Source organism: Bubalus kerabau, chromosome 16 (assembly GCF_029407905.1).
Source record: "Bubalus kerabau isolate K-KA32 ecotype Philippines breed swamp buffalo chromosome 16, PCC_UOA_SB_1v2, whole genome shotgun sequence".
Lineage (NCBI taxonomy): Eukaryota > Metazoa > Chordata > Mammalia > Artiodactyla > Bovidae > Bubalus > Bubalus kerabau.
Window position 1 is genome coordinate 73,869,319 of NC_073639.1, and position 58,993 is coordinate 73,928,311.

A 58,993-nucleotide genomic window follows, 5' to 3' on the forward strand; every position below is an offset into this window, starting at 1 on the left:
GCCCGGACCCCCTTCTCCTCCAAGCCCGGACGTTTATCTGACCGTGTCGCACAGAGAACACCACGGCTGGATGACATCATAGAGGAGACAGCCTTGCCAAACTGGTTTGCCAAACAGATCCCCAGCCCCACTCCTGGGGCTGCAGGCCATGACCTTGGCAGCCTCCAGTTCTGCCCAGGAGGAAGAGGGTCACAGCCCTTGGGTCCAGCCAACCCCAGCAAGAACCAGTTCTTCTTCTCCAGGTCCCCCCATGCTCCAGCCTCTCCTATATGACCTTTTCCCAGCAAAATCCTCAGAGTCCCACCTGCCTTCCTGTTCTCTCATGCCATACCCTCTCACCACCTCTTCCACATGCCAAACAGCAGGTGAGAGTTCTTTGTCTACAACTTTTATTTATTTTTTAAAAAAATATTGCTTCTGTTTTATGTTTTGTTTTTCTGGCCTCGAGGCATGTGGGATCCTAGCTTCCAGACCAGGGATCAAAACCCACACCCCCTTGCATTGGAAGGCTGCTGGACCACAAAGGAAGTCCCTCTACAACTTTTAGAGTCCAAATACCGTCTCTCCCCCTACTCTCATGAGGCAGTGAGACCCCAAGAGCAGGCCCAACTCTGACCCAACTCTAACCCCTTCACTCCTCCTGGTGCCCAGCAGCCTCGGGTCCTCCAACAGGCCCACGGTCTCGGCCTTGACTGGACTTACAGCCCCTTGTGCACACATTCCCAAGTTGGGGTCTCCCTGGAAGTCTTGGAATTGTATGTTGTCTAGTCGATAGGGAGAGGGCTTAGAAAGCTCAGGCCACAAATACTCCATTGTGCAAATGAGGAAACTGAGGCTCCAAGGGAAAGAAAACTTTGCCTGGGCTGCAGCCGGGTCTAAAACCCATCACTCCTCTTGCCTCTTGACCCCAGGACTGGGCTTTCTCTGCAGGACCCTGGATTGGGGGAAGGGAAGCCAGGGAGATGCAGGGATCTGGCACTGCCAGCTTGGTAAAAATATTTATTTTCAGACTCAGAGACTAGAGCAAAATATTACCCTTGGCCCATGAGCTGTTCCAGCCACTCCCCATTCTGCCAGTCTAGAGTTGGACCTAGAGGAATCTGAACCCTTTCTGGGAGGGCCTGAAGTGAGCTGATCCAAGACCCTCATTTTATAGATGGACCAACTGAAGCCCAGGCCTCCACAGTTTTCACCCTACTCACCTGGCATTTAGGGCGCTTCACAAATGGAAGGTCTTCCATTCTCATTTCCTGCTCTATCCACAGCCTTTCTTGCCTCCTTTTCCCACTTACAAACCTCTGGCCTTATTCACACTGTTCCCTAGCCACTAATACCCTTTCACATCTTTCTCCCTCTTCTCCGTGGGATGGATTTCTTTGCACCCTTCCTCATGGATCAGTTTGCAACATCACCTCCTCTAAGAAGTCTTCCAGGATTTCCTCAATCCTAGTCGCAGCAAGGTAAACGAAAGAGGTTTTGGCATGGGACAGAATTCCACTCAGGTCTGAATGGCATTACCAGCTGAATGCCATTCAGCTGAACTGAATGGAAGTTCATTCAGTTCACTTCCGTGAACTTTAGTTTCCTCCTCTGTAGAATTTGGGTTAATACATATCTAGCTCCGTGGTCAATTTGCAATCCGGTAAATCCCATGTCAGGCATGCAACAGGTGCTCAGTAAACCCCAGAGTCCTCCTCTTGGGACGTTTTGCACCTTCCTGTACTGTGTCTGCAAGCTTCTCCAGGACCTCACGGGCCGCCCTTTGATCTTTACTTCACCACCATCTCGCCCCGCCCCTTTCAGATGGGAAGGGAAGGCAAGTAAGATTGGAGGAGGACCCCAGCCCTGAGGGCTTGACGGAGGGGCGGGACCAGTGCTTATCTTCAGAGTTACCAGGAACTAGTGAGCGCGTGAGTGTCACATAAAGTCCACACAGAGACTCACCCGTGCCGTTTCTCCCTGCTGGGGGTGGGGGTGGGGGCGGGGTGAGGAGCGGAGCTAGGACGAAGAAGGCCATTCATTGGAGAAGACAGCCGCCACTCAGGTGGCCTACCTGTGCTCCGCCCCAGGGGGCTGTTCCAATGGGCGCGCGAGGTTTGAATAGGACCTAGTTGGCCTTGGAGGGTCCTGACCCTCGTCCTGGAGAATAAAAGGGCATCTACGTTGGGAATTCCCTGGCAGTCCAGTGATTGGGATTCTGAGCTCTCACTGCCAGAGTGCCCGGGTTTAATTCGTGGCAGGGGAACTAAGATCCCATAAGCCACGTACCCCACCCCACCCCCAAAAATAATAATAATAGTAACAATAAAACAAAGTTTATTTTAAAACATTACATCTGGTTTAACTAGAAAGAGAGTAGATGCGGCTTGCTCGAATTAAAGCGCCCAAATTGGGCTCTGTTTGCTCCTCCTCCCATGTGACCTTAAGGAGTCTCTTCCCTCTCAGCGCTGAGGTTTTCCCATGTGTAAAATGGGACCACCTCTCAGGAATGTGGGGGTGAAATAAGTTGACGTCTTTAAAAGAGTTTCAGAGTGGATACTGCCCCTCTGTCTAGATGGGGGTGAGGTGTGGTGACGGATGGTCATAGAGGCTCTAGACAGTGGGGCTGAGTCTCCTGATGCAACAGGCTGAAGCCACTTCCCCACAATCCCATATCACAGTGGTTAAAAGCACAGGTTCTATATTCAAAACGTGCTGGTATGAATCACAGTTCCACTACCTATCACGTGTCCTCAACTGTAAAATGAGACGGTAATCTTGGGCTCAAACAGTCATCATAGGGATTATATGCCTGGTACATGGCAAGTACAAAATAAATGAGTTTATATTATTATTGTTATTATTTGACAGACAGGACTCCAGACACCACCTCCCAGGCTCCAAGTCCCTTTGGTCTCCATGGAGACCTGCGGAAGGGACCCTGATCTCTAGTAGAAGGGACTGAGTGGTTTTTCCCAGGGGGGTCTGAGCTCTGGGGTCCCCTTATTTATTCTTTATGTTGTCTTGGGCATGTCGGCTCTCTCAGGGCCTCGATTTCCTCCATTTACTGAATGAGATTCTGGACTTGGTGTTCCCAGTTTAAAACCTCAGCGCTGAAAGAGGGCGACCCTGAGGAGCTTGGCAGGGAGAAGTGACAGATAAGGTGAATGTGTGTGCAAAGGTATGTGGGCTGGGGAAGAGGTGTGTGATTGACTACTCCATCTGAGGCGGTCCCTGAGGTGCCCCCACGTAGGGTCAATGTGCTGCCGGCCACTTAGTCCCTGCTCTGAGGTGGCCTGGACCAAGTGTCCTGAAAGCAGCCTGGGGGCAGCGGCCAAGCCCAGGCACTGAAGCGAGGAGGGGGAGGAGCTGAGGGAGGGGACAGGGTCTCACGAACAAAGAGGAGGGCGGAGAGAGGCTGTCCCGAAGGCTCCGCGAATAGTACGATCCCGGGCCACTTACCCCGGCTTCGCGCGCCCTCCCCGACTTTGGCGCAAAGTTGCGTCCTCCTGGCGACGCCCACTCGACCAGCCAAGGTTGCAAGAGCAGTGGCCCCAAGACTGCAATCCTGTACTTCCAGGGCCCGCGAAGGGCGGGGCCTCCACTAGGGGCGTGGTAGTCAAAATTGAATTTCCCCAATAGGGCAGGAGTGTGGGCGGGACCCTCCCCGGAATTGGCTGGCGCGGGGGCTCGGGGCGGGGTCCTCGGGGCTGCTGGCGCGGCTGGACAGGCGGTGCTAGCAGAATCCCGGGGACGGTTGCTGAGCGGGCCTGGGATCCCAGTCGCGGCGCCTTCCGCCTGACCGCTCCTAGTCGTCCATCTGTTGGATTCCGAACGACCTAACCTGAGCCCGCGCGGGACGGGCGGACCAGACGGAGAGGTGGGTGTGCGGGGCCTCCGGGCGGCAGCAGGACCCCCGACGGGTCCGAGGGTGGCACTCGGATATGTGGACTCCCAGGGTTCTGGGACCCTCAGATCTGGGAGCTCCCACCCATCCACGGGGGCGCTAAGCCACGGGGTAAAAGTTCTGAGACCCGGGGTAAAGACGCTCACGGATCTCCAGGAGGCTCCACGACCACCAGGGGTGTAAGTCCATGGGGGCAGAAACCCCGAGGAAGCTCCTCCGTTCCTCTGAGGCCCCTCACAAACTTTGGGGACCCCACACTGTGTGACAGGGAGCCATGGGACTGGCGTGGAGCAGCGGCGGGAATTCCTGAAGAGAAAGAGTCTTCCCTAGGAGTTCTAGATTCAGCATTAGGGATCCCTGCCTCTCAGAAGACATGGGGGAACTCAGAGTATCCACAGAACCTAAGTCTGGTGACTGCTCATGAAGGACCGCAGCAGAGGGAGTTTGGGAGGTTGCCACCTGTCCGAGACTACAGGGATGGGGAAGCAAGCAGCGACTTGAACAGGCAGAGTCCCACGAACCCCAAGTGTGTGGACTAGGACACCCCCAGACCCATTCACCGGATGAGGTGACTCGAAAGGTGACTGTTCTGGGGAGGGGGAAGGGATGACTGCGGGATGAATCAGCAGGAGCAGGGGCAATCCTGGGACCATTTCAGTCGCTGTACAGTAACTGAGCACCTCTGGTGTGTCAGGCCATGGGCCCTGGAGATTCCAGAAAGGTTAGGGCTGCGGGAGGAAGAAAAGAGTTACACTGGGAAGCTGGGCCAGGATTTAGGGGGCCATTTTGAGAGACAGTAATAGGGCAAGAGGGAGTGTCCTGAGCCCCTGAGGGCACTTTGGAAGGGGACTTCAGAAGCTAGAGGTGGCCAAGTTTAAATCCTTTCCCTGCCCTCTGGGTCTTTGGGATCCTCCTTCCTCCTCGACAATCCTCTGGCCCTCTCCAATCCTGTTTTTCAAAGTCCAGGAGCTGGGCGGATCAGTTTCTGAATGTTTTTCCAGCTAGGGAACTGAATTCTAAGTGTGGGAATTGGCAGGAGGAGCTGGGTGTCCGGACACCTGGCTTCATGAAGTCAGGGCAGTTGGCATCGGGGGAGGGCGGGAAGGGGAGGAGTGGAGAGGGGTGTGTGCTGTCCTCAAGAATTGGAAGACAGTGTGTTACCTCCAATGGCTTAAGTTACCTGGGGAAGTGCAAGTGGCGCTAGAGCAGCAAGGACTTGGGTTTGGGCTTAGTCCATAGCCAGAGGCTGAGCTTTTGGGATGACTGGGGGCTGGGCTGGCCCTGGGGATGGGTGGGTGGGGCAGGAAGCCATGGAGTGTGGCGGGCACCCCCTGGTGGTAAGCACAGCTTGGGTGGGCCTTGCTGGGCCCTGGCTTCACAATCCAGATCCCTACCCTCCCTGTTTGATGCTTAGATATGGCGAGGGCCCAGCTGAGGCCACACAGCAAGCTAGCAGTCCAGGTGACTGGAACTAGGGGCTTCTCCTCTTGGTTCGTTGAGTTTCCCAGCACACACTACCTGAGGGAAGAAGGCACCTCCCAGCCAGGAGTAACATCACAGATAAGAAGGATGGGACACCAATGGATGATCATGGGTTAGAGGGGGAAACTGAGGCACAAGAGCCCAAGTGCCTGTGGTTTCTGGAGGCCTCCGCAGGCCTGACTCACGTCTATCCACTGCAGAATTTCCTGAGCTGGCGTCAGGTGCCACAGGCACTGGGGAACTCACCAGGAAGGGACGGACGGAATTCAGGGCCAGCAAGATGGCAGACGAAACCTTAGCTGGGCTGGATGAGGGAGCCCTGCGGAAGCTGGTAAGTGGTCGCATCATCTCTACTATGAAGACAGACAAGCCAGGCCGGAGAGGCAGGGTCTGTCCAGGATACCTCTCAGGTGACGAGAGGAGGTGATGGGGGAGGGGCCAGAGGGAGGGCTCAGGGAAACAGGGCTAGGGCTGTTCCACGTGGCTGATGCAGAGGTTCTGGTGGCATGTGCCCATCCATGCCAGGTGCTGAGGTTGTTCCTCCCAGCCCCCCAGTGCCACCACCTGTTTAAACAGTAACTGGTGAGGACTTGCCCATGTGCAGCCACAGGTGTGGGGAGGCTGGATTTGCCTCTCCCAAGCAACAGCCTGGGCAGTATCCACCCCTAGAGGCCAGCCCAATGATAACAGTAGCAGCAATGATTAACAATACGCCAGGGAATAGCAGGGAGCAGGCTGGGCGGCTAAGCACACCGTCTCGCAGAATGGTCACAGCAGCTCCAAGAACCAGGAGGAGAATACTGTGGCTCGGAGAGGTGAAGTCACCTGCCCAGGGTGACTAGGAAAAGGAAGTCACCTGCCCAGCTAGGAAAAGGCTTAGCCAGGATCCAAACAAACCCCCAAAGAGGATCATGGGAGACCAAGAGACCTGGATAAGTCAAGGCCAGAAGAGCTCATCAAGACAGGCCTTGGGGACCCTTAGGAATTCTGTGACTTCTAATCTATCTGTAAAATGGGAGGTGGGGGCAATGTGTGTGAACATAATATCTAGGTCCTTCAGCTGGCATGAGGATGGAATGAGGCATGGGCCTAGATCTTGGTGTGGAAAAAGATGGGCCCCCTATATCCCCTTTCCCTAGCTTCTTCTTGAAGCTCCTCCCCCAACATCGGTACCATGCACAGAGAGGTAGTGGGGCAATCGAGCAGGGCAAGTATGTGCCCACCAGCAAGGGCAGAGAGCAGTGGAACAGGAGAAGGGGCCAGAGCCCCACCCCCTCAGCCCCTGACCCATGTCCAGGGGGTAAATTAAAGATTTACTTTCCCTGGGAGAAGGCAAATGACCCACCCCACCCCCATTCCATTCCTTTGGAGGCAGGGGCTGGAGCCAGCCAGCTCAGCCCAGTCACTGGGCAGTGCCCAGTCACTGCCATCGTCTACCCAAGGCACTCGGCCTCGGACAGCACCTCAGACTCTGGGTGTCTGCCACCGCCACAGGCGGCTGTGTGCAACCTGAAGATGGGCTTCCAAAGTCTCCCACCTTGTCAGCTCGACTTCCCGACAGGAAGTCAGAATCCTAACGCGGGTAGTGAAGAGAAAGCCAGGTCTCCGCGCATCCCCATCTCTAGGGGTCCGCCCAGGCTCACGGCTCTAAGCCGCCACCCCTGCTTCATGCAGGCTTGGGCACTGGAAAAAGGGTTTCGGAGAAGCTGGAGCATTGGCTGTACGCCGCTCATCCCCGACCCCCTCCCTGGGAGAGGACTAGCAAGACCTCGTCCCTCGTCTCGGACCCCGAACCCCGCCTTCCCTTTCCTTAAATCCTTCCCATTCCGGGACCAGGCCCTCCGCGGCCAGGCGCCCGCCATTACTGCGCCCCAGCGCCGCCGAGGGTCCCGCCCAGCGCGCGCCGGCCTCGTGGCAGGAACGGGGGGCGTCCCGAGCCGGGCTCCTCCCCGCGGGGCCGGGCCTTATAAGGGAAAAGTTGACCCGCGGCTGAGCGTCGGGCCGATTTGGGGAACCCGAGATGCACTCCGGATGTGCTCCCGCACATGCCTGCGAACTCGGAGAGGGGCTGTGCTGGAAGGGAGCACCTGGGGCCACGAACACCACGTGCGCCTCCGCCACACACTGGGACGCCCTCCGCCTCGGTCCCGGGCTGGAGATCGGGCACTGACACTAGCTGGGTGACCTGCGGAAGCTGCTTAAGTCCGCGAACCTGGGTTTCCTCTCCGTAGCCGGTGATGTTAAAGCAGGCGGTGGCAGGGGGCTTCCTGTCTGGCTGGCTCCGGGCCGGGCGCCTCGGGCCGGGCTGCTTGGGAGAGGCGTGGGCGGTGCGGACAGCCGCGGTCGAGCGGCCCGCGTGCCTTCAGCGCCCTCTGGCGAGGCCTGGCTTCGCTGCCGGCCGGTCCCTCTTCCGTACCTGGAGGAGCCGGCACTGAGCGAGTGCCTGCAAAGTCTCCCCCGTGGTGCTGGTGGGGACAGGAAGACGCCGGGGCTCAGTCGCCCCCGGCAGCCAGAGTACAAAGTACTCGGAGGCCCAGCCCCCCGGGAGGAGGAAGCACCCTCTTTCCTCCCAGGAGAATTTCACCGGGCAGTTTCGGAAACCGCCCCATCTCCTTCCCTTTTCCCCCTGCGGACAATGGCGCTTTGTACTTCCTTCCCTCCCAACAACAGCCCCCTCCACTCAGGGCGGTGGGGCCGGAGAGGGCGGGCAACGCGGGACACACAGCAGGGACACGGTGGGCGGACCTTTGTCTCCAAGCCCAAAGGGACGGGTCATGCGCGAGGGTCACCAGTGGGATGGGGCTGTCCATTCCCCAGCCCTGCCCCACCCACGGAGGGGAATCAGACAGAGGCTCCCATTTTCCAGATGGGGACACTGAGGCTCCCAGGGGTGGGCAGAAGTTCCCACATCAACCTTTCTTCAAGGATGAGAACCCCATCTCAGGATTCCAGGGGTTTGGGAAGGGGAACCCAGGAGACAAAGGGCTAGGGCTCATTGCATCTCTGAGCCTCTTTACCCTCTGCACAGGAGGGGCTGCATCAGCTGGCCCCCCAGGCCCACAATCTCCTAGCTTACCACAGAGGGCTTGGGGCCTGAGTCAAGGTCAGGACTGGGGTTGGAGAGCTGAGCTTCATTCTCCACCCGCTCCCACATAATAGACTCCCTTAAACCCCAGGGCATCTCTAGTCCAGGCTGCAGGGGGTCCCCAGTATAGTACGAGGGTCCTCAAGATATTCACCATAGCAGACAGACAACAGTCACAGAGCTATCCTCAGCCCAGGGAAGGCCCCAGAGTCATGGAAAGTGAAAGTGAAGTCGCTCAGTCATGTCTGATTCTTTGCGACCCCATGGGATTTTCTAGGCAAGAGTACTGGAGTGGGTTGCCATTTCCTTCTCCAGGGAATTTCCTGACCCAGGGATCGAACCCAGGTCTCCCACATTGTAGACAGACGCTTTACCGTCTGAGCCACCAGGGAAGTCAAGTGACTTCCTCACAAAAACCTGGGTTCAAACCCTGGCTCAGATCACTTTTCCCTGAGCCTCAGTGTCCTCATCTGTCAAATGGGAGTAATAGAGTGCCTAGGGCTTCTGTGAAGTTGGGACAGTTATGGGACTCAGCACAGGATCTGCACACAGATTCTCAGTAAACATTATAAATGCCTCTGGGGATCCTGTCCTCACTTCCCTCACTTTTCTCTCTCCCCTCTTGTCTGACTCTGGAATCAACCATACACAGCTCTGCAAGGTGGGGGACCCCGAGTCACCTCCCCTATCCCCACCCACTGCCCTGAAGGGGGACCAAGTGAGAAAGCCAAGACCAGAGAAGTTGGGGATATGATTCTGACCACCCAGCAGAGATTGACTGGGGCTGGAGCCAGCTGGTGGCAGGGGGGTGGGGGGGAGGATGGTTGTCCTGTCTTGAGCCTCCAGGGACCCTCCCATAGCTCCTAGGGAATGTGAAGACTGAAGGTTCCCTGGGGGGCTCTGTCACTTGTCTCTGCTCTCTTCAGACTGGTACAAATGAGCTCATGGCTAAGCTGGGCCAGCCACACCCCCCGCTGAAACATCCCCAGCTCCCACCTGACCCCCCAGGGAGGAGGAAGGAATGATGGCAGAGGAAGCGGAACAGAAGGGCAGCAGAGGGTTCCCAGGGCTGTCCCTTGGGGACTGGGGGCGGGGGGGGGTGGGGGGGTGGGCGGTATGGAGGAAATCACCGTGTGTACACTTGCCCCCACCTGGCACAGACCCCACCTTGTAGGCTTATCTCTGCCATTATCGTCCTGGGGGCCCTAAGCCAGTCCCTCTCCCCTCTCCCACAGAGGCTCCGTGGGGGGGATGAGGGTGGGGGCAGTAAAGCTGGCTGACTGCCCAGAGAAGGTGCCCCTTCCCGGACCTGGTTAGACCAGTCACCTTCAATTTGCCAGGGAAGGACGGGCCGAGAAGCTGGTGGGAGCACCTGTCCCCATGCATGCCCTCTCTAGGGCCCTGGGTAGACCCTAGTGCAAGCTGCCTTATCTGTCTGGGGGGTTGGCCCTAACATTACGGGCACCAGCCCCTTTGCCTCTTTAATGGTGGCTGGAGCTGGACCAGCGCAGGGAGAAAAAGAGCCCCCGATCAGGCAGGGAGCTCTGACTCCTGAGGGCCTGCCCCTGCCTCAGTTTCCCCATCTGTCCAATATGGATGAGGCTGCCACCCATCAGCAAGGCTGTGGTGCTCCGGGACCGTGGGAGTCTCCCTTGTTCACAGCTGGACCCCAGCAGCCCGAATCACCCTTCCCTGCCGAGGGGACGCTATTAGGGGCCCTTAGGATGGCCTCTCTCCTCCTCCACAAATGACTCTGTGGCTCTCGGGGTTTGATGAAGGGCTCTGAGAGGCAGGAGTCGAGTCACAGGAAGGCATGCCTGACTTGGCATCTGGCTCAGGTGGGTGGGATGCCGGCTGCCCAGTCTGTGGATCACCATGCATGGTGGGCCTTCCAGAAGCCCTGGCCGTGATCTGGGTCTCCCCTGAGACCAGGTTTGGGTGGGCGGGCAGGCACATGATGGGCTTGGGGCAGAGGGAGCCAAGACAGACCATTCATTGTGCCACAGGCCAAGCCGTGGGCGGCTGGTTGCCCGCCCTCCGCCCCTGGCAGCCAAAATGACTTGCCCCCCCACCACCACCGCCTCCGCCTGTCCACAGTTGGAGGTCACAGCGGATCTGGCAGAGCGGCGACGCATCCGCTCGGCCATCCGGGAGCTGCAGCGGCAGGAGCTGGAACGCGAGGAGGAGGCCCTGGCATCCAAGCGCTTCCGCGCCGAGCGGCAGGACAACAAGGAGAACTGGCTGCAGTGAGTGTCGGTGGCGGGGAGTGGGGACACACGCAGGTGGGACCGAATGTGCCAGGGCTCAGCGCGTGTTGTGCAGGCAGGCCTGAGCCAGGTGTCTGCTGCCCATCTGGGTGTGCACACGGCCGCATGGGCACGCATTTGGAGTAGTACACAAGGATGTTTGCAGGTGTGGACCACGTGCCTGGCCACGCCCATGTGGTATTAGCACTCAGGTCCCTGGGCGTGCATGTGCCAGCGTGTAGCCAGAGGGTGTGCACAGCTACCTGCCCCTCTGCCGAAGTTCCGGGTACCCTGTCCTGGCCTCCACCCTCAGCCCACATCCTCCAGGACTCGGCCCTGGCCGCGGAGGTGACCAGTCATGGTGTCCCCGCAGCTCCCAGCAGCGGGAGGCTGAGCAGCGGGCTGCTCTGGCACGGCTGGCAGGACGGCTGGAGTCAATGAACGACGTGGAGGAGCTGACCGCACTGGTGAGGCCTGGGCCAGGGGCAAGGGAGAGGGCCAGGCCGGTGAAGACCTGGACTCACAGCCCAACACCCGACACACACCCCTCACCCACAGCTGCGGGGCGCCGCGGAATACGAGGAGCGGAAGCTGATCCGAGCCGCCATCCGCCGTGTGCGGGCCCAGGAGATCGAGGGTACGCGCCCCGGCCCCGCTGCACGCTGCCCTCAGCGACCCCTCCACCAACCCCCGGACCCCTGGCCTCTCACCTGACACGTCTCCCTTCCCTTCCAGCCGCCACCTTGGCTGGAAGGCTGTACAGCGGGCGTCCCAACAGTGGCTCAAGAGAGGACAGCAAGGGGCAGGCAGCACGACGGCTAGAACCGTGTGAGGTAAGGGGCGTGGGTGAGGTCCTGGGCCGACCAATGCCAGCACCACAGAGCGCCTGTGTGTCTCTCACTGTTGGGGGGGGGTGCCCAGTGTGTGTTTGGGGAATACTGGGGCTCTAATCTCAGGCTTCTGCCCCACTCTCCCAGGCAAGCTCTGGTGACATGTCCCCATGCCAGAGTTCGTCTCTACCCAGGCCTCCTGAGCAAAGCCAGCTTATCTGCACTGCTCCCAGGATCCTGTCTGTCTCCCATTACCACCCTGCTGGCCTCCCTGCTCCCAGGCCTACCTCCCACCCCCACACTAGCCATCCAGCCTCCACTCAGCAGACCGGGGATCTCCCTGAAATGCAAATCAGACCCTGGCTCCGGCCCAGCTTAGACCATCCGTGGCCGCCCCTCCTGCTCCAGACAGCCCACATCCTTACCTTGGCTCATCGGGTCCCGCCTTCAGGCCCCAGCTGTTCACAGGGTCTGTTCTCCAGGGCGTGTGGGTGAGAGGTCAGGCCCTACAGGTTCCCTACGTGGCCGGCAGAGCCACTGGGCCCCTGGACCTGGCAGGGCTGCCCCTAGTGTTAGTCGCTCAGTTGTATCTGACTCTTTGCTAACCCGTGGACTGTGGCCCGCCAGGCTCCTCTGTCCATGGGATTCTCCAGGCAAGAATACCGGAGTGGGTAGCCATTCTCTCCTCCAGGATCTTCCCAACCCAGAAATCAAAGCCACATCTCCTGCATTGCAGGCAGATTCTTCACCATTGTGCCACCTGGGAAGCCCCCTACCCCACGGGTTAACCAGGCTGAGGCCAGGGGTCAGGGGTCTCCACTCCAGGAATCTGTTAAGTCTAGGAGTCCCCAGAAGGTCTGCTGCTGTCCCTAACCCCTGACATCAGGAGCTGGTCCTCTCTGAACTTCCTGTGACCAGGCAGTGCCAAGAGGTTGGGAAGTGGGGATCAGAGACTGCTCGTGGTACGCCAGCGACCACGCTTGCACAGGTGCACCTGCAGGAAGCCGTGCCCAGCCCCTCTGCTTTGCATGCCCTGCCCAGGGTGCTGCCAGCCTAGGGAGACTTGGCCGCATCCTGTGGGCCTCCCGCAGGTGCCAAAGCCAGAGGAACAGAAGCAGCAGGTGGAGGTCCCAGAGCCAACCCCGACCCCCAGCAGCACCAGCCGGGATGTAACCACGGTGACACTCCTGCTGCGGGCCCCTCCCAGGGACACACCCAGCCCACCTGCCTCAGCCGATGGTTCGCCCACCACTACCTCTCCTGAGCCTCCGCTGGAGCCTGCCGAGGAGGCCCTGTGCCCTGCCCCTGAGGCTCTGGGCAGTCCCGAGCCTCCCCCAAGCCCACCCAGGGCCACCAGCCCTGAGCCCCAGGAGCCTCCAGCCACCCCCAGCACAGACGGGCAGGTGGTCGACAAGGTGAGTCGGGATGAGGGGCGGGGTTGCCAAGCAGGTGAGCTCCCGGGTCTGGGAGTCAGAACCCTGCCCACACCGTGTCTCCCCTGCAGTTCCCGCCCAGCCCCACGGAGCCCCCTGCCGCCCAAGGCCCCACCAAAGGTCGCTCGGACACAAAGAGAGCAGGTGAGGGTTCCGGCAGCAGAGACAGCGCGGGCCTCCCCTTCCCTGCCTGCAAAATGGGTTGTGGTGCCTGGACGGCTCCAGCACCCTCGGGTCCAGGCCTTCTCTGACACTGCCTCCTCCCACTGCCCCCGAGGTGTCCCCGCCCCCCCCGCCCGGCCCACTCCCCCCCACCCATGGCCAGAGGCTCTCCTGCAGCCTTGAAAGGCAACGGGCCTCAGGCACATTCTTTTCCCCAATAAGGGAGTGCACCCATCTCCCAGCTGCAGCCCTGGGCAGTGCTGGCCAGGGGAGTGTCCCCCTTCCCCATCGGCAGGGAGGATCTGAGCACCCTTCCTCCGGCCCAAGCCTAGCCCCAGCTCCTGGCAGTGTCCAAGTCATCCTGGGGTCAGTGGGAGGAGGATCCTGTGAGAGAGAGAGGGACGCAGCTGAGTGGGGAAGCCAGGAGCTGTGGGAGTTGCAGGATGGGCTGGTAGGCTAGAGGGATGTGGAAGAGAGGACTCCAAGAGGTGGTCTCCACTGTCCACTCTCCTTTCTCTGCCCCCCTCAACATGACCACTACCGCCTCCCCATGCTGCCAGACCTGGCTGACCCTCGCCCCTGCCAACACTCCCTGTCTGTGCTCAGCCCCCGCCAGCCAGCCCAGAACCGAGGTACTTGCCTGTTTCCCCCAACCCTGGGCTCTGGGCAGTGCCTGTCCCAGCCAACCACTGACGGCCTGCCCCATCCCGTCTAGAGCCCACCCCCCTCGCCAGCGGACCTTCCCCGTTCCAGCGGGCGGGCTCCGTCCGGGACCGCGTGCGCAAGTTCACATCGGACTCTCCTATGGCTGCTGGGCTCCAGGAAGGCCCACCCCGCGCGGCCCTCGGCCCCTCGACCCCTGCCAGGCTCCCAGGCCCCTCCCACACCAGCACCACCCCTGCCACCTCCTCCTCCTCCAGTGGCCCCTCCTCGCGGGGAACAGCCCGGCCCCTGGCCCAGCTTCAGAGCTGCCCTCCGGAGGAGGGCCCCAGGGGGCGGGGCTTGGCCGTCAGGTCCCTTGAAAACAGAGCAGGGGGGCCCGTGGCCCGCTCAGAGGAGCCCAGCGCCCCGCTGCCCGTGGCCGTGGGCGCCGCCGAGCCAGGGGCCAGTATGAAGACCACATTCACCATCGAGATCAAGGATGGCCGGGGCCAGGCCTCCACAGGCCGGGTGCTGCTGCCCACGGGCAACCAGAGGGCAGGTAGGCCTCCCCTCTGCCTCCCCACTGCTGGGGGTTGCGTGCCTATGGCCGTCCAGCTCTGCACACAGGACACGTGCCGTGGCCAGGGCTCAGGGTGTCTCCAGAGGGTGCGCTGGAAACGAGGGGCGCCATCAGCCGACTGGCAATCGCCCCCACCTCTGATCCTGACGGTCGTCCTTCTCCCCCTCCAGAACTGACGCTGGGGCTGCGGGCGCCCCCCACCCTCCTTAGCACCAGCAGTGGGGGCAAGAGCACCATCACCCATATCAGCAGCCCTGGGAACCTAGCCCGGCTGGGCAGTGTCACGCACGTCACCAGCTTCAGCCCTGCCTCCCTGGGTAGCCGAGGAGGCTGCAGCATAAAGGTGAGCCCTTCCTCCTCACCCCGTCAGCCTCCCCATCATCGGCCTCACATGGACGGCTTCAGGGTGTTAGGGCTCACCGGGATCCTCTCCTACTACACACACGGGAAAACGAGGCCCAGACAGAGGAGGTGCCCCCAGCCCACAACCAGTTGATGGCAGAGCTAAGGCCAGACCTCGCCAATCAGCCAGCCACTAGGCGTTTCGGAAGCTCACTGCGTACCGGCCTTAAGCTTCCCATGTGATGATTTCCGGCCCATACTCCAGAATTGGCCAGTGCATTCCTCATGAAAGGATGGGAAAAGTGAGGTCAGGGAGGCTTGCCCCGCCACACCCACCCCCCATCCTGTAGCAGGGGGGCCTGCTCCGACCCTGCGCTGGACCTCAGCCCTGAGGTGCAGAGCCGCTCATCTGCTCATCCAAGATCAGCCTGGCCCGTTGGGAGACTGGAGATTAGCGATTGCCATCTGCGTCAGCATCTCAGGGGAGGGGATACTGGGCCGAAGCACCGATGGGGGCACAGGCAGGGGGGTGCCAGTCAGGTGAGGCAGCAGCCCAGCAGGTGCCGTGGGAACTGAATCCGCTGCAGCCTTCCATTATTCATCCTGGAGCCCAGCATCAGCTGGCTGGACGCTCTGCAGGGGAGGGAATCCCTAGCGAGCCACCCGGCTGCCCAGGTAATGGCCTCAGTGCTGCTCCAGGGGCTGAGTGGGACTTTGAAGTGAGAGAGAATAGAGCCAGCTTTAGGGGTGACAGGGAGAGGGCGGGGGCAGGAAGCACCCTTCCCCTCCTAGGTCGGCACTTAAACCACTCTCTGCCAAGGAGGTGAGGACAGGGTGGCTGAGGCTCTGGGGGTGATGGGAGACACCACCGGGGGCCTGGGGATCTGAGACCACCAACTGGCCTCAGCGTCCCCCTCCAGAAGCAAAGGGAGGCAGATGGTGCGCCTGGGATGCACCTGCTCAAAGCTATGGTTGAATCTGAGCACAGAGGCTGGCAGAGGACGTTTATCTCAGGGACCAGGCACTCGCCACAGCAGGTTGCGCGAAGTCCTGCCCCCCACCTGCTCGAGGCTTTCTGAAACAGCATGGCGTGAGGGCAGAGCAGAGGATGCAGGCATCTGGAGCCTGGCAGCCTGGGTCCTCTCCACTCATGCACATGGGAGCCCTGACAGGCCCGTTCCTTGCCCCCTCCCTCAGTCTCCCCACCCACGGGGAATAGGCAGTCCTTCAGCACCTGGGCAGCCTCGCTGTGCGATCTCTGCAGGGCCAGGGCCAGGCCTGGCGGTCCGCCTGCTTGGGCAGGCTGCCCCTCCCCCCACGGCCCCCTTCCAGAGGGAGCCCAGAATAGGTTTCTATTTGGGCTACAGCCCCAGCTGGCGGGCGGCGGGCCGGGAGGCCAGCAGGGGCGGGGCAGGCCCGCTGCCCTTGCCTGCGCCCTCAGGACCAGCTGCAAAGCCCGAGTCGGCCAGCCAGGAGCAGCAGTCCTCAGCACGGTCCCTGGCGTCATCCCACCACACAGCCCCCCACCAGCACCATGCCGGGGGTCCCAGGGCCGGGCTCGGAGCTGGCCGCAGCCCTCGAGGAGCGACTGGGCCGGGCCTTGGAGGAGCTGCAGGCGGTGGCTGAGGCAGGCCGGGCGGCGGTGACCCAGGCCGCTGAAGCAGCAGCCTCGGCCGTGGAGCCGGTGGCCCGGGCAGCCGAAGAGCTGCGGGCGGAGACAGCCGCTCTGAGCCGGCGGCTGGATGCACTGGGCAGGCAGGTGGAGGTGCTGAGCCTGCGGATGGGGGTCCCGCTTGTGCCCGACCTTGAGCCTGAGCTGGAGCCCAGTGAGCTGCTCCTGGCCGCCGCAGACCCTGAGGCCCTGTTCCAGGCGGCCGAGGATGCCGGGACCCCCGTGGCCCACCCGCCTGCCTTCAGCACCCGCCGCCGCTCCTCTGCCGGCCCTGCCCACAGCGCCAGTCTCGTAAGTCCCAGTGGGCTGCTGGGGGGGCTGGTTTGGAGCCAGGCTCGGCCTCTGCCGGAGGACCTTAGGGGTGCCACCACCCGTTCTGAGCCTCAGTTTCCCTGTCTGTACAGGGGACTGGGGCGCCGGCGCTCCAAGGCTAAGGCGAGATGGTGCCATGCCCCCGGCCCTGAGGCACGCGTGGCGGCTGCCCTGGCAGCCCCTGGCCGGGGCCCAGCCCCCAGCCCCACCCCCACTCCCTGCCCCAGCCAGGCTGAGCCTCCCCGAAGCAGCTGCCACCTCGTCTCTCCTTACCCTTAGAGCAGACCAAGGGGCCCTGCCAGGAGGGGATGGGGCTGTGATAGCACTGGGCTGGGGGCTTGTCTGCATGGGGTCTGGGGAGATGCCCTGGGATGGGTAGGAGGCTAGGTTGAGGCTGGAGGGGCCCCTTAGGGGGTGACGTGCTGGGAGTGGGGAGCAGGGGCGAACTCCAGAGAGGACTTGGCTCTGGGCAGCCCGGTCAGACACCTGGTCAGGAGCCTGTGGGCCTTGGTCCAGCTCCCTCACCGTGTGGAGGGGGGACACATGCTGCCTGGGCACTGGCCCAGGAGGACCCAGGCTTTGGGAACGGGCAGGACAGGGCACAGCCTGCCTGGGAGGGGGCTGGGAATGAAGCGGCAGAAGGAACTCGGGTTCAGGGGTTAGGCTTCAGCGCAGACGCCAGGCCGCGTCACACTTCTAGAAGGACTGGGGACAAGTCCCACAGCTGCCCTGAGCCTCAGCTTTCCCGTCTGTTAGGAATACTCAGTGTTCACACAGTGCTCACTACTGAATGGAAATCACCATTATCGCCACCCTTAGTTGCATCAAGACAGTTCTGGGTACATGGGAAGCCCAGCAACAAAGCTCTCAGTGCCTCTTCCCTGAGCCTCACACCAGCGTGGCCATGCCTGGGCAGACAGTCCAGCTGGCTAGTGGTATCTCAAAGCCTGTGCCAGTAGCCCCAGGGCCTGGTCTCCTGTCCTTTGGAGGCACGGTTGGTTTCATCTACAACCCTGCTTATAACCCATGCCCTTTCCCCTCTCTGCAGATGGAGCCAGAGCCCGCAGAGCCCCCCTCTGCCGCAGTGGAGGTGGCCAATGGCGCCGAGCAGACCCGAGTGGACAAAGCACCAGGGAGCCGGAGCCCGCTGAGCGCCGAGGAGCTGATGGCCATCGAGGATGAGAGCGTCCTGGACAAGATGGTATGGCCGCATCTGGTGGACTTGGGGTGGGCAGGGGCCCGGGTGGGCAGGCACTAGGTGGGAAATGATGGGGGCTCTGTCTGCAGCTGGATCAGACTACGGACTTTGAGGAGCGGAAGCTCATCCGGGCTGCACTGCGTGAGCTCCGACAAAGGAAGAGAGGTAGAGAGCCCAATGCCCCCACCCCGCCCCCAGGTCCAGCTGCCCCCTTCACTGGGGTCTATTCATGGACACTCCAACTCAGTAACGCCCTCCCCAGTGTATTCTCTAGACTCAGCTTCGCCTTTTCTGGACCCGGCTCTTGCCTGGCCTCCTTCCTCTGGATCCAGCGCTTCCATTTTCTAGATGCTTCTCTCCTGCTTCCCAGACCCAGAACCAACTTCTCTTCTCCCTCCTAGACCCTGGTTACTCTCTCCCCCAGAAACTCCTGCTTCCATCCGGTTGCTTCTCCAAGTTCTGTCAACTGCTCCTTCCCTGAATCCAGATACTCCTCCTCCCAGCTGCTTTTCTCTTCTCAAGGTCCACCGATAACCACCTTGGGCTCTGCCTCCTTCCCCAGGCACAGCTACTTCCCACCCCCGGACCCAGCTATTCTTTCTTCCAGCTTCTAGTCCCGTTTGCATCTCCAGATTCTCTCAATTACTCCCTCTCTGGATCTAGCTGCTTCCTGCAGGGCGCACGGATGGCTGGCCAGCCTCTATGCCCACCCACCTGCTGCTTCTCTAGGGAGGGGTACGCCTGTGTTACAGAGGATGTTGGGGCAGTTACCCCCTTTGCCAGCTTCTCTCCCAACTACCCTGTCCCTGGATCAAATGGCTTCTCAGCTACCTCCGTCCGTGGACTTCTAGTTGCTCTTCTCCCCTCTAAGACCTATCTGAAGGCCCCTGCAGCTGCTGCCCTCTCTCAGCTTCTCCTCCCTGGATCCTGCTACTCCCTCCCTAACTGGAGATACTCCGTCCCAGACTCAGCTACTCATTTGCACAGACACTCCCTTCTTGGATCCACATACTCTCCCCCTTCAAGTTCAGCTGTTCCTCATTTCCGAGTGCACCACACGCCCCCATTCCCTCCCAGGTTATAGCTCCCCCCTCCCCCACCAGCTACTCCCAGAGAGGGCCCTTGCCCCCGTGTCTTCAGTGTTGCTAACGAGTTGCCCTCCACCCCATCTGTGTGCCCCGTGTGCCCGTGCATATGTGCTGTGTGGGTGATGGTGACCTTTCTGGGCATGCGTGGGACCATCCCCCACCCAGACCAGCGGGACAAAGAACGAGAACGGCGGCTACAAGAGGCCCGGGCCCGGCCATGGGAGGGCCGCGGCAACACGACAACCAAGACCAGCACACGGCACAGCCAACAGACGGCCAACGGCTCAGCCGTCAGCACAGTCACCAAGACCGAGCGGCTCGTCCAATCCAGTAAGGGGCCAAGCCGGGCTCAGGACGGGACCACGGCCCCTCCATCCCGCCGCTCACACCCTTCCTCTCACCCCTGCCCATGCAGATGACGGCACCCGGACGGCCCGCACCACCACAGTGGAGTCGAGTTTTGTGAGGCGCTCAGAGAGTAAGGCCACCGGGCGTCTCCACGTGCCTGCCTGCCGGCCCACCTCCTCAGGCTCTTCCTCGAACTGTCACTCCAAACTTTCGTCTGTGTGTCTCTCTGTGCAGCCGTCACTTTCTCTTCTCTGCCTGTGGCTCCCTCCATCCCTCCGCCAGCCCTCCCGCCCCGTCTCCCAGCCCGGGACCTCACCGTGCTCCCCTTTCCCTCTCTTGCAGATGGTGGCGGCAGCACCATGATGCAAACTAAGACCTTCTCCTCTTCATCATCCAAGAAGATGGGCAGGTGAGCACAGGTACCTTCTCCCAGACCATGGAGGAGTCAGGGCCACAGGGGACCTCGTTGCATGCCCATTCTATAGATGGGTAGAGCAAGGTGTTGGGAGATGTTGGGCACACAGCCAGAGAGAGGTAGAGTGGGAGTCAGAACACTCCTGCTTGCCTTGCCGTTTCACGTAATTCTCAACCATGCCAAATCGTTGGGGGAGGCCAACGATTTGCTTGGGGTCTTAGCGAGGCCTCCCCAGCACACTGAGCTAGCTGATGGCACTGCCACTTTCCAGTGTCTGCAGACCACGTCCCATGTCACAGAGAGCATCTTTACATCTTAACCCCGTGGCGGAGGGGTATGCCTGTTACAGAGGACATTGGGGTAGGTAGGGTCAAGAATTCAGGCTGGGTACTGCAGGGGTCCAGAGACTCTGTGTCAGAGACTTGTGTTCAAGTCCTTGCACTGGTCCCCCTCCCCGGGCCCTCTGAAATCTGAGGCCACAGGCCTCCATTTCCTCATCTCCAGTGGAAGTGGAAGCTCACCCCTAACCCTTGTGCAATTTAAAATGACACAGAGAAAGAGCTCAAGAGACGCGAGCTGTTATTATTATTACCATTGCTGTTAGCACGTCGGTGGTCATTATTAGCTGACAGTGCCTGGAATGGGAGCACACCTGTAACCTGGGCATATAATGAGCCTTGGAAGAGAACTCCCCACGGGCCAAGTCTGTTGAAAAGAGCTTGGCTCCTACTTTCTCTTCCTTTGAGCCTCAGTCTACTCTGGAGCCCCTCCGTTGCTGGCTGGCATTGCCGGTGGTGGAGATACGGCAAGAGTGTAAGGTCTGGAGCGTGACTAACCCTTGGCGAGTTGGGGTCGAGGCACAGGAGCCGCTCCCGGGGCCCTAATGGTCGCTTACCCACCCCTCAGTATCTTCGACCGGGAAGATGAGGCCAGCCCACGGTCTGGCAGCCTAGCGGCACTGGAAAAACGCCAGGCGGAGAAGAAGAAAGAGCTGATGAAGGCGCAGAGCCTGCCCAAAACCTCAGCGTCCCAGGCGCGCAAGGCTATGATTGAGAAGTTGGAGAAGGAAGGCGCGGCAGGGTGAGTCGCAGTGGGCAGGGCGGGGCCTAGTGACTACATGGGGCGGGGTCTGGGCTCTGGTGGGCGGGGGTGAAAATAAAGGTGGTGGAGATCTGGCCTACTGGGTGGGTAGATGGAGAAAGTGCCCCTTGTAACCCGGCTCTCTACATGGCTCCCGCAGCAGCCCGGGCGGACCCCGCATGGCTGTGCAGCGCTCCACCAGCTTTGGGGTCCCCAACGCCAACAGCATCAAGCAGATGTTGCTAGACTGGTGCCGAGCCAAGACACGTGGCTACGAGGTGAGCCCCAGGAGGCCAGGTGGTCCAGTGAGGGCCTCCCCACCCCCATATGTCCCCCAGCTGCACCTGTACCCTTCACAGCCAACCGTGTCTGGCAGGGACGATGGGAATTCCTCTTCTGTGACACATAACAGGCTGTGTGTGTGTGTGTGTGTGTGTGTGTTAGTCGTTCAGTCACGTCTGACTCTTTGCGATCCCAAGGACTATAGCCCACCAGGCTCCCCCGTCCCTGGGATTCTCCAGGCAAGAACACTGGAGGGGGTTGCCATTCCCTTCTCCAGGGGCTCTTTCTGACCCAAGGATTGGACCTGTGTCTCCTGCATTGCAGGCAAATTCTTTATCTGAGCCACCAGAGAAGCCTCATAACATGCCCTAGATTCCCGAATAAGTGATTAAGTGGCAGGGCCTAGAGAGGGCCCTTGGATGGTGGGCAGGGTTCAGGACCAGACCCCACTCTTGGAGTCTTCCCCCTCATTGCTCTCTCAATGCACTGGGTAAATGTCTATACATAAGAGAAAGAGTGATGAGGGCATGACCATGGCCTTAGCTGGATGGTGCTGGGCCTCTTGGTCACTCTGGCCCATTAAGTAGCAGATACAGGAGTTAACAAACAGTGGAAGGAGGCACTGCCCACCTACCGTGCAACCTTGAGCAAGCTACAGGGCTTCTCTGAGCTCGGCTGCCCTAGATCTGGAATGCCAAAACACAGAGGGTGGAGGGTATGGGGGCGCTCATGAGTCCTCCCACTGCCCATAGCATGTGGACATCCAGAACTTCTCCTCGAGTTGGAGTGACGGGATGGCCTTCTGTGCCCTGGTGCACAACTTCTTCCCCGAGGCCTTCGACTACGGGCAGCTCAGCCCACAGAACCGGCGTCAGAACTTCGAGGTGGCCTTCTCGTCTGCCGAGTAAGTGTGGCTGTCGGCTCCTTGCTGGTGTCGGCCGGGCGTCTGGGGCTGGGCGATCTGCACCAGGCCCAGCCGCTTCGAGGCTCTGTGGAGCCGGCCAGCCCCACTGTCATTCAGCAGCTGAGACCCCCCCACCTTCCCCAGAAAGCCCCCTCTTCCACCCCACCCACCTGCTGCTGAACGTGCCAGGTGCCCGCCGGAACGAAGGAGCCGGAGGCCCACCTACCAGCCCGGGCCAAGGCCCACCAGGTGGCCCTGTCCGTATCCCCTCCATCCTCCCTCTGCCCCCTTCTCCCTCTCTCTCTGCCCTTTCTCTGTCCTGCTTTCCTCCCACTATCACCAGAGCTTCCTGCTCCCACAGGATCCCGGCTGGAGATTCCAAAAGGAGGCTCCTGGCCCGGGCACCGTGCCTGCCCAGCCTATATAGGTGTTGCCAGAGGCTTATATAGGACTTCCGCAAGCCCTCCACTTTGGAATCATTGCCCCGTCTGCACACCTCACCCTCAGCACCCTCCTCCACCTGTCTCTCCTCCTCTCCCTCTCTCTTTCTGGTTCCCCCTGGATTTCTTCTTCCTCCTCCCCTCCTCCACCTCCTCTCACGCCTTCCTCACCCCCACTCCCTGGGGCACAGCCCTCCTCTCCAACCCCGGCGCCAGTGCCATCGCCCCCCACCCCTTGTTCCCTCCCGCTTGCCCCGAGAGTTCTCTGCACCTGTGACTGATCTGGCCCCCACCCCTGTCTGCATCGCACACCATTAGTGATGGGTAGTTGAGCGGCACGTCCACGGTGGGGAGGGGGCATGCGGGAGGCTGGCAGACTGCGGCACCGAGAACGTAACTGAACTCATGTCTCTGTATGTGTGTGTGTGTGTGTGTGTCTCTCTGTTCTCCTCCCCTCTCTCTTCTCTGCCTCTTCCCCCCACCCCGCTGCCCTACTCGGGCCCGGCCCGCCCCGCCCCTCCCCGGCCCCCTACCCTCCCCAGGACCCATGCGGACTGCCCGCAGCTCCTGGACACAGAGGACATGGTCCGGCTTCGAGAGCCTGACTGGAAGTGCGTGTACACGTACATCCAGGAGTTCTACCGCTGTCTGGTCCAGAAGGGGCTGGTAAAAACCAAAAAGTCCTAACCCCCGCTCGGGGCCCCACGGTGAGGAACGCCGCCTTGCTCGCCTGCCCTGTTGCGCTGGATCTGCTCGATGGGGGCTCAGAGAGAAGCCGGGGAGGTCGGAGCAGGGAGGGGGAAGCAGAGGGGCCCCCTGAGAAGAGCCGGAAGGAGCCAGACACAGCCTGATCTTCTGGCTGCTCAGTACCTTGCAGATGAGACCATTCTTCTCAATGGGCAGTGATGACCAAGATGGGCAGAACAGAGCTGGAGGAAGCCCAGGAGGCCATGGGATCCCGGGGTTGGGAGGGAGGCACCCGACCCAGCCAGCGGGTCTAGGACAGCTCGCTGAAAAAGTGCACGCTAAGCTGGCATCTGAATACCAAGTTCAGGCTAAAGGAGGGAGAGGAAATCCCGGGCAGAGGGATCAGCCAAGTGCACCAGGGTGGGGTTGAGGGACGTGGAGGGCATGGCACACCCAGGCAGGGGAGGATGTTTGTTTAGTCTGGGTGTGAGGGGGAGGAAGGGGTCATTTTCAGGAGTCCGAACTTCCTTCTGAAGACAAGAGTCATAAAAGTTTTCCAAACAGAGAAGGGATGTAGGTAGCATTTTAGAACAATCCTTGGGTGAGGCCTGGATGAAGGACAGGGAGGGAGGGGATGGACTAGCCAGCTAGAGAACCTTAACTAGAGAGATAGGAGTTCTGATGGATCCACTGGGGAGGGAGGAGGGTCCCAGGCCTCCAGTTGGTGCACTGGGGGGTTGGCTGTGCCATGCTCCAAGGTGAGAGGCTCAGGAACAAGGCCAGTTTAACAGGAAGATGTTTCTGGTGGAGGTCCTGGATCCCCAAACCAGCCGTGGCATTTCCTGTCCCGTCATCTCACATCAGGGCCACAGTAGAGAATTCATATCTTGAGCTTACTGCCCATTACATACCAGGAGCTCAGAGGAGAGAAGAAAGTGGCGGACTCATCGTGTGCCAGGGGGTGGTAGGTCAGAGCTGGGGCTGGAAACGGGAACTTCAAACTCCCCACCTTGTGGCTCTTTTCCTGGCCCCATCCCTTTTCCCACCCATTTCATAGAGAGAAGAAAAGACAAAAGGCCCAGGAGAAAAGGGATTGCCTAAAGTAATGTGAATCAGGGACAGAGCTTGCAATGCACCCAGATGCCCCTCAGGGCCTGGAGCCATTGTGAGGGGCCACCCCCACATGCACACATCGATTCAGAGAAGCTGTGCAGGTGAGGGGAGGATGGGCATGGCGCTGTCTCCAGGTCATATATGGACTTAGGAGCTGCTGCCCAGCAGGCCAGCCTGGAGGGAGAGGGGCCCAGTCCGGCCCCGTTCCAGTTGGAAAGTGTGACTCAGCCGTGCTGTTGTTCGGATTGCCTGGTGTTTGGCCTGTCACTGGGGCAGCCAGAGCCCTGTGCCGTGAGCCCCGGTGTAAACAATGGCTTTATAAGGTCTCCAGGGAAGACACCAGAGGTGGGAGGGAGCCCCATGATGGGAAAGGCCAGGATACCCGGGGAGATAGCCGCAGCTGGAAGAAGCTACAGATAGAGGCCACCTCTTCACCACAGTACAGCTGGAACAGGCCCAGTCTGGGGCAGAGACGACCCCCAGGGCACACAGCACATCAGCAACAGAGTCAGGAACCTCTCACTCATTCTCGGTGCTTCCAAGGACTCAAATGAGGCAAAGAATGACTATGCTGTTGTTGTAAAGATGGGGAAACTGAGTCACAGGGCAGGGTTTGCTCTAGCTTCCACAGCTGGTCGGGAGTAGAGCCTACACTAAAACGGGTCCCCTGCTTTCCTGGCTTCTTCCCTGAAGGAATCCTAGAGAAAGGAAAGCGGGCCCTGGCCCTTACATGGTTTGACCTTGAGGGTCTGACCTTGCAGGAGCAAGATGGCAGGTAGTCCTGGGCCCTTGGGTGTCTTGGGAACAGGAACAATTCCTTTCCTCATGCCCTCCCTGCCAAAGGAAACTCACTTAACAACAGTGACAGTGTTAACTGTATGCCAGGCGTGGCGCGTGGGAGGCAGGAGAGGTCTGGCTCCAGGAAGGGAAATGGAACCAGGGAGCACGCTCTGTCTCTGAGCCCTGGGGCTGTCAGTTATTTAGTAGCCGCAGCCCACTCCCCTCAGAGTGGGGCGACGGCTCCTGCAATATGGAAGGAAGGGGGCCCCAGGCAGGTGCCAACATCCAGGGCTGGGGGCCTGGATCGCGTCAAGCCCAGCCTTGCACCTACTAAGTGGTGGAGCTGGAAACGAATGCCTCCTCTGTTCTGTGAGCTTCCCTGGTAGCTCAGCTGGTAAAGAATCCGCCCGCAATGCTGGAGACCCTGGTTCGATTCCTGGGTCAGGAAGATCCACTGGGGAAGGGATAGGCTACCCACTCCAGTATTCTTGGGCTTCCCTGGTGGTTCAGCTGGTAAAGAATCCGCCTGCAATGCGGGAGACCTGGGTTCAGTCCCTGGGTTGGGAAGATCCCCTGGAGGATGGTCAGCAGGGTGTCCTGGCCCCGAGTGTGATGCTAATGGTCCAATGTGTACTGACTGGGACACTCATCTGCACCCCCGTTAAAGAACTGCCTCCCACACATACATACACCTCCCTGGCCTCCATCTCACACAGCAGGGATGTCCCTTGAGGTAGATGGGGGTTCCCAAGCTGCTCAACAGCAGGTCCCAGGCCAGGGAGCTGGCAGATAATCCAGGGTTCAGAAGGTCACTGGAGTGGTCCTGGATGCAGAGAAGGATTTGAGGCCCCTTGGGTACCACGGTCCAACTGAAAGGCTTTGCCAGCTAGAGTGTACCTTTGGGAGTGAGAAGGAGGCGGCCCTCCAGAGATAAGTGGACAGGGTCTGAAGTCAGGACCTCCCCAGGATTAGGGGTTGAGACCTCGACCCTGCAATAGGTCCACGGGCCTGGACACAAGGGATGGGGCAGGGATCTCCTCTTTCGCCTCCATTTGCCTGGCCTTGCTCCCCACCAGGGTGCCTCCAGGCGTGGGTGGGTAGGGCCTGGGGTTTCAGCCGTCCTAGAAGGCTTTTCCCCCATTCAATCGATCTGGAGTCGAGTTTATGGAAGACCCGCAGCTGCGGCACTGGAAAGACCTTCGAGTAGAGGGGTCGCCGCAGGAGGTGGGGCAGGCACTGACAATCACTCCTGTGCCCCCTCCTGGCAGGATGCTGGTGGACTGCGTACCCCTGGTGGAGGTGGAGGACATGATGATCATGGGCAAGAAGCCCGACCCCAAGTGCGTTTTCACCTACGTGCAATCGCTCTACAACCACCTGCGGCGCCACGAGCTGCGCCTGCGCGGCAAGAATGTCTAGCTTCCCCTCCGCCGCCCGCACGGCCGCCCGCGGCAAGCAGCGCCCACCATCCAGGCACCGTCCCCTCCCTGTGCGCCTGCCCACCGCTGCCCTGTCTGTCGCGGCACCTTCCCACGCAAACACGCAGCGTTTTGATAAATTATTGGTTTTCAACGACCCGGATTTCTCTCTGCCTCCCTTGGGGGGTTGGATGGAGGGCGGCCGGGCAAGGCATGCCCACGCCCCTACTCAGGCAGCTGGGAATGCGGGGTCTCCCAGAGGGTATTCGGGGAGCTCTTATTCCTCCCCCGCCACAGCAAAGAAAGAATCGAGTCTCAGTTAAGGCGGAAGGGAATTTAGTGGAGCTGGGGAGGGAAGAGAGAGGGATTAGGAGGGACCTCCCCAATTCCATCCCTGCCGGCTCGGGGACGGGGCGTCGGCCCTCAGCGAGGGAGGTGCTCCCGGGCCGCTGAGCGCTTCATTCTGTCCCCAGGGCTCAGGCGGGAGGTGGGGGAGTGGCGCCCCCAGACCTACAGGTCTGCGTGGTCAGGAGCGTCTCCGGCGGGCCTAGCGGGCGCCCGAAGGTACTCCGGGGGCACAGGCTCGTCGGGCGACGCCTTGCGGTAGAAGCCGAGCTCCTGCACCAGCGCGTTGATCTCCTCGCGGGTCATGTCGCTGAGTGGAATTCGCTGAAGCCGGAGAGGGGCGGGGTCAGGGCTCCGGGCCCCGCCTCCCGCCCCGCCTCCCCCGCCCCTCTCCCGTCTCCCCAGGCCTCACCTCCAGTTCCTCAAAGCGGTGGCCCAGCAACACGAGCTCTGGGTCGGCCCCCGGCAGGTGTTTCATCACCAGGTTGTGGCTGCAGACCGTGTTAAGGGGGATAGTGATGGGCAGAGGCAGGTGGGATCTCCCGGGGGCCTTGTCGATGTGGACACTACTTGGTCTGCCCAGGTAGGGCAGGATCCTCATTTACACATGAGGAAATTAGGGTTCAAAGAAGAGGGCCTCCTCTCTGTTCTTGGGTCTGTGCCGGTCATACCTAATCATTTTCTCTTGCCAACCCCAAGACCACCTCGGAATTCACGGGGCAGCTCACTCTCAATCAGCCCTACTTGTCAGATGAAAACCATTCATCATCTCTCTCGGTGAAGTCAAATGGAAGGAGATTCTGGAAGATCCCCTCCCTCTCCTCCCTCCCCCAGAACAGAAGGAGGATACTAGAGTGGGATGTCCTGGGTGACGAAAGCCTTCACCTGTGGAGGAACCAGAGCATCAGGCCCCAACCCCTTCCAGGTACCAACACTGAAGCCCAGGGTCACAGAGCAAGTCAGGCGCAGGCTCGTGACTCCCAGCCTAGGGACCCTCCCCCATCCAGTCACTGGGACCATGCTGCCCACCCCTCAGAAGACTCAGGGAGGACAGAGCTGAGGACCCCTTCCTTCAAACTCACCTCCTTCAGGCGATTAAGCTGTCATCCTCCACATGTCTGGAGGGGGACAAAATGGGATAGGTCAGGAGCCTCTCACATCTACCCTCACCCCCATTTCACCCACATCCCCCAGCTGGGCTGGGTCAGGCTGTGGATTACTCCCTGGAACTGAGGTTCGGAAGATGTGGAGATGGAGGCAGAAGGGGAACTCTATGCAGATAGGGAAGCTGAGGCCTAACCACACCAGAGGACAGGAGGAGCAAAGCCAGAGGCCTGAGGGCACTTACCAGCCTTGGAGCTCTTGCCTGCACATCTTACTGATGGTTGTGCCTTTGTGCTAAAGTCACTTCAGTCATGCCCGGCTCTTTGCAAACCCTGTGGACTGTAGCCCGCCAGGCTCCTCTGTCCATAGGATTCTCCAGGCAAGAATACTGGAGTGGGTTGCCATTCCCTTCTCCAGGGGATCCTCCCAACCCAGGGATTGAACCCTCATCTCTTGCGTCTCCTGCGTTGGCAGGTGGATTCTTTACCACTAGCGCCAGGTTGACCCAAGAGAAATGATCACCCTACTCCCCACAGGCAGTAGAGACCTGGGCCTGGCCTGTGGCCCCAAGAATCTCAGGGTGGAGGCCGACCAGAAGGAAACATCTCAGAACTTCCCTGGGAGGCCCCATTAGAGACGCCTACCATCTGGTCCCTGCCTCAGCCCACGCAGAGCCGGCCCTCCTTGCCACCTGCGGCCTAGCCCTACAGACCATCTGGTTGCTTCCCTGAGAGGCCCCTCCCCATACTCCCTGAAGGGGAGCTAGCTCCCAACGGGAGTCCAGACCCTAGGACTACCATTCTTGTCCTCAGTCCTTCTTTCTCCTCCCCCTCCACCCCCCACTGCCCTCTCCCCCCGCCCCCGCCTTTTTTTTTTTTTTCAGGGAGAAACCTAAAGCCCAGAGAGGGTCTGTGACGATCCAAGTCACACACCAGACAGGGACTTTGGCGGGGCATTCCCTGGCAGGGGAGGGTGGAGGGATTCCTGAGGAACAAGTGTTGGTAAGGCAGTGAGGCAGTTCCCAGCCCCCTGCCCCGCGTGGCAGGGAGGCTCCCAGAAGGTCATCCCTCCCCTCCGGGGAAAGGGAGAGAGACCAACCGGAACTGGGGTGGGGAGGAATTCCAGGAAAAAAGAGGAGGAGGGGGGGGTTGGGCTCCAGAAGGCAGATTTGGGAGAGTCACTAGCCAGAAGTTAGGGGACACAGCCAATGTGTCGGGGGCCCATTGTCCGGCCAGATGGGGCGCTAGGGAGGGGTTCAGATTTCCAGGCCGCAAGATCGGGTGTCTGGGGCTTCCACGGTGGATGCTGGGGCGTTCTGGGTCTGGGAAGTGGGAGGGACAGTCCCGGCTCCGAGGGGAACGAGGGAGTCGGGAAAGTCCTGTGCCAGAATGGGCAGTGATTGCAAAGTTAAGGAGTCACGGGGATTAGGGGCGGTGATCCTAGGCTGGGGGGCCGCCGCACTCACCTCTACCCGGGCTCGGGCCAGGCCTTGTAGACGGTTCCAGTCGGGCCGGAAGGTGGTGGTGGCGGCCGCGACTGCCGCGAGGAGGAGCAGCAGCGACAGTGGAGGCAGCGGGAGGTGCATTGAAACCCGCCCGAAGATGATCCGCAAGCTGGAGGTGAACCGCCCGGCCACTGCGCCACGTCTGGCCCGGAGAGCTGGCCGGGTCCCCGCTGGAGGTCCCGCCCCGTTAGGGACCACGCCTCCTGCTCTCGGTCTCCGCCCAGGACCTGCGTGGGGGCAGCCCGCGCGCTCCTGGCGGGGTTTGGGCTCCTCTCTGGCCCGCAGCCCTTTACTTTCCGGGTCCCAACAGTGTCCACCCTCCCTCTGCTGACCCACAGGATGGATGCTCCGACTGGATGCGTCCAGACAGTGCCCCCGCACGCCGGCAGAGGGCGCAGGCGGGATGCGCACGGGCACCGGAGTTTCTGGGTCAGACACCCGACTGGAAGATGGGGAAACTAAGGCCTGGAGAATCCTTGCTTGTGTGTTGTTTTTTGTTTTGTTTTTTTTACTTCTCTAGATTAGATTCCGATCTGGATTTCAATTTCCTTAGCAAACATTATGGCGATGGGAATATTACGTCGGAGCTGGGAGGATAAAGGGGTTGATACACATGACAGCGGAGAAGGCGATGGCACCCCACTCCAGTACTCTTGCCTGGAAAATCCCATGGACGGAGGAACCTGGTGGGCTGCGGTCTATGGGGTCGCTAAGAGTCGGACACGACTTAGCGACTTCACTTTCACTTTTCATTCTCATGCATTAGAGAAGGAAATGGCAACCCACTCCAGTGTTCTTGCCTGGAGAATCCCAGGGACGGGGGAGCCTGGTGGGCTGCTGTCTATGGGATCGCACAGAGTTGGACTTGACTGAAGCGACTTAGCAGCAGCAGCAACACATGAGAGAGCTCTTTAGAACAGTACCGGCACAGCACCTCAAAAAGGCCCAATGATCTCCTTTCTGCAAGTTAGGAAACAGGCTCAGAAAGGTAAAACGATTAAGTTGTAGATCTAGGATTTGAACCCCAAACATTCCCGTGTTCATGTCACCAAGACAAAGACGACTCGATCAGGATGTGACTTCCCCTCTTCAAGCCTAAGGCAGACATTGTACACTGGTCGCAGTGCTTTTTCCCACCGAATCTGGACGGGAACTCAGAATTCTCCTCAACATCCAGCCAAGGCTGCATTATGGCTTTCACGGATACCAGGTAGTTTTGCCTTCCTGGGCCCCTTCCTTTATTAAAATATCTTATATTAGAAATTGGAGGGACTTCCCTGGTGGTCCGTTGGTTAGGAATCTGCCTTGTAATTAAAGACAGCACAAGTTCAATCCTGACAACTAAACCCATGTGCCACTAGAGAGCCTGCTGCCCCAAGGAGAGTTCCCACGTGATTGCAAGGAAGATGCCACGTGATACAGCTAGATAAATATTTTTTAATTGAATTTTACAACTTCTTTGATTTTAAAAGAAATGAATATAATCCAGGCTAGGTTCATTATTATTTATTCATTTTTTTTCTTCCGACTTAAAACAAAAATTAAAATTAAAACATTTTTGTGGGCCCCTAAAAGTATGATGGGCCATAGACACTGAACCTCATATTGTTACCTCCCATTCACTGACTTGATTGTGAAGATATAACAGGCTCAGGGCTGTTATTTAATTGTCATTATCTATAAATACATGAGGACACAGTAAATATAATTGGTTCTATCCAGATTATTGAAATGATAGGCTATATCTAACACTCTGTTTACTGCTGTGAAAGTGGGAATTCATCCAAGCTTTCTGAAAGGCAACTTGACACATTAAATCAAAACCCTAAAAACAAAACATTTTTTCTACCCAGTATTACACGTCTCAGAATTTGACCCAAAGTAATCTTGAGAGAGGGAATCAATGGTTAGGTTAAGATGTTTATCAAGACACTGTTTACAACGGTGAAAAATGAGCTTGGACAGAAGCATGTCACAGCAGGGGATGAGATAAGTAAATGCTGGTACTTGCTTAGGTTGGGCTTCCCTGATAGCTCAGTTGGTAAAGAATCTGCCTGCAATGCAGGAGACCCTGGTTCAATGCAGGGAAGATCCCCTGGAGAAGGGAGATGCTACCCACTCCAGTATTCTTGGGCTTCCCTGGTGGCTCAGGTGGTAAAGAATTCTCCTGCAATGCAGAAGACCTGGGTTCAATCCCTGGGTTGGGAAAATCCCCTGGAGAAGGGAAAGGCTACCCACTCCACTATTCTGGCCTGGAGAATTCCATGAACTATATAGTCCATAGGGTCGCAAAGAAGAATCAAGCAGTTGTTTAAAATGATGTGGCATAGTGTTGAATGACATGTAGAGTGTTCACAGTTATGGTGTTAATTTTTTTTTAAGCTCTAAAACAGTAATATCAGTTGGGAATTGTGATGCTCCAGGTTGCAAGTCACAGAAACCGCAAGTTAAATGGGCTTAAACAATAAATGGAATCTGTTGGTTCAAATAACAAAATAGTTCAGGGAGGGAGGGCTTCAGATGAGGTTTGATCTGGTTGATTAAGTCACCAAGGCCTGATCTCTTTTCATTCTGCTTTCCATAACATCAGTTTGTCCTTAGCAGAGTTATCTGCATGGTGTCAAGATGACTGCCAGCAGTAATCACGACCACTACAGACTTCTTCACTTCTATCTAATCAAGGGGAAATCTTTTTTTTTTTTTTTTTTGTAAACTTCTCAGGAGAAAAAACAAACTTTCTTTCCCAAAAGCCCCCAGCAAAAGTCTCCTCAATGTTCACTAGGTCCATCCATGGTCCAATCAAGTCGCTGGAGAATGGGAATGCTCCCTGACTTAACTGTTTCGGATCCATTCCTGAAAGCCGGCAAGGATATGAGCTGCAAAGGATGTTGTGGTAGCAACAGAGTAGCCAAAAAATTATATAAAATATGTGTATATAAATACATATGCCTAGACCAAAACACAAAGTCTGGAAGGAAACAGCCTAGGAAATCAAAACGGTCATCTCTTGGTACTTGAATCTGTAGGTGAATCTTTTTCCCTCCTTTACAGTATTTTTTCTGTAGTAGGTATGTATCACCTGAACAGAAACAGTAATCTTTGTTTACAAAAATAATGGGTCACAGCCTTGGGTTCCCACTACCCCACACCATACCGCAGCAAGGGCCCCAGACTGGCTGAAGCCAGAGGGCCCATGGAGCCTGTGGCTTTTCCGCTGACAGAGCCAAAGCTCGGTGCCTCGTGGGCCCACACTCTTCACTGGACAGGTGCCACCAAACCACTCTCGTTGCATTAACCTGGACACTGTGGTCTCTGGAGGGGCCAGAGCCTGAGCCGCTGAGCGTTGACTAGCCAGCTAGTGGAACCAATGGTAGAGAGGCTGGCCACAACAGTGCCGGGAACATTCTGGCATCGGCAGCCACAGGAGGCCCAGGTTCTCCCAGAACAGATCTCTGCTCGTAATCCACACCCCGTGTGGCAGTTTGGAATCTAGGCCAGCAGGCTTCCTCAAGTGGGGCCGGTGCTGGGGTTTAGACTGTGACAATGCCAGGCTCAGACAAGGTCAGGGTCATTCTTAGCCTATGGCTACATTCAGAACTGAGGCTGGGGCTGGAGTCCAGGCTCAGTCAGTGATGGGGATTTGGTCTCAGTGACTAAGTTCAGCGGTCAGCCTTTGTGCACTAAGTTCAGTACACAGTTGTGTGACCGGAGCTGTGTGACCAAGGGTCAGGGCTGAGTCTGAGACCGGGGTTCAGCGTGTGACCGGGTTCAAGACTCAGCCTGCTACCAGGTTCAGTTAATGACCAGACTCAGACCTCAGTCTACACTTGGACTTGGGACTCAGTCTAAAACCAAAGGTTAGCCTGGACCAAGGTTAGAGTTCAGTCTGTGACTATGGCTCAGTCTTAAGCTAGGATCAGGGCTGTATCTGGGTCCAGAATAGAGGCCTCAAGTTGGAATCAGGCTTAGTCAGGCTTGGATCAGGCTCAGTACTTGACCAGACACAGTCAGGGCTCAATCTAGAGATAGGGCAGAGGCTCATTCTTAGTGTGGGATCGGGGCTCAGTTAACACCAGATTGGGCTCAAGCTGGACCTGGGATCAGGGCTAGGATTTAGTCTGGCTCTGTGCTCTGTTCTGAGCTCTGATAAAGACGTTTCCGGAGACCTGGGAGCCAAGGGCAGGTCAGCATTGCAGGAAAGGAGGGCCCCCAGGCAATCTTCCACTGCTGCATTAAACCTCTCCTTGCCTGCTGAAGCCGGTTGTCCTAGAGCCTTCTAACCTACATGGCTCTGCTGCCCGAGATCCCCTCGCACCAGAATAAAAATAGCCGCTCACTTCAAAGCAGCTGACAGCAGTGCCAGGCTGCCTGGGAGGAGGGGGAATTGAGGAGAGAGAGGATGGATGCTTGAGCTGGGCCCCAGCTGTGTGACCTTGGGAAAGTCACTCTTCCTCCTAGAACCCCTTTTTGAGGGCCAGGGTGGGAAGTGAGGATGCCACCTCCCCCAGAGGGGACAGTAATATAACATGTGGCACTCGGTACCAGTAGGTAACTCAGGAGTGAAGTCTTGGGAGGAGAAATGCTCCAAGCCCAGTATGCTTCCTCCTCCAGGAAGCCCTCCCTGATGCTTACCTTGTCCACCTTCCCACAATACTCTGTAGCATCCTCTACATCTCAAATAATTTCTCAGCTAGTGGCCTTCCTCACAGTGGGCCTGGGTCAGGTGACCAGGGAGCGAACCAAAGGTGGACAGACCCTTCTGTACCATTTCCATCCTCAGGTATCCTGGGAGGTGGATTGAGGAAGAGGAAGAAGAAAGTCTCTCCCTCCCTTCCCTGCTTCCGGGGGATTTACTCTGAGCTAAAGGGCCATGCGGGCACGTGTCCATCCTTTCCCAGCCAGAGCCTGGCACACTCTATCTTTGTACCTGCTTCTCTCTCTGCTTCCCAGGGCGTTTCTTCCCTTTTCAGTTTGGCAACACAGATTCTCCTCCAAAGAATGGGTTCACAGCTTCCCTGGTGGCTCAGTGATAAAGGATCTGCCTGCCAGGTCAGCAGACACAGTTCGATCCCTGGTCAGGGAAGATCCCACATGCCAGGATGAGGGGATGGGTGTGGTGGGGAGGGGTGAACTAGGCCTGGGAGCCACAACTACTGAAACCTGTGTGTTCTAGAGCCCACCACAACTATAGAAAAGCCTGTGCAGCAACACTCAGCACAGCCAAAATAAATAATAAACAAATTTTCAAAACTAATGTGGCTGAATCTTTTTTTTTTTTTTTTTTCGTAAAAAATGAAAGGGTTCAATGGAAACCTGTGTGGGGGAGAATTGTCCACCATCTACCTGAGAACCGCATGCCCTGTCCCCTCCTGGCTGGGTAATCCCTAGGGGGACTTCTTCCTCTGCCAAATGGAGATCTGATTACCAATCTCACAGGGTTACTATGGAGTGACTGAGCTAATGCATCAGCCACCTCCTTTCCTGTCCCTGACCCAAACAGCCTAGAGGGGAACACTAAGATTCCCAGGGGGGCGCGACGAGATGTACTCTCTGCCTTGGAACACCGCCCCCTACCCCCAGGAGTGAAGGATGGGAGCTGGGAGCCACGAGGTGCCTCCGGAGACAGCCGTCTCCAGGGGGGCGGTTCTCCCTGGCAGCTGCCCCCAGCCTGCCGCCCTGAGCCCTGGAGCCTGTTATCAACCTCCTTAGTCATCACGCCAGGAGCTCAAATATAGCTTTTACCCTGTTCCTTTCTCAGCCGGGGTCCGCCCCCCACCCCCTTCCCATGGCAAGGCCATGTCTGGGTCTCAGAGCCTCTTTTCCTTCCCCTCCCCAGGAAGACAACTATGCGGGGTCTGTTTCATCATCCACCAAATGTGCAGGTTAGAAGAGATGGTGGTGGTGGTGGTGGCGATGGTGACTCCAGGGCAGCTACCTTCACTGAGAGCTTGCTTGTGCCGGCTGTTGCTGCTGCTATTTCATCGTCGCTGCTGCTATTTCGTCACTCGGTCGTTTCTGACTCTTCGTTACCCTATGAACTGTAGCCTGCCTGGGTCCTCTTTCCACGGAATATTACAAGCAAGAATACTGGAGTGGGCTGCTGTTCCCTCCTCCAGGGCATCTTCCCAACCCAGGGACTGAACCTGCTTCTCCTGCACTACAGGCGGGTTCTTTACCATTGAGCCACCTGGCAAGCCCTGCTTGTGCCGGGCTCTGTGCTAAACCCTTCATATGTATTATATGGTTGAATTCTCATAGCAACCTTAGCAGGTAGCTCCTGTTTTTAGTCTGCATTATACTCAGAATCTGAGCGACTCTCCAGGTCGGTCAATGGCAGAGCCAGAAACAGAGTCCTCTGCATGATCTGAGAGATGGTGGAGACCCTGCAGAGGACCCCTCTGCATGCTTATTTGCCTGACATTTTCCTGGCTTTTCAAAGGCATTGATGTTCCTTTTATCAGCCCTGGTGGCTGAGCCTTAGGACTGGTTCCTGGGACCCGGATCTGTCCTCTATCGCTTCCAGGGTTGCAGCAGAAGCCAACTACTCCTGAGGGCCTCAATTTTCTCATCTGTAAAATACAAGTCAGAGGGCTAGGCAGGGTAGGTTCCAAATTCCTTTCCATTTCTAGCGGCCTGAGCATGGCCACCACCACCTCCACACTCACCTCCTCCCTCATTGTCACTCCATCTTCACCTCCAACTCCACCACCACCTCGTCTTCCGTCAACGTAACACCCCCCAATGCCTTTCCTGCCCACATCTCTCCTCCACTTTTACTATCCCCCTCATCACCATCTCTTCATTCTGCCACCTCCACCATCACCAAGCTTTGCTATTACCTCTACCGTTGCCATGACCATCACCTCCACTATCCCTTCTATCACATCATCCGTCCCATCACTGCCGCTCCTCCCCTTCCATCATCATAATTATGTGCAGTTTCCTCTCCACCCCTGCAGTCACCACTGTCGTCACCTCCCCCATCACCACCCAAAGACAGCCTTTCTACCCCAGGACCCTACTTCAGCCTGGGTCTCTGCCTCTTCAAATTCCAGCCTCACAAAGACACTGGGCCCAAACTCAGACTAGACCAGGGACAGTTAAGCAGAGGCGGGAAGCCCATCCAGGAGAGGGGAAGGGGGCATCTGTCCACATGATCTTTTTGCAGGGGGCCACATGGGCCCATGAGGACACAGAGGGCAATGGTGGCCGGCAAGGAGCTCTGGGTGCAAAACCGAGCATTTTCTGCCTAAACGGAGGGAGAGCACTCCTTTCTAAGCAATCTAGCAGTTCTGGAGGAACTGAGATTTCAGGGACCGCTTAGCAGACAAGAGGGAGAGTAGGGAAGAGGCAGAAGCAGAGCCCACAGCCATATCCACCCAGATCTGAACCTTGTCACTCGTTCACACTTCTCATTGATTGATTGGTCCATCCACGCAGCCAACACTTCCCTAGGTGTGGGAGAGACAAGGCCCTGTGCTGGGTCCTGGCCAAAGAAGTTCCCAGGCCTGTTTTTGACCCTCTCACCATCTGTTTCCCACCGCTTGGCCGTTCTCCACCCTAGTCCCCTTCCCCCAGAAACCCCAATTGGCTCTTGTGGGTCACAGAGGCAGCTCTCTGTCCTCTCTGAGACTCAGGGGACCTCCCCAGCTCACCAGATGACCTTGAGAAAGTCCCTCTCCCAAGCCACACCCAGTGAGTCCTGGAGAAGGAAAGCTGAGAGGAGCTGTGGGGACAGGTGGGAAGGTGTCTACAGAAGAGGAGGGGCCGGTGTTGAGGCTGAGATGGCAAAAGGGCTCCAGTTGCTGGAGCCTGAGTGTCTGGTTCTGGGATGGGAAAGATAGAACCAGGAAGGGGGCCAGGCACCAGGGCCTGAAAATGGGGCAAAGGTGGGGGCCAAGGCAAGCCCTGAGTTGGCAGGGAGTCAGGAAGGCCACAGGATCAGGGCCAGGACCCTGGTGTCTCCGAGGCCCTGGAGAGGGGGCTGACCCTGTGAGTTACCTTACCCTCAGGTATGTCAGCGCCCCTCCCTTGAGCAAGGGCTGGCCAGGCCTACTGGAAGGAGGGTGAAAACAAGAGAGCTTCCACTATGCTGGGACCTGTGCCAGGCCCATGGGCCCACTCCCCACCCTTTCCTCTCCTACCAAGACCATTCCAGGTTCAGCAGCCAGTCCCCAGGGGGTAGGCCACCTTGCCCGACCACCTATAGGTTGGAAAGTGGGTGCCTGTGCCTTTAAATTCTCAGCAGGTTGAACCGACTGATGACATCACTGGTTCCCGGGAGCGGAGGAGCTGGAGCTGGAGCCGGGAGGGAACCTGGGGCTGCCTGGGCTGCAGACATGGAGGGCCGGGGCGACGGTGGCAGCAGGAGGCCAGGGACCCGGGCTGGCTTGGGCCCCCTGCCCATGCCCCATGGGATTTCACAAACTGGGGCACCCTCCAAGGTAAGACCCCTAAAGCTAGTCTCCCCCATTCCTGATCCTTGGTCCCATACCCCACACACATTGCAGGCACCTTGGTGCCCCCAACTGAGGGGCTGTCATTCTCCTCTGCCCACCAAGCAGGGACTGGGCAAACAGGGTACCCTAGGGTCTGAGGAGGTAGCGATGGGACACCCAGAGAGAGATGGAGTTAGCCATCTCCAGGACCCTATGGGAGAGCCCTGAACTGGGTATCAGGGGACCCAGCCATGCTTCAGCTTTGCTGTGTGACCTTGGGCAAGTTGCTTGTCTTCTCTGAGCCAATGCAAAATGAGGAGGCTTGTCCCTGAAGACTGAAACTGTGACATCTGGGATGTCTAACTTGTTAGTACTGGAGGCGGTGTGGTGTTTAGGGGGGGTGTGGAGTGGAACACTAGAAACCTAGGAAGACGCCCAAAATGCAAGCCTCAAAGATCTGAGTTTGGGGACAGAAGTGGAGACGGTTTCAGGTTCTTTGAACCGAAAAGGATGCGGGATACAGGCAGGACTGCATCTCTGGAGGCAGGGATGGGGCCGCCCCAGGGTGAGTGCAAACCTTCATCTGCCCTCCCTGGCAAAGGACACTTCATCCTGACTTCTGGAGACAGGGGCATCAGAAACAGGACAGATGGGAAAGGGAGAGGGCCTCCCTGCTGGGCCCAATGCCCCCAACTCCACTGCCAGACAGGAAGAGGGTACTTGCTGGCCTGCTCTCCCAGGTGAAGTGACGAGGGTAAGAGGGTAGAACTTGCGCACAGACGTGTGGCACCGGGATCAGCAGAACCCTGGACTTGCTCTGGATGTTGAAATCACACTTGGGAGGATGGACAATTCCCTGGAGCTCAAATGTGATCCTAGCAAATGAGCTCAGAAATGCAGAGAGGTGAGACCGGGCTCCCCAGGATCAGTGTGGCCACGGACCCTTCACCAGGTTCCTTCACTTTACAGACAGGGAGACAGAGGCCCTAGTCAGGGAAATGCTAGCCTACGGTCACACAGAGCTGGGCTTGGGATCAGCCAGTCCCAGCAGGGCTCTTGCTCCTGCAGGGGATCTGGGAACAGGTAAAGAGGACAGAGGGGACCATGACCAAGGAGTTGGGGATGTTTGCTGGGGGAGAACATGAGGGTTCCTGGGTACAGTGGAGGAAGGGGGGCTGTTTAACAGGCTGGACCCAGGATATCCAGAGTGGGCAGACCTGGGGGGTCAGATCAGTAGCTCTTGGCCAGGCGAGCAACACGGACTGTAGGGGGAGTGGGGCAGTGCTCAGGGAAGCTGGCTCCAGCCCCCCAACATTCCAGGGTGGCGAGGGAGCAGATGCCAGCCAGGAGGTTAAGGGGAGCCCTCAGGCCCAGGCTTACACTCTGCTTCCTGTAAGTCGGGGATTTTAAACTCTGCGTCTATGAAAGAGGTATCACAGGTGAGGGAGGGGATAGGTTTTCATGTCCTGTTTCCTTTAAAAGAGAAACTGATTCACAGCAGAATCGATTGAGGTGAGAAATTAGGAAGAACTTCCTCAGAAATATATGCCTTTTCTAGCTAGACAGAGTCTGCTATGATCTCTATGGAATGGAGGATTGCTTAGGGTTGGTTGACCCTGAGTCTCTGCCTGCTCCTATACAAGATGGGGGTTTACCAGGTGGTACTAGTGATAAAGAACCCACCTGCCAATGCAGGAGACGTTGAGACGCGGGTTCGATCCCTGGGTCGGGAAGGTCCCCTGTAGGAGGGCATGGCAACCCATTCCAGTATTCTTGCCTGGAGAATTCCATGGACAGAGGAGCCTGGTGGGCTACAGTCCATGGGGTCGCAAAGAGTCAGACACGACTGAGTGACTTAGCACGCATGCGTACAAGATGGACTCACGTTTTCAGCTCCCAGCGAAGAAGTCAGCCCCAGTGCCCTTGGAACCGCGGTTGGCTCTGACGCCTGTGGGACCACGAGCAGCAGTTCCACCTTCCTCAGAGGGTCCAAGGCTGGCTCTGGTGTCTCCCCGACCCATCTTGGCTCCAGCGTCCACCCCTGGAGGGAAGAAAACAGCTCCTGCCCACCGCCGCTCCGGCCTAGCTCCAACATTCATGGGCCAGTTGGTGATGTCTGCCTCGGCTGGGCCGAAGCCTCCTCCTGCGACCTCAGGCTCAGTCCTGGCTCCGACGTCCCTGGGGCAGCTCCTGATGCCTGCCTCAGCTGGGCCAAGGCCTCCCTCAGCTACCCCGGTGCCTAGGCTGGCTCCATTGTCCAGGGACGAGAAGCAGGTGCCACCTGCCTCCATGGGACCCAAGCCAGCACTGGCTGCTTCAGGCCTGAGCCTGGCTGTGACATCTGAGCAACAGCCCCCACAGCCCCCCTCCAGCCCTTCCCCAGGGCCCAGTCCAGTTCTGTCGCCATCTCAGGAACAGCTCCTGTCTCCAGCATCCATGACACCAGCCCTGGCCTCCACAGGATGGACACCAGCTAAACAGAGGGACGCTCCAGCCCCTAGACCTCCCCCCCAATCTGAAGGGCATCTCCCGGCCCCAGCTCAGGCATCTGGTGCTGTGAGCTCCCCATCCTTGATCCAAGCCCCCCCAGATCCTCGGGTCTCCCCCTCCTTCAGAGCCCGGCCCGAGGTCCCCCGCAGCAGCCCTGAGGATCCTGTCTTGCCCCGGCCACCCCAGACCCTGCCCCTGGATGTGGGCCAGGGTCCTCCAGAGCCTAGCACTCGCTCCCCGGGACTTCTGTCCCCCACCTTTCGGCCAGGTGCCGCCTTAGCCCAGACCGTGCCCCCACCTCTGCCCAAGCCACCTCGGTCTCCCAGCCGCTCCCCCAGCCGCTCCCCCAACCGCTCCCCAGGTGTCCCCCCAGCTCCTGAGATGGCCCTCCCTAGGCCTAGCAGCCAGGGTGCAGGGCCTGGTGAGCGTCTGAGTCCCAGCCTTCAGCCCAGAGAAACTCCGGTCCCGGTGACCACCTCCTCTTCTACACCCACCTCGTCATCCTCCTCTTGGTCAGCCCAGCCCACCTGCAAAAGCGACCCTGGCTTTTGGTGAGGGCCTTCTCCCGAGAGGCTGGCTGCCAGGGCTTGAGCCCTGAGACAAGCAATCCTCTGGTGGCGGGCCCTACTCTGCCCCAGCTGACCCCCCTGAGGAAGAGTCCCTGGGGTTGTTAGACCCACTCTGGGACCCTCAGAAGACAGCAGTCCCCTCGGAAGGGACTTGCCCACCCCCGCCTCAGTTGATCTCCCCTGGAGAGTCTGGTGGGAGGGGTCCTGGGCCCACGGTGGGTCCTTCTGAGGGCCTTCACCCACAGCTTGTCTCCCCATTAAGAGCCCTGTGGGAGGGAGCTTGAGGGTAAGGGGTGGTGCCCAGTAGTAACCCCTCCCGTACCCCCATTCCCAGGATCACTGTGGTCACGTGGAACGTGGGCACCGCCATGCCCCCCGACGATGTCACGTCCCTTCTCCACCTGGGCAGCACCAGCGATGACAGTGACAGGGCAGACATGATCGCCATAGGGTGAGGGGGCAGGGCGGGCGGACTCCCCCCTGAGCCCCTGGGGCCTCCCAGTCCCTTGCCCGTGGGAGGGGTTCCTAGGGAGCCCCCCGATCCGAATGCCGCCTCGCCATCCGCCCCCCCAGGTTGCAGGAAGTGAACTCCATGATCAACAAGCGGCTCAAGGACGCGCTCTTTACGGACCAGTGGAGCGAGCTCTTCATGGACGCTCTAGGGCCCTTCAACTTTGTGCTGGTAACGCCTCCCTCAGCTGCCCCCCGGGGAGGTGGAGACCCCTGGCTTCCCAGTACTAGCTCTGCCATGACTCACTGTGGGGCCCGCTGAGCCTCTGTGGCCGGGTTCCTGAAATAGGAGGATGGAGGAGCAGACCTTTAAGGACCGGAAAAGGCGAGGGCGGGGTAGGAGCCGTGTCCTCTCGCCTCTGCGGCAGGTGAGCACCGTGCGGATGCAGGGCGTCATCTTGCTGCTGTTTGCCAAGTACTACCATCTGCCCTTCCTGAGGGACGTGCAGACTGACTGCACGCGCACTGGCCTGGGAGGCTACTGGGTGAGCGTGGAAGGGACCTGGGAGAGACCAGGGACCTAAGGGGTCTGTAGATTAGTCCCCGGCCCCCAAGCAGTGGCAACATCCCCTCCCCAAACTCCACCCCTTACTCTGAGACCTGCCTCTCCCCACCCACCGCTACCTCTCCTTTTCTAGGCCCCGCCCCTTTCTATAAAACTTTCCTAGGTGGCGAAGTGGTCAAGAATCCGCCTGCCAATGCAGGAGACACAGGAGATGAGGGTTCAATCCCTGGGTCAGGAAGATCCCCTGGAGTAGGACATGTCAACCCACTCCAGTAATCTTGCCTAGAAATTTTCATGGACAGAGGAGCTTGGCGGGCTTCGGTCCGTGGGGTTGCAAAGAATGGCCCCTTTCTATTCCCACCACTTCCTAGTGTTCCATTCCTTTCCTTAGAACCCACCCCTCTCCAAGCCTGCACCAGTCCTGAGCCACACCCGCTGACCACGCCCACCCCAAACCCCGCCCCAGGGCTCACCTCCCTGCCTAAGCCCCGCCCACGACCCGCCCAACCTGTCTCCCCAGGGCAACAAGGGTGGAGTGAGTGTGCGACTGGCTGCCTTTGGGCACATGCTGTGCTTCCTGAACTGCCACCTGCCGGCCCACATGGATAAAGCGGAGCAGCGCAAGGACAACTTCCAGACCATCCTCAGCCTCCAGCAGTTCCAGGGGCCTGGCGCTCAAGGCATCCTGGATCACGAGTATGGGCCTCTTGGAGCTTGGGTGGGGCTAGGGGAAGAGGCTGGAGAAGGAAGTGGCAACCCACTCCAGTATTCTTGCCTAGAGAATCCCGTGGACAGAGGAGCCTGGTGGGCTGCTGTCCATAGGGTCACACAGAGTCGGACACGACTGAAGTGACTTAGCAGCAGCAGCAGTGGAAGGGGAGTGGTAGGAACGCCCTGTAGGGAGAGGCGGGGCCTGTAGGGGCGGAGACACTACGTCTAGGAACCGGAATGTGGGAGGGCGTCCCTTATCCGCCTGCAATGCAGGAGACCCCGGTTTGATTCCTGGGTCGGGAAGATCCTCTGGAGAAAGGATAGGCTACCCACTCTAATATTCTTGGGCTTCCCTTGTGGCTCAGCTGGTAAAGAATACGCCTGCAATGCAGGAGAACTGAGTTCGATCCCTAGGTTGGGAAGATCCCCTGGAGAAGGGAAAGGCTACCCACTCCAGTATTCTGGCCTGGAAAATTCCATGGACTGTATAGTCCATGGGGTCACAAAGAGTCGGACACGACTGAGTGACCTTCACTTTGATCGGGAAGTGGATGGATCCTGCAGGATGGATCTTTGCTGAGGGGCAGGACCTTGCTGGGAGTCAGAACCTGACAACCCACCCATCCCCCTGTGTCATCACTGGGAGCAGCCAGCACTGTCAGGTTGGATGGGGGCAGAGAAGATGGAATTGGGCTCTTCTTCCCATGGACCCCGCTGACCACCCCTCTTCCCTTCCTGGAACAGCCTCGTGTTCTGGTTCGGAGACCTGAACTTCCGCATCGAGAGCTACGACCTGCACTTTGTCAAGGTTGCCATCGATAGTGAGCAGCTCCACCAGCTCTGGGAAAAAGACCAGGTGGGGGAATTTCAACCTGCACCCCAAACCCCAAGCACACAGAACACGCCCTAGGACCACCTGTACCCTAGACAATGGTCCTTGCCCTCACCTGCTCTGCCCAAGCTCTTGTCCAATTCTCTGCTTCTGGACCCTCGCAGCTCAACATGGCCAAGAACACCTGGCCCATCCTGAAGGGTTTCCAGGAGGGGCCCCTCAACTTTGCACCCACCTTCAAGTTTGACGTGGGTACTAACAAATATGATACCAGGTGAGCTCAGCCCCAGGATGAGAGGTGGGGATGTGGGCTGAGACAGGATAAAGGGGATAAAGGAATACGGATAAAGGAGAGGAAAGGGGAACAGGGGGGCTCGAATCACGGCCCCTGATTCTCAGGCTACCCCTGCCCATCGCAGTGCAAAGAAGCGGAAACCAGCCTGGACAGACCGTATCCTGTGGAAGGTCAAGGCTCCAGGTGGAGGTCCAAGCCCCTCAGGAAGGGAGAGCCACCGGCTCCAGGTGACCCAGCACAGCTACCGCAGCCACATGGAATATACCGTCAGTGACCACAAGCCTGTGGCTGCCCAGTTCATCCTGCACGTGAGTCCTGGCCTCCCCTCATGACATCCCCAAGCCCGGCTCAGCATCCCACTGCCCATGGGTAACCCCAGGCCCTCACCACCATCCACTTATCATAACAGACTGGGAGTGGGATTATGATCTCCATTTTTAGATGAAAAAACCCTGAAGCTCAGAGACACAGCATCCGTTTCCTAGGGTCACATAGTTAACAAAGGGAAGAGTTAGGATTTGAACCAAGGCTAGGCTGATTTCAAAGAGTATATCTTTTCCATTCATTTCTAGCTCTCCTTTTCCAAGAAATGGTTAGGGCAATTGTGTTAAAATTCACATATACAGTAAGACAAGCAAACTCAAAATATATACTCAAATGCCATGTAGTGTTCATTCACATTCATTTATTTACCATATGTGGTGGGGAGAGGGAGTAGAGATATAAAACAATACACAGCTAGACTTTGAATAGTTACTATAAAATTTAGCTTTGTGTTTGGATTGAGGCCCCTACTTGCGAAAGTAAAGAGGGAAAGTCCAAAATGTCAGAACTGGATCTTAGAGATCACATGATCCAACTCTCTGTTTTTTGTTTTTGTTTTTTCAGGAAAACGGAGGCCCTTAGTGGGGTAGGCATGAGCCCCAGGTTGCACACAGGCTCAGCGGCACAGTAGGGTGGAGCCCACTTTCCAGCCCTGAAACCCAACTCTGGGCTCTCCGATTCTCTTGATCTGATAAGATGGAGCCCAGCAAGCTAAAGAATATTTTCCCAGCTAACTTTGTCATATGATCAGTTGGCTGGACAGCAGCCAGTGTCCTCAGCTAGAAATGGAAATCTGCCTATGTCTGGCCTCCCGTGACCTTTGGTAAAAGCCGTGAATCTGAGGTTTAATCCCCAGTTAGGGACCTCACCTTGAGAACCACTCCTTTTGGGTGCTCTATCCTGCATTCTTTATCTAGAACTCTCCCTTATAAAACGTTGCCTCTTGAGTGCCTTCTCACCTCCTCCTCTGGCTTTGCACCTGAGCCTGTGTAGGATACGTCAATGTGTCATCCTTTTGAATGTACTGGTAAGCCCCAAGGATGTCCACATTCTCCTCCTGGTTTCACTGATGAGGGAAACAGAGCCCCAGAGAACTTCAGTCTCTTAGCCAAAGCAGCACAGAACAGAGCTCAGCAGGAGTTTTGACCCCGCAAGACCCTGGAGGGTGTTTCCAAGACCCCAGCCTGGCCACCCAGCCTGGTTCCTGCTGTCAGAAACCCAGGGGCAGGGAGAGGAGGTGCTGGTTTCTTCTGAAGCAGCTTGGCTTAGAAGATAAGGTGGGGAAGAAAGTGGAGACCAGATAAACAGGGGAGCCAACGAAAGCCTGAGGCTGGCACCCCCTGAGTCGTTCCCTGAGGTACAGAGCTGGAGCCGGCACCCTGGCCGCCTGCCACCCCAGCAACCTCATCCCCATGGTGACCCCCTGATCAACCCGGGGTGACCCTTGGAAGAGGAGACTCATGGTTATCATTTGTCTCTACGGACTGGTAACAAACAAGGTTCATAGTGGTCCCTTAATACAGGTGGGGAAGCTGAGTCTCACTTAGGGTGGCTTGGGACTTACCTGAGGTCATGAGCAGGTTAGTAGCAGAGCCCAGAAGGTCTTCAGGCTTCTCCCCAGAGCTCTACTTGCCAGCTCAGGGGTGTTCAGTTTACCCCAGAATATCCAGGGCATCGTGGGACTTTACCTGTCTCTTGTTAGCGTATAAGTGAGTCATTCATTGAGCACCTACTGTATATTGAGACGTTTATAGGATGCTTTATATGGTATCTCTCTGAATCTGCAGAGCAACCCCAAGAGTTAAATGTGATCCATCAGAGTTTACAGACAGGAGCCCAGGTATTCAGAGAGGTCAAGAAACTTACCCCAGGTCACACTGCATGCCTGTGGCAGAGCCAGGGCCAAGCCCACAGTCTACCAAGGGTCAAAATTGTGTTCTCATTCACTCCTCACAGAGGCTAAGGACAAAAGGAGCCCTAAGCTGGGAGGCAGGAAGCCTAGCATTTATCCTGGACCTGCTCCTCCTCCTGCTTCCCAGTCGGTGCAGCGGCCTCAAAGGCCCTTCATCTCAGCCTATCTGTGCCGACTGAGGCCCAAGGGCTCTAGGTGCAGACAATGCTAGAGGGTCTCCCCTGATGTTGCCCCCTGCCCCTGGGCAGTTTGCTTTCAGAGACGACGTGCCTCTGGTGCGGCTGGAGGTGGCAGACGAGTGGGTGCGGCCGGAGCAAGCCGTGGTGAGGTACCGCATAGAGACGGTGTTCGCCCGCAGCTCCTGGGACTGGATTGGCTTGTACCGGGTGAGAAGGGCAGGGGCGGTCAGCAGATCAGGGAGGGAACTTGGGGCCTGAAGGGGCAGCCAGGGACCCATACAGGGCTTCTCCAGAGTTTTATGTCACCCAGGGAGGCTGCTAGGGTCACCGTTACGGGTCACGATCCTGATTGCTCTCGCCCCAGGTGGGTTTCCGTCACTGCAAGGACTACGTGGCTTATGTCTGGGCCAAACACGAGGATGTGGACGGGAGCACCTACCAGGTATTTAAGGGGAGGGGGAGAGTGGGAGGAAGCCCTCATTGCCCTTGGGGCTCAGGATTCCGTTTCAGGGGTCCTGAGGCTGTCTCCCTCACCCCAACCTGGGCCTAAACCTCCCGACCCACCAGGTGACCTTCAGTGAGGAGTCACTGCCCAAAGGCCACGGAGACTTCATTCTAGGTTATTACAGCCACACCCACGGCATCCTCATCGGTGTCACTGAGCCCTTCCAGGTGAGTGGTCCTGGCTGCAGGGTTTGGGGCTGGGGGTGGGGAGGTGGCGCCAGAAGACTGTTCAGATCCTCTAGCGCCTCTGCGTTCTCTGTGAGCTCTACAGTAGCCTGACCTTCCTGGGCCTGCCAGTGGGGAGGGCGGGAGGGGTTCCCAGAGGCCTCCATAGCCGGTTAGGGAGAGGGGCACCCCAGTGAGCAGCCTCGCTCCCCGCCCCCAGATCTCGCTGCCTACCTCGGAGCTGACCAGCAGCAGCACAGACAGCTCGGGCGCCAGCTCGGAGGATGAGGATGACAGCACCCTGGAGCTGCTGGCACCCAAGTCCCGCAGCCCCAGCCCCGGCAAGTCCAAGCGGCACCGCAGCAGGAGCCCAGGCCTGGCCCGCTTCCCCAGCCTCGCCCTGCGGCCCTCGTCCCGGGAGCGCCGGGGCACCAGCCGAAGCCCCTCGCCCCAGAGCCGCCGCCTGCCCCGGGCAGCCCCCGAGGGGGCCGGCAATGGTGGCAGCCGGGGCAGCAGTGAGGAGGGGCCCCCTGGGCTACCGGGGGCCTGGGCCTTCCCGCCATCTGTGCCTCGAAGCCTGGGCTTGCTGCCTGCCTTGCGCCTAGAGACTGTAGACCCCGGTGGGGGTGGCTGCTGGGGACCTGATCGGGAGGCCCTGGCCTCCTCTGGCAGCCTGTCTCCCAGCCCCCAGGGTCGGCAGGGGCTAGAGGAGGGGGGCCTGGGGCCCTGAGGGTGGGGTGGGCTGGCGGGCCCAGGGGGCCCCCACTCTGCCCCAGTCTTCTGCAAACCCGCCTGCCTCCCACCGGCTGCTGCTCCAGCTTGATCTGCACCTGCCACTCTGTTCTGGCCAGGGGTGGTCCCCCGAACTCGGTCCTGGCACCTCAACTGTGACAATCAGCAAAGCCCTATCCTGGCCCCCATCTGGGATGGGGGGACGGAGCAAACCCAGAGGTCATTGTTTAGGAATTAAATTCTCCAGCTTCACTCCCGACTCCTTCCTAACTTGCTAGCAGTCTGGGGTAGGGAGCAGGTGGTCGGAGGAAAGGACTACAGAAGCGAGAGGATGACAGGTCTGACAATGACTAGGCACCAGCTGTATACGTTACACATGCCATCTCCTTTAATCGGCACCATAAGCCTGAGTTGTGGCACTGAGTTCAGTGCAGTTCTTAGCCCCATTTCACAGATGAGCAAACTTAAGCCTCCAAGAGGTGCTATGAACCTTTGCAAATCCGTTGTCTTAAGTGCAGTTTGGCTGGGTGTTGGAGGGAGAGAACATTTACTGGGTGCTGAGTGGAGTTGGTTCACTTAATCCTCAACAACCCTATGAGGTAGTTCCTGTCTACACCCCCCTTTCTCAGAGGAGGAAACTAAGGCTCAGAGTGAAGGAGGTCTCTTGCCCAAGGGCATAAGGAAGATCTGAATTTACGTTTAGAGCAGAAAGAATGGGCCAGGGTTGGGCTGGAAAGGGCATCAGATCAGATCAGTCGCTCAGTCGTGCACAGCAGCTGTTAATAGAAGGGGTCCCCTGAGGAGGAGGGGAGTTAAGAAGCCCCTCTCTAGCTCCCCCATCCTGTATTCAGACACAGGCACTTCTGTGACATCCCTCCTTCACCACCCTCTGCCCCCAGACGTCAGCAGGCAGGCTCTGGGGTTTTCCTGGACAGCTCTTTTGAGACGTGTGTTAATTTCACAGCACGGACATATGTGTACTCCTCCTGGTACCTCCAGGGGCTTCTGCAATGTTACCCTCTCCTCTTTCCCATCTGGTTGTTAACTCCCTGGGAAGGCCCAAGCCTGGGGCAGCAAAATGAGCCTCCTGAATACCACATCCAAGCACGGAGAGGTTGTGTCACCAGCCCAAGATCACCCAGCACAACAGGAGACATGGTCCAGCATTTGGGCCTTGGCCCCCCCAACCCTACCCATGGGGCCCTCTGTCTGTCCACAAGAGCCTGTCCACGCTTCAGTCTCACAATGGAGGGAAAGCTGAGACCAGCCCCCTTCCCAGGGCCCAGCAAAGCCCTGGGTCCGATCTAGTGCCCAGGAGAACAAGAAATGAGGTCACTGGTTCCAGGGTTTCTGCTGCCCTTTGGGTCCTCCGGCTCCCTGGGTCAGCTGCAGGCACCGGTCGTAGAATGATGTGGGGGCCTTTGGGTGCTCTGAAGGCCTTGCCTGCCTGTGGTGTGTACCCGACCCCTGGAGCTGGTGTCGCCTCTGCTGAAGTTGCCGCAGGTGCCGAGCTGCCACTCTGATGGCCCTGGGGTCACTGGAACAGCTGTGGGACAGAAGAGGGGGACAGGGGGTCATAGCTGGCAAGAAACCCACCCTGCTCTGCGCACAGGGCAACCAAGGCCCAGAGAGGAGCAAGGATGGGGCTGGGGTGGGGAGTGGTTATACTTAGCAGGGGGCAGAATAAACCTAATCTGGTACCTAGAGGCCGGGGTTCTACCCTAGATGACTGCAGAAACCTGGGCCACTGAGCCTTAGTTTCCCTACATATGAAATAGGAAAAGTAACAAGGAGTTGGTTTTGAGGATCAGAATCGAAATGATACTGTGGCTTAGGAGGAAGAGTTCAGGAGGTGCTTCACTAGCTGTTCTGCAAGGCCTTGCCTACGTACATCACACACAACATGCCCTGGTGTCTACCTCCATTTCACAGGTAACGAAATGGAGGTGTGGACACGGGATTCAGCTGGCAAGATCACACAGGAAGTAGAAGACGGAGCTGAGATGCAACCTATGTGGGCCCCTGACCCACTCTATCACCCTCTCAGCCCAGGTGCATAAAAAGGGGAGAGGCAACCCTCCCCCTTGGAGAAGACCCCCGTCCCTCCTAGCCCCGCTGTCACCTACTCTTTGACCTCAGCACAGTCCAGCGGAGGGGCCAGTTTGAAGCAGGTCATGCCCAGCAGCTCCCGATGCATGATGGCGCCCACAGGTGGGTTGTGGAGCCTCAGGAAGCGGGCCAGCCTGAGGGCAGAGGCAGGTTCAGACTGGGGCAGGGCCTTTCCAGCCTGGAGTCCCTTCCCAGTGGCTGGCAACAGGCAGCCCACCCCCCAGGGGTGTGAGCAGGCCTCACCGGCGTGTGCAGTTGCAGTGGAAGAGGGGGTCCCCGGCGCTGTTGAACAGCTGGAACTTGGTCTCCTGGGGCCCGATCTGATGCTCACACCGGTCCAGGCGGTGGAAGCTGCGGCAGGCCTGGCGGACGCCTGGGGGCAGGGGCAGTGGTGAGGGGATCCCCGCCCGCATCGAGGTCTCACTGGTGCCCGCTGCCCTCTGGCACAGGCTCAGTCCTACACACACAGTGTCCCTTCATCTGTCCTCTGTGCTCTCAGAGTGCTTCACACGTAGAGGAGACACACACACACACGGAGCAGCGCTGCCATGGGGGAAGCCCAGAAAGGTAAGAGTGCTCAGAAAAGGTTTCCTGGAGGCAGAGGCTGCTAAGCTGATGCTGAAGGAGGAAGACTCAGGGAGAATGCCCCAGGGAACAGGAGTGACATGCGCAAAGGCCCAGTGGTGGGAGAGAGCAAGTGGCTTCAGAGGAAACAAATCCAGTTTGTGAAGGTGGAATTTTGACTGGGGAGTAGGGTTTGCAGGACCAAAAGACCCAAAAGACCCAAAAGACCAAAAGACCCCTGGGTGCTGGAACACCGTGGCGGGGGGGCTTAGCGGGGAGTCCCCTGGTCAAGATTGCAGCTTATGAAAATCCCTCTGGCTGTAGTGTGATTTGATGGGTGAAGTTGGGAGTCGCTGGAAGTTCAGAGCAGGAAAGGAAATAACACAGGGTCCCCCCAACCCCACAGAGAGGCTCCTCTTTACCTCAGGCGCCCCCAAAGTTAGGTTAGGTTCTGCACTCACCCTGAGGTTTTAAGCCACCCTGAGGCCCCTGGAGACCTGGATCGGTGACCTCCCCCTGGATTCTGGGGAGCATGGCAGGCCCAGGGGAGGCCACAGGGGCCTGGAGGGCTGTGGCCTTGGCTTGACTGGGGTGCCTGGACTCTTTCTGCTGTGATGGCCACTTCTGAGGATGCTGTATCAGCTGAGGCTGGCTGGGGGCTGTGTTCTGGGGGCTGGGACTTGAGGGGATGGCAGGGGAGCTCCAAGAGGCATTGTAGAGGGTCCTGGGCTGGAGACGAGCGAGGGGCACAGAGCCGTACCTTCTACACCTGGGAGGCAGCACACGGTGGCATTGGTCACCCAGAATCATCCCTCCCAGAAGGCCCCAGGCTCATCTCCATGGAGATCGGGGCTCTGCCAGTCCCATTCCCTCAGCCCATAGCCCACTGGGTTGTACGGGGCACCAGGGAATGTCTGTGTCCTGGGGCCCCCACCCCTTCCCCGAGGAGAGGACAGGGAGGACAGGACGAGACATGGTTCCCTGGAGGACGGACATACAGACAGGCCTCCCCCCCAGCCTTGGAGGCCCAGCTCCCCCACCCTGGCTGGGAAGGGGGTCAAAAGGGGAACCAACGTACCCGCCCCACCAGTACCACTCCACACAGGCGTCCTGCTCCTCCAGGACAAAGCAGGGGATTGCCAGCACGTTGAAGAAGACCACGCCCACGATGTCGGAGACGGAGTCCCGCTGGTTCTGCAGGCACTGCTGGAACCTGCCCCAGAGCTGGCGCTCAGTCCCCGGACCTGAGAGGGCTACCTGGCTCCTCTCCCAGACCACCCAGCTACCACTACCAGCCAGGTGACGTGAGGTCCAAGAATCCCACCTCCTGTTAAAGCTCAGCTTTCCCACTGCACAGGGGAGTCTGGCTGGCTGATCCTTTGGGACTCTCTGGAGCCCAGACTCTGCACCCAGTAACTGGGTAACCCCACCCCGAGCTCCCAGCCCTCCCTGCCCACCGCTAACTAACCTGGCGTCACAGCTGCAGTGGGAGATGGTGTGGAATCGGTAGTTCCGGATGCCGTAGTTGTACTGGAAGGGCGAGACCGTCTTGGGGCAGTGGTCATGTTCCTGGCAGCAGAGATCAGGGCCCTGGAAGACCCCTGCAGGGAGCAAAGGGGGCACTGGCTCAGCGGTCCCAGGACCCTGGGCACCACATGCCAGCTCTGCCCACATGGTGTCGGGAGCAGAGACACCTCTGTGGGACTCACAGTTCCAACACTTGAAGAGAACACCCAGGTACAGCCTATGTTGGGCAACGCCAAGTGCCAGGCAGCCCACCCAGAAGCCCTTGTCCATGGAAAAATCTTCCTCAGGAGAACAGGTGTCTGCCTCTAGAGTTCTCAGGCTCTCACCCCAAGTGAAACTCCAAAGTTCCGAATGTGTGTGAGATGGGAAGGCAAACAGCAGGATGCAACCTTGCTGGCACAGTGAGGCATTGTCAGGATGCCAACCTGCTCCAGTGTAAGCGCCAAGTCCTCCCCCAGCCCTCTGCACGTAAGCGCAGACAGCTGTACCGAGAAGTGCAAAAAAGCCATGCATGCTTTCCACCACCCGAGCAATAACGCCCTTTGCTGAGCATCTTCCAAACGTCTGGCACTTCCCACCCCAGCACACAGCAGGCCTGGGAGGGAGCTGTCACTTTTACTGTCCAGGTTCAGAGAAGGGAAGTGACTCATTCAGCTTGCAAGGGCTGAGCTGGGATTTGAACCCAAGCCTTTGGGTCTCCTCTTCCAGTTGGCTGGGCATCCTGAGCCCATAAATCCTCCTCTTGGGTAATGGCTTTTTTGGCTCAGCCCAATCCATGGGCGCAGTCCATGGGGTCACTAAGAGTCGGACACAACTGAGTGACTTCATTTTCACTTTTCACTTTCATGCATTGGAGAAGGAAATGTCAACCCATTCCAGTGTTCTTGCCTGGAGAATCCCAGGGACGGCAGAGCCTAGTGGACTGCCGTCTATGGGGTCGCACAGAGTCAGACACGACTAAAGCAACTTAGCAGCAGCAGCAGCAGCAGCAACCTGGACAGCCAGCCCCAGCCAACCCCCTCCCTCAGATGGTGACTGATGATGGCTCCCAGATGTGAGTATGACATTTCCCATCTATAACCTCATTTGAGCACCTCACGATGAGGTTTATGGTCACCCCATTTTACAGGTTTCCCTGGTGGCTCAGCAGTAAGGAATCAGCTTGCCATGCAGTAGACACGGGTTCGATCCCTGGGTCGGGAAAATCCCCTGGAGGAGGAAACAGCAACCCACTCCAATATTCTTGCCAGGAGAATCCCATGGACAGAGGATCCTGGCGGGACAGAGGAGCCTGGTGGGCTACAGTCTATGGGGTTGCAAAGAGTCGGACACGACTGAGCATGCGCGCACATTTTCCAGCTAAGGAAACTGAGATTCAGAGAAGCTAAGTCGCTCCCTCAGGACACGCAGCCTGGGAGAGCGGATGCCAGGGCTAAAGCCTGCGCTTCCTCCCCCACCAGCCCCCCAGTCCACACCCCGAGGTCTCACCCAGCTCCGTGGAGTTCCCGGCAGAGTCCCCGACTCCACACCACAGCGTGCCAGGCATAGTCCAGCCCCTCTTCACCCGCTGGTGCCGGATGCCAGGCGCTCCACTCTGCCCTGCTGCTCGCTTCTCCCTGGTCCCTGCTGGACTCTCAGCAGGCCCTTGGCAGGCCTCCCACTGGCTCTGAAGGATGGCCAGGGCTCTCTGCAGCTCAGGTCCAGGGGTGTGGATGAAGGAGCCCCGGGTGAGCTCACCAGCACAGAGTGCACGGAAGGCTGCAGTGAGCTCTGGCTCATCCTGCCGGCTGCACACCTGCAATCTCCCGTGCCCATCCCAGCGGGCATGGAACAGAGCTAGTCCCTGGACATCCTTGCCCAGGAAGCTCAGGGACCCCAAAGGGATGCTGGCGGTGGGCCTGGCCAAGTGGCAGGAGGTGCTGTGCAAGTGGAGGGTAGGGGAGCCTCCCGGAACCACCCCCAGGAAGCTCAGCACCCCCAACAGTGCCACCAGAACCCCCATCCTGCCCAGGCCCAGCCAGACAAAGCCCTCGGGAAGCCTACCCTGGTGGGCCCACGAGGCAGCAACTCTGCGGCCGCGGAGCGGAAGCGGTGCCCAGCCGAGCCGGTGAATGGAGCTTTGGGAGGAGTAGGAAGGAGGCTGGAGTATGGGGTGATCCGGGGCTTGTAACCGAATCCACCGGCTAGGCAGGCCGCTGATTGGCTGAGGAGTGCACTTGCCGGGGCCCACTCCCCCACGCAGCTGGCCTTTCTCTTCCACGCCTTTCAGTCACCTGCCGCCGGCCCAGCCCTCCTGGATGGGAACGGTAGGAGCCAAAGCCCTGGGACCTGGGGCGGGGGACAGGAGGGGTGTCTGCGTCTCCCTGGGTGCTAGAGGAGTGTCCAGGAGCTCAGAGGAGGCTTCTGAACTTGGCCTCATCACCCCGCCTCAGGGATGGCTCCCACGCCTACCTCCGCGAAGCTGGCGGAAGGCCATGAGGCTCTGCCAAAGCTGGGTAAAGGAGACGAGGGCAGGGCTGGGGCTCTGTGGTCCCCCCTCATCCAGGAGCTCTGAGGCTTCTGGGAAAGGGAGCATCCATCCCCCGGCCAGTTGGGGTGCTCCCCCTGCCCAGTTCTGGTTCTAGGAAAGGCACTCAGCACACTCAGGGAACAGAGTCCCAGGCCTCCCTGCTTCCTGGACTCCAAGCACAAGCGTGGCCCAGTAGCAGCCCTCCTGGTCTGATTGATGGTGTAGACACAGCCACCGCAGACTTTGAAAGCAACTCTGGGCTGGGCTGATACTTTGCGCTTGAAGAGACAGACGTCCCCAGAGGAGCAGAGGTGGACTAGGGGGGCTGGGTCTGCAAGCACCTCCATGCTTGGACTGCAGTCACCTGGGGACACAGCAGGCCATCCTGTGTCCTGCAAGAGACCCGGGTGGTCTCTCCATCAGGGAGGGGCTACACCCAGCGGATGTTCCTGTATCTCAAAGCTGATGTGTTATTCAACTTCCAACCAACTGGGAAAGCTGGGTACTTACAACCCACATGCAGATGAAGAAACTGAGAATCAATGAGGGTGAGGAAACCTCAGCTGACAGTCAGAGCCCAGCTCAGGACGGGTTAGAGGCTGGGAGTGCAGCTCTTGGGGGCTTTGCTGGGAAGTCAGAGACGGCTGGGACAGTGTCTCTTCTGTTCTGCCCGTCAGCCTACTGCTCCCGTAACATCCCCTCAATCTCCACCTGGGTCTCTTCCAGGAGGATGGGCCCCAGTGGGGGCAGAGGTAGGGAAGGGGAGCTCCCTGGGGCAGAGGAGGGAGAAGGAAGCTACAGGCTATGCAAATGCATCTCTGGCTTCAGCACCAGCCTGGGTCTGTAGCTCAAAAGGTCAGAGCTGAGGACAGTGAGGAGGAAGGGGAGAGGGGGAGGGGAGCACAGCATCCAAACTCCTTCTCTCCAGAGGCTGGGAAAGCGGGTGTAGGGTAGAACAAGTGGTGGCTGGAAGGATAGGGATGCCTGGGGTTCCCAAAGGCAGGGACTGAGCACAGAGGGGGTCCCTCTGGGAAGAAGTCTGATGTTCCCAGCATTCTGGGAAATTTCCCAGTGTAAGACCCTGTCACATACCTTGCCCTCCTTTTTTATATTACAGAAACTTTTCATGCTGGTCACAACCTGGGGAGTCTGGGAGGTGCCCGGGCAGGAACCAGACTTTCAAGGTGGGACAGACCAAGCTTGGGTCCTGGCACAGTGTGACTTCAGGCTTGGAAGTCTCAGTTTCCCTGAGCCTCTGTCTTCTCATCTATGTGACAGGCATACTCACAGTGGCCACTTCACAGGACCCTGGGCACAGTGCCTGGCATCTGAAATGCTATCACTGAAGGCTCAGGACACCCCTGGGCAGGAAGCAGTTTACCCAGAAGAAGGCGCATCCACGAGGTTTCAGGGCCACAGCATCTGTGGCGGGGAGTCCTGGTTAGGCCCCTGCCTGGCGATGTGACTGCAGGTTCGTCTCTGCCTCTCTCGGGGTCTCAGCTTCCTGCTCTGTTCAGTACGGGGTGCAGTGGAACTGACCTTTGAGGTCTCTTCCTGCCTGGTTCCCAAAGGGAGGCAGGCTGGGGCCTGCCCAGGGCCTTGAGGGAGGGGTCACTGGATTTTCCCTTTAGATTAACTGGCAGCCACGTCAGCTGGACAGGCTCTGGGGCCGTGCTTCCCCCGGGGGCGCCCCTCAGCAGCCTCGGAGCAGAGGGTGCCGGGAGCCAAACCAGCGGGACAGGACCGGACCAGCGGGGCCCCGCCCGTCCGGGGCATGGCAGGGTGCAGAGTCGGTGACGGCCCGGGGTCCTTGGGAGAAGGAGTCCCCCTCCCTCCCGTCCCACCGTTTGTCTCTGTCTCCCCATCCCCGTCATCCTCTGTCTCTTCTGGCCCCTCTCCCATCCCTCTCTGTCTGTCTCTTTCCTGCCCTGACTCTGATTCTCATAATTTCTGTCTCCTCCGTCCCTCCACCTCCATCTTTCTGCCTCTAACTTCCCATCTTCTTTCCTCTCTCCATTTCTTTCTCCGTCTTTCTCTCCTCTGTCTCTTTACATTTTTTTTACCGAAGCCCTTCTTTTTTGTTGTCTCTCTCCTTCATTTCTTCTTTCTCCATCTCTCAAATTTTTCTGTTCTGTTTCTTTTGTGCATGCATGTATGTGTGTGTGTGTGTGTGTCTCTCTCTCTCTCTCCTAATTCTTTTCCTCCTTTCTTTGTCCCTCTCCCCCCTCCACACCTTGAACCCAGGTCCAGGGCCCAGCTTAACCCAGCCTTTTCCTGCTCATATTATCCAAGCCGTGACGTCATCTGATGCTCACAACCCCTGCCCCTCCCTGGGGAGACAGGCAGGGCAGGGTTTCTCATCCCATTGTCAAGATGGATGGAGGTGACTTGCCAGGAGTCACACAGTGCATAAGGGAGAAGCCAGGTTAGACGTCCCCTAGGCTGTGGGGAGGGCCTCCCCTGGCCCTGGGAGACTCAGCTCCTTGAGAACCTTCCTGCCTCAGGGCCTTCCTCCCTCTGCCCCGTGGAGCTGGCCTCCCGGCCCCACCCGAGGGCTCTCTGCAGCTCTCTGCGCCAAGACAGTGGTGCAGGCGGTGCCTAACTCCAGAGCATTCTGCATTCATTCAAAACCTAAAATAGTTACTGAGAGTCTACTTTGTGTCAGGCACGGGCAGAGCCATGCACAGAGAGAGGAGGGGAGGGGAGTCAAGGATGCTTGAGTTGGGGGATGGAGGTGGGAGGCATCTTTGGGGGGTCAGGGGTCGGGCAACCTGGAGCAGCTGGGGCCTGGGCTGTGTCTTCTAGGAAGCTGCCTCCACGGGAGGGAGTTCCCTGGTGGTCCAGTGATTGGGATTGGGCACATTCACTTCTAGGGCCCTGGGTTCAATCCCTGGTCAGGGAACTAAGAGCCTGCAGCAGATCTTAGTGACCACACTTAGTGATCTTATCAGATCACACACAAGCCTGGCTAGGTTTGTCCCCTGACCATCTCTGACCTTCAGGCTGAAGCCTGCCATGACTTGCAGGATCTGGGCCTGGCTGAACTCACCAGCTCCCCGCTTCTCTGTTCCAGCCACACAGGACTACTTTCATTTCTATAATAACTAGGCCCTCTTAGGGCCTTTGTACGTGCTGTTCCCTTTACCTAAAATACTTCCCTTTGCTTTTCCTGGGCTTGTTCCTGCTCATCTTTCAAGTGTTGGTTTAATCACCTCCTCCAGGAATTCCTCCTCCCTGACTACCCTAACCCAGGATGGGCTCACCGAGGGGCTGGCAGTTGCTGCTGGCATCAGGGGCACCCAGGACACGGTTCAACACTCAGCAGCAGCACCCTCATTTAGGACAGGGGACTGGAGGAGGGAGGCATTGTGGGTGTCATAGATTCAGGGTTCAAATGGACCCTGTTTCCCATCCTACTCTGCCATAGCTGGTCAGTGTAAAGCCACTTTTCTGAGTCCCTGTTGTACAAGTAAATAAATCCATTCTGTCCACACCAGTGCCGAACAATAAAAGTCTAGTGCAAGCCATAAATGTAATTTAAAATTTCCTAGCCACAGTTGAAAAAAATGAGAAACAGGTGAGATTAATTTTAATGATACATTTTATGTAAACCACATGCAAAATATTATTTCAGTGTGTAATCAACACTTAAATTATTAATGAACTATTTTGCATTCTTTTTTCATACTAAGTCTTTGAAATCTTTGTGTATTTTATATTTATGTGCATGTGTGAAGTCTCTTCAGTCATGTCTGACTCTTTGTGACCCTGTGGATAGTAGCCCCACCAGTCTCCTCTGGCCATGGGAATCTCCTGATAAGAATACTGGAGTGGGTTGCCATGCCCTCCTCCAGGGATCTTCCCAACCAAAGATTGAATCTGCATCCCCTGCATTGGCAGCTGGATTCTTTACCCACTGAGCCACCTGGGAAGCCCATTTCATACTTATCAGTTCAGTTCAGATCAGTTGCTCAGTCGTGTTCAACTCTTTGAGACCCCATGGACTGCAGCATGCCAGGCTTCCCTGGCATTCCCAGGCTTCATCACCAACTCCCGGAGCTTATTCAAACTCATGTCCATTGAGTCAGTGATGCCATCCAACCATCTCATCCTCTGTTGTCCCCTTCTCCTCCTGCCCTCAATCTTTCCCAGCATCAGGGTCTTTTCCAATGAGTCAGTTCTTCACATCGGGTAGCCAAAGTATTGGAGTTTCATCTTCAGCATCAGTCCTTCCAATGAATATTCAGGACTTCTTTTCTTCAGGATGGACTGGTTGGATCTCCTTGCAGTCCAAGGGACTCTCAAGAGTCTTCTCCAACACCACAGTTCAAAAGCATGGTGCCTCTGAATTTGGATTTCACATTTCAAGCACTCAGTAGCAACATGACGCTACAGGCTACTGAATTGTACGGCATGGCTCTGTGTCTTGATCTGTGTGGTGATTACATAGTGTATTTAGATGTAAAAATCCATGGACCCGAATACTTAAGACTTTGGCCTTATTATGTATACAAATTATCTCTAGTCTTGAGAAAAAAAAATATTCCCAGGTTTCTGGCCTGATCCTGGGTGGACAACGGGTGAGGCAATTTCCTGGGGGTGGAGAAGACTGAAGGTGAACAGATGGGGAGCAGGATAGGGGAAAATAGTCTGAGATCTTGATCCCTTTAGGGGTTTGTTGCTCCCAGGACCTGGGCAAGTTTCCAGTCACCCCCCACCCCCGACCAGGAGCTGTGCAAA

At 58.1% G+C, this 58,993-nt stretch overlaps 4 protein-coding genes across 9 annotated transcripts; 2 read left to right on the forward strand and 2 right to left on the reverse strand.

Annotated features, from left to right (window-relative positions):
* The first annotated feature begins 3,706 nt into the window (after window positions 1-3,706).
* On the forward strand, window positions 3,707-26,582 carry SMTN (smoothelin). 6 transcript variants are annotated; one of them, XM_055549729.1, is made up of 21 exons: window positions 3,707-3,859; window positions 5,569-5,699; window positions 10,551-10,699; window positions 11,073-11,166; window positions 11,258-11,336; window positions 11,435-11,532; window positions 12,621-12,944; window positions 13,034-13,106; window positions 13,685-13,756; window positions 13,840-14,325; window positions 14,517-14,689; window positions 17,721-17,873; window positions 17,960-18,035; window positions 19,124-19,288; window positions 19,374-19,436; window positions 19,649-19,715; window positions 20,628-20,801; window positions 20,962-21,079; window positions 21,836-21,987; window positions 22,970-23,134; window positions 26,276-26,414. In XM_055549729.1, exons 2-20 carry the CDS (start codon window positions 5,649-5,651, stop codon window positions 23,112-23,114), a joined length of 2,712 nt encoding a protein of 903 aa, XP_055405704.1. In that variant the 5' UTR covers window positions 3,707-3,859; window positions 5,569-5,648; the 3' UTR covers window positions 23,115-23,134; window positions 26,276-26,414. The 6 variants fall into 6 exon arrangements, with proteins under 6 accessions (XP_055405704.1, XP_055405703.1, XP_055405705.1 ...); XM_055549728.1 differs by lacking the exon at window positions 22,970-23,134 and having other exon boundaries at window positions 26,276-26,582; XM_055549733.1 differs by lacking the exons at window positions 3,707-3,859; window positions 22,970-23,134 and adding an exon at window positions 16,559-16,651 and having other exon boundaries at window positions 5,573-5,699; window positions 26,276-26,582.
* A 162-nt stretch (window positions 26,583-26,744) lies between these two features.
* Window positions 26,745-29,630, reverse strand: SELENOM (selenoprotein M). Its single transcript, XM_055549734.1, has 5 exons — window positions 29,340-29,630; window positions 27,853-27,888; window positions 27,621-27,655; window positions 27,183-27,261; window positions 26,745-27,094 (listed from the first exon to the last, which is right to left on the reverse strand). The coding sequence occupies exons 1-5, from the start codon at window positions 29,457-29,459 to the stop codon at window positions 26,936-26,938; spliced, it is 429 nt and encodes a 142-aa protein (XP_055405709.1). The 5' UTR covers window positions 29,460-29,630; the 3' UTR covers window positions 26,745-26,935.
* An 8,060-nt stretch (window positions 29,631-37,690) lies between these two features.
* Window positions 37,691-47,793, forward strand: INPP5J (inositol polyphosphate-5-phosphatase J). The gene is made up of 13 exons (XM_055549943.1): window positions 37,691-37,822; window positions 39,692-39,750; window positions 41,210-41,326; window positions 41,449-41,557; window positions 41,754-41,870; window positions 42,411-42,586; window positions 43,346-43,457; window positions 43,598-43,707; window positions 43,853-44,036; window positions 46,213-46,350; window positions 46,508-46,585; window positions 46,711-46,815; window positions 47,033-47,793. The coding sequence occupies exons 1-13, from the start codon at window positions 37,718-37,720 to the stop codon at window positions 47,540-47,542; spliced, it is 1,920 nt and encodes a 639-aa protein (XP_055405918.1). The 5' UTR covers window positions 37,691-37,717; the 3' UTR covers window positions 47,543-47,793.
* A 1,083-nt stretch (window positions 47,794-48,876) lies between these two features.
* Window positions 48,877-53,746, reverse strand: PLA2G3 (phospholipase A2 group III). The gene is made up of 7 exons (XM_055551029.1): window positions 53,233-53,746; window positions 51,686-51,818; window positions 51,296-51,430; window positions 50,679-50,986; window positions 49,897-50,026; window positions 49,671-49,787; window positions 48,877-49,090 (listed from the first exon to the last, which is right to left on the reverse strand). Exons 1-7 carry the CDS (start codon window positions 53,744-53,746, stop codon window positions 48,877-48,879), a joined length of 1,551 nt encoding a protein of 516 aa, XP_055407004.1.
* Window positions 53,747-58,993: the final 5,247 nt, after the last annotated feature.

Bases quoted from the DNA above. Each gene is read 5' to 3' on its own strand.
- SMTN (XM_055549733.1), top strand. From the start codon at position 5,649: ATGGCAGACGAAACCTTAGCTGGGCTGGATGAGGGAGCCCTGCGGAAG. The intron at 5,700-10,550 runs GTAAGTGGTCGC...GCCTGTCCACAG, and splicing joins AGGGAGCCCTGCGGAAGCTG to TTGGAGGTCACAGCGGATCT. The intron at 11,533-12,620 runs GTAAGGGGCGTG...GGCCTCCCGCAG, and splicing joins GACGGCTAGAACCGTGTGAG to GTGCCAAAGCCAGAGGAACA.
- INPP5J (XM_055549943.1), top strand. From the start codon at position 37,718: ATGGAGGGCCGGGGCGACGGTGGCAGCAGGAGGCCAGGGACCCGGGCT. The intron at 37,823-39,691 runs GTAAGACCCCTA...CATGCGTACAAG, and splicing joins AAACTGGGGCACCCTCCAAG to ATGGACTCACGTTTTCAGCT. The intron at 46,586-46,710 runs GTATTTAAGGGG...CCGACCCACCAG, and splicing joins TGGACGGGAGCACCTACCAG to GTGACCTTCAGTGAGGAGTC.
- PLA2G3 (XM_055551029.1), bottom strand. From the start codon at position 53,746: ATGGGGGTTCTGGTGGCACTGTTGGGGGTGCTGAGCTTCCTGGGGGTG. The intron at 51,431-51,685 runs GTTAGTTAGCGG...GCTCTGGGGCAG, and splicing joins CACTGCAGCTGTGACGCCAG to GTTCCAGCAGTGCCTGCAGA. The intron at 50,987-51,295 runs GTACGTTGGTTC...GCTGCCTCCCAG, and splicing joins GAGTGGTACTGGTGGGGCGG to GTGTAGAAGGTACGGCTCTG.